The sequence below is a fragment of the Erithacus rubecula genome (genome assembly GCF_903797595.1).
Source record: "Erithacus rubecula genome assembly, chromosome: 1".
NCBI lineage: Eukaryota > Metazoa > Chordata > Aves > Passeriformes > Muscicapidae > Erithacus > Erithacus rubecula.
Window position 1 is genome coordinate 38,725,109 of NC_136658.1, and position 72,089 is coordinate 38,797,197.

Below are 72,089 nucleotides of genomic sequence, written 5' to 3' on the forward strand. Positions count from 1 at the left end.
ATGACCATCAGTTTTTCTTCCTTTCCCCCTTACAGATATCTCTGTGCCAAGCTCTAGCAAATCTAACTGTCCAGTTCATCCTTTCCTCCCCAAATCCCCATCCACAGGAAATGGTGGGTGTGGGAGGCACGTGGAATCAAATTAGTTTGGCAAGCAAGTGCAAAGTCAGCATTTGGGAATATCCTGTTGGATATCCTATCTAACAGGGATAGGGGTTGGGAAGGCAGGGAGGAGTGCTGGGTCCCTGAGCCCCCACACCCAGGACTGCAAGGGACAGGAACACACAGAGATGGTGCCAGGCACCAAGCAGAGGAAATCTATGAGGAGCAGGGCTTTTATTTGGTCTCAGCTCTCAGCTGACTGCTCCTGGGCCACAGCTGGTTCCTTGGAGCACAATAGCTGCTGCAGGGCCTGGTCACTACTGCTCTGCTTTTGCCACCTCTCAAACACCTGTGGAGTTCCACTCCACATGTCAAAGGGGATTTTTAGATCTCATCTGGAATCCCAGACCTCATGTTACACTGAGCTTCTGAAGAGCAACTGAAGAACACAGATGAAAAATCAGCAAGTTAATAGAAAGCAATATAGCAAATAAGCTTCCAGAAGCTTCTAAACCCAGTATTTTTCAATAGGAAACAGCTGGCCATAAAAATTTCTAAAATTTGTCAGCTCCACTAAAGTTATTTATTTATTCTTTGCCAGCAATAAAACATTTTTTTTTAATATTATAAGAAGAATGTACAGAGGGCCACTTAACATGCAAACAACTTTAAATGCTTTCAGTATTCCTGAAGAAAATCCTTGCATAGGTATGCAAATTTAGAAATAAGGAAACATCCCTCTACCTCAAGAATTTAATCAACTCACGATACTCACACCTGTAAAGGACTCAAATGATCACTGTTTCATACAGGTGCCATCAAAAACTCCCATAATATTTTTGGTGTTTACTTTATAGCTAAGGAACTTGACATTTTTTAAAGATCAACCTCCTCAAAAAAGCCTAATACAATTTACAAATGGACCAAAAGGATCAACTGACATCTGCCTATCCAGCAATTAGAATAATCACATATTTATACAGCAGGCCTGATTCCAGAATAATCATATTATAAACTACAGAAGAACATACTTTACTCACATTTAAAAAGGTTTTTGAAAGTTTTCTCTCAAGAAAACACCCATTTCTTAACCTAAGATTACATGTTTCAGTGCATTGCAAGGCACTCTACCATGAAGCAGGCCTAAAGCAGACCCATATATTCTTCCTTCACATCCTTGACTTAGAAAATTCCATGCAGGCATAGTCTGTATTCCAAAGAGTCTTTTCCCTTAACTATAACCAGGAAAGACACATTTGGCCCAAGATAGTGATGCATACTTTTAAGTTTTCCTTGCCCCTGGGTGGCTTCTAAAAATGTTGAATCTGGAACTTGAGCACTTCCTTTTCTGATGTAATTTGAGAAAACAAGTTTGTAAATAATTGGACTATACCTGCTGTTGATGACATTAACTGCATCTATTAGTGAATCCATACATACGATTACTGTCTTCAGTAACTCTGTAAGCAGCGATGTAGAAAAAGACAAAGATTTTTCAATGCAAGCATCAACTATTCAATAAGATTATGTTTGACTGTGTCCAAACCAACTGTGGAATTTTCCCAGCCTTTTAGATCTTGTTTCATTACAGCCCAGAAAATAAATTAAGCCAAGGGTTTCTCCAAGTAACCCTTCATAAAATTATTGACAAACTCACCAAATAAAAGCTTGTCATGTACATTTTTCAAAGTCAACAGAAGCAAACAGTATTTTAGGTTAAAATTATTTTACAGCTACTCCTGTGAAGCAGATTAATCACAGTTGATTCAATTCAATAGACATTTCATTTTATAACATAGCTGGAGCAGACTCTATAAATGAAAGTTAAAGGAACACCTTGCCCCAATATGTCCAATACTAAATTGAAATAAATATTTCACCTAAAAATCTTTTGAGTTGATTTACTAATATTGAGTCCTAAACCTACACTTCATCTTCCAGAAAAATAGCTCCCTTGAGTATCCACCTACTCCAGTGTGGGCTCTCCCACAGGCTACAGGTCTCTGGCACCTCCAAGCACTGCAGGGGCACAGCTGCCTCTCCATGGTCTGCACCAGGGGCTGCAGGGGAATCTGGAGCACCTCCTTCCCCTCCTTCTGCACTGACCCTGGGATCTGCAGGGCTGCTCCTCTCCCACATTCTCACTCCTCTCTCTGGCTGCACGTTGTCTGACAGAATTCAATGATGGTTTGCCTGATGTTAACCCCAAGTAAAAAAAAAACAGAAAAAAAAAAAAAAAAAAAAAAAAAAAAGTGCAAGTTTTACAAGGGATCTGATTAATACACAACAAGAATAGCAGGAGGTTTTTTCCCCATCTCAGATACATTATCCCGTCACTGATGGGCTGGGCTGTGGCCAGCAGTGGGTCCTCCTTGGAGCCAGCTGATATTGCCTCGATTGGACATGGAGGAAGCTTCCAGCAGCTTCTCACAGAAGCCACCCCTGTAGTCCCCATGCGGATCCCCTGCTACCAAAACCTGGGCACACAAACTGGATGCAGTGTTTAAGAATGATAAGCAGTAACCAATCATTCATTTCCATTAGAATGCAAGAGTTACTTCTGCTTATGTCCTGCAATTATTAATTTTAAAGGACAGAAAGAAAGCACAGAAAAATAGTTGGAGCATCTAAAAAGGTATTAGGAAAAGAATATAAAGCAAAATCTGAAAAGTTACATAGCTGAATTCTTTCAAATATTTCACCAGAAAATAGAGAGTAATTTTTCTTCTGATTGCAATTTCTGTATAAGAAAGAAGCTATTAAAATTATAATAGCTAAAAGGCTTTGTATAAAATATTCTTTTCTATTGCTAGGACCTTATCAACTTCTGTACTCTGGCCTGCTGAATTCTGTTTATTTCTCAGCATTTTAGAGAACTGCCAATGTGATTTCATCAGAATTAAATCAGAATGCTAGGGAAGTTTGAAAAATATTTAAACTTGCAACAATACAGGACCTTATTGAATATTATGAGGCAGAAATAGCCTCAAAAATGAATCTGTTGTCAAAGGTAGGAGATACACAATATGAAGCCCCATTGTATGAAACAGCCAAATACTGTTTTGTACTTGTGTGTCTGTGTTGAGTTCTGTTTCATAACTCATGTATTTAATTTTGCAACCAAAAAAAAAAAAAAAAAAAAATTCTATTTTACATCTGTTCATTTTAGAAAATTAATTGGATTTTGACTTTTTTTTGTCATCTAAATACCACGAAGTAGAAGAGACTGGAAGAATTTACTTCATTTTCCTGAATACCTCATAGTTTTCCCAACCCCATTTCAGCTGAGGGACACAAATCTATGCTTTTGTACATGGTCCAGGAAAAGAGGAACAAGGAGGGAGACAGTGACATCTTCTCCCTCTGCACTTACTGTGGGTACATGGTGACCTCAGAAGTCCAGACCTGATGAGTGTTCTGACCAGCATCTGGTCAAAGTGTCCTCTAAAGCCCACCTATGAAATGGCATGCATTCCTTCTCCATGAAAAGTCAGGTGCATCAGAGGAATGAGGGTCTGGCAGGCACCCAGGCACAAGAGGAGTTAAGGACAGTGACATTAAACCACAGCCCAAGCTTATCCAACCCACCTTAACGAGGCAGTGCTTCCTACATCCATCTCTGTAAATGCAACTTCTGAGCACTTACAGATTACCCACCCTACATAGTCCCTTTACAGCCTTCATTCAGAGGTCCATCTAAGCAAGCCTCACACCTGATAGGAGCTTAGAGCAGATGCCTGTGAAAGCTATCAAGGTAAAACAAGCCTTAGTCCCCAGAAACCTCTGGAGCAGGGGTTCCCTGACCTAGTGACAATGTCTGTGAACTTAATAGCACCAGGTTTAGATTGGATATTAGGAATATTTTCTTCACTGAGAGGGTGTGAAGCACTGGAACGGATGGGGAAATCACCATAGATGTGATGCTTAGGGACATGGTTTAGTGGTAGAGCTTTTGGGGAAAGGGAGAGAAAAGGAAGAGGAAGAGGAAGAGGAAGAGGAAGAGGAAGAGGAAGAGGAAGAGGAAGAGGAAGAGGAAGAGGAAGAGGAAGAGGAAGAGGAAGAGGAAGAGGAAGAGGAAGAGGAAGAGGAAGAGGAAGAGGAAGAGGAAGAGGAAGAGGAAGAGGAAGAGGAAGAGGAAGAGGAAGAGGAAGAGGAAAAGGAAAAGGAAAAGGAAAAGGAAAAGGAAAAGGAAAAGGAAAAGGAAAAGGAAAAGGAAAAGGAAAAGGAAAAGGAAAAGGAAAAGGAAAAGGAAAAGGAAAAGGAAAAGGAAAAGGAAAAGGAAAGGAAAGGAAAGGAAAGGAAAGGAAAGGAAAGGAAAGGAAAGGAAGGAAAGGAAAGGAAAGGAAAGGAAAGGAAAGGAAAGGAAAGGAAAGGAAAGGAAGAAAGGAAAGGAAAGGAAAGGAAAGGAAAGGAAAGGAAAGGAAAGGAAAGGAAAGGAAAGGAAAGGAAAGGAAAGGAAAGGAAAGGAAAGGAAAGGAAAGGAAAGGAAAGGAAAGGAAAGGACCCGAGCACGCCCGGCGCTTTGGCGCCCCCTAGCTGGCGGCCCCAGCCCCGCCGCGTTTGGAATCTTGTGGGATTCAGGCCACGGGCAGCGGAAAGAGACCTAGAAAAACGCTCTCGGTTTTGAATGGTTTTTACAACAAAACCTTACTGGAATCAAAGCGAATCCTGGTCTTTGCTTCTGGAGGCGCTTGGTTTTTTTTTTGGTTTTTTTTTTTTGTTGTTGTTTTTTTGTTTGTTTTTTTGGGTTTTTTTGGTTTTTTGTTTTGTTTTGTTTTTTGTTAGACAGCCTTCTCTGTGAGCTCTTTCCCACAAGAACAAAACCCAAAACTGTTGGATCAGATGAGGCTGGGGAAAAACTGAGGCAATAGAGGGTAACACATGGAAAACAAATGGTTGTAAGCCCCTTGGATACGGGTATTAGCAGCCTTCTGTCTGACTGAGAATTGCACTGGAAATACATACCTGGGTTTGTCTGCTCGTGTGTGATTTCTACACACACACAAGCTAAAAATTGAAATGATGGAGCAAAAAAACTTCTGGCAATTAAAGTATCATTCACTTCTGTACTTGTATTGTATCTTTGTACAATTCTGAATAGTACAGAATTGCACCATTCTGTATAAGAAATATTCATTAGAGCATGTTGTAAAAAAACAACTTCTGGTTGATGAATATAGAACATGTCAGCAAAATCTGTGTCCACTAAAAGCCACAGATGCCCTTCTTTCCTCATTTTAAACTCATTTTACAATGAGCTGCTCATTTTACAATGAAGTGCATCCTTTCTTTATAGGTCAGAACACCTGGCAGATCAATGCCCAGCCTGGAAATGGGTGTGCAGATTTCCAGTACCACTTCTGTAAATAATCTACATTCTCTGCACAGCCATACCAACAGAAACCCCACAAAACACTTCTCCCATGCCAAGGGATTGTCTCTGCTGGCTCCTGGTTTGGCAATGGGACAACACAGGGCATACTTCCGAGGGAGGCATGCAAAAGAAAGTTAAAATCACCAGAAAGGTTTTTTGTGACCAGAATGGTCAAATAACTAAATAGTTTGAGATCACCAAACTGAGATTTACAATTAGAAGACATAACTACTGGAAAAAGAAAACAAAAGAAGTGCAGTTTTGTAGCTTCAGAGATTACATGTCTTTTAATGGCAACTTCTCATAGTTTGAGTATCATTCCTGGAGTAGATGTTAACTGCAGTTAAACCAAGTTACTCTTTATTTGAAACACTCAATTGGTTTCTCTTAATATGCTACACTCTACATGTTACCTTATATTATAGATGAAACAAGACTGTTTGGGAAATAACCAACTGATTACCCGTCCTAAACATATGGCCACACAAATCTTCTGCTATTTTATGATAGCTGGAAACCATCAGCTGCAAATATGAAATGTAGCCCCCTGGAAACAGATAATGTCAATGAAAATTCTCTGTGTTTAATTAGTTGGTTTTTCTCACAGTTTGTTTTTGTTTGTTTTTTGGGGGGTTTTTTGTGTTACTAGGGAGGAAATGGAATGAACCTTTGAAGACAATAGCCATCTATCACATGGAAAATGTTCTCTTGTCATTGCTGTATTTCAGAAATGCACCAGGAAGCTGCCAACTAATCTCTAGCACTCTGATTTTCTAGGCATACCCTACATTTTAAAACAATGCCTGCTTGCAAGAATGATTCTTTAATCCCTAATTATCTTCCCAGGTCCATCTCCTTTAAGATTTGTTGCTGCCAGCTAATCTAGCCAATGCTGGCAATGGGGAGACTAAGCCTCATAATTAAATGTGGTAATATCTGCCAGCACAAGTCTGCAATCTCAATTTGCTACCTTCATTTTTAAGCAGGAATTCTAATTAAGCCAAAAGCAGCCTCAGGGTGTCAGTAGAATATAGCTATATACATCCAAAGCACCTACTTAGACTCCTGCTCACAGGCTCACACCTGGCTGATGATCTGGCCTCAGAACAGAGACCACACCATCAAAGTTTGAGACTTTCATTAAAGCCATTACATATCTCTGAAATTTACCCACTAGCATTCTCCAGTAGGATTCTTGTGCCACAGGCTGAGGACTCTGACATGAGAGCCCTAATACAGTGACAACATCCAGACTAGTAGCCAGAATTAATACTACATACTAATAATAATACTAATGCTACAGATTTGATGCAGGTTCCAGAAACAGTGTACTGACAGTGTTTACATTTTTATTGACATTATTTTACTTTGGTTGACAGAAATTCAAAGAACTCACAATCCTTAGTTTTAAATGTGTTTATACAACTTAAGTTGGTTTTATTCGTTACCATATTATCGTTCACAAAGTGAAAGCCACTAAGAATGAAAAGCATAAGATCAGGCCCATATATCCAAAAATTAAAACTGCAAAGTTGTATGAAAAGCTGTAAGTTTTCTTTGAAAAGAAAGTCCATTTGTAGTCAATTGTGAAAAAGACAATGGTAGAGTCAAAACTGGATCATGAAATACATTGACTGTGAAAATTAAATATAAAATTGGTCATAGTTCTTGAATGTCAACTACCAAACTTACTTGTAAAAAAATTGGGCCCTGATGGTATAAAAAAACTTACTTATACATTGAAACAATTGTTATCTTGCCTGATAAGAAATATAGAAAGAAAAGCTGATTCTAGAAATTTAACTTAAGATGAAGTATTTTTCCAAAACACTATGATGAAAATGGCAGGTGTATGGTTTTTAAAATAAAATTTGCTGAAACTTCTTGCAAATTTAGATATATGGACAGCATATTCAAAAGCACAAAGAGCACATTCAAAAGTCGGCATTACACTTCTTTATATAATATTTTCTGCTGGCTCTGGCTCTGAGATTTTCTAAGAGACAGTTGAATAAAAGCTGACAAACACTCAGCTTAATCCTTTTTCTGAAAACCCAGTTCTTCTTAAGACTTTTTTCAAGCTAGAACACTATAAATGCTGACATTTTGTAATAAAAATGAGTAACTGTACTATAGAAATATTTAATAAAGTTTTAAGACTGAACTGTTTGAGTGAAGATGAAAGGTATTTAAGATTGTAATGATACATCATTCCACATATTTGCAAGGAGAGATATATTTCTATTTTCATATATTAATGGAAATATGGATAATTGGTTCTCCGAATTTTCATTGAAACGGATTTAATTTTGACTGGTTTTTTATTCATTGTCCATGTATCCCAGTGAATCCCAGTTGCAAGGAATCTACCTGTGTAGCGATGAGCACCATTAAGATTTGCAAGGCCACACTTGCTGAACCACCATCCAGTGTTCTCACTGAAGTTACTGCAGCTCTTTACTGGCTGTCCTTTAATAGTGCACATTGGCCTGCATCCATCATTGTCAACATCAAAAGTGCTGAAAGGCATGGAATTTTGGTTATCTTCTCTTCTGTATCCTCTAAATGCATCACCTAAGTACAACAGATAAAACAGAATGATAAAAAAGTTATTTAAGGAAAAATGTTTCTTACTTGATGCACACCTCACAAATTTTTCCTCTGAATTCATTAGAAAAGTAGAATTCTTTAAAAGTTGTTCAAGAGCACCAGTTAATGAGCTGGAAAAGGGCTGAAGATGCAGGGGAAAAAAAAGAATAAAATACTGAGAAATATGGAAGAAGTTGAAATTCAATGAAACGTCTTTGTATTTTTGTTGCTTTTAGCCATGCATGCTGACTATGAAGGTAAAGGCTTCTGCTCTCAACAACAGAGGAGGAGAAAATAAAAGTAAACAAAAAGGGTTGTAACTTCAGATTTTCCAGTAACATGCCCAAAGCCCCAGAGTGAGTCATGAAACAAGATGGAATTGTTAAAACACAAAGGTCAGTTATTACTATCTCTGTTGTCTTACTAAAGAACATACTGAATAGTATTTTTCACAAATACAGAGTAAAACAGCAACATTTTAAGAAAGTAACTATTTCATTGATAATAAAAACCATTCTCCTATAACATGGAAAAAAGCAGTAAGACATGATGCAGTGCTAAGTGTGCAAATCTTTGCACACTTAGTATGTTTCTGCTGTTATGGGAGGTCTGGAATTAATTTGTGTCTATGCATCACTCAGCAACTGTTGCAGACTGTAGGCCAGCTTTGTTCCACTCAGTTTCTTTCTCTGTCCTTTGTACGTGTCTATCTGGGCACTTCTGAATTATCCAAAGCATCAACAGGAAAACTGCCAATAAGATCTGTGATGATATAATAAGCATCTAAATATTTGTTCATAAATAATATCTGCAGAAGTGTTCATTATATACCAGAGAGAAACACATTAGAAATAAAATTTTTGACGTTAATTATTATTGTTTTTAATGCTTTTTTTTTTTTTTTTATTATTAAGAAAGGAAACAGCTACTTTTAAATACTTCAAAGAAGAAAGTTCTTACCAGCATTTCCTGAATAATGACCCAAATGGATCTTAAAAGAACATGTTTCATCCTCTATCCAAAATCCATCATATGATGCATAGGCATGCTTTTCATTTTCTGACTCCAAATCCACATAAAGATTGAAATGAGTGGCTTTTTGATTTACTATGTAAAAAATCTTCCTCAGTCCAAGCCAAAATTCTCCTTAAAGAGAAATACAATATATAGACAAGAAATAGAAACTGCAAAAGAAAAAGTAATTGCTCTTTTTTTTTACTTTCCTTCCTGAACCAAATGTAATAGAAGTTGCATGATAGGCTTATATTACTTTGAAAAACCAATGAAGAAACAGAGTAATCTTCCTATTTCCTTAGGAAATCCTTAAGAATTCCCATGTGTGCATCATCTTTTTTCCTTCTGTGATACTTTTAAGAAAATCATCCAGATTATAGATTTCAAATATTTGTCTGTAATATATCTTAGAAGATGTGCTAAATGTGCTTAGAAGATGTGCTAAAGATCCACTTGCATGAATAGAACTCAGTAGCACTTCTAAGGGCAATACTGAGAAATTATAAATGTTAGCATTCTATGAAATGCAAAAAAAAAAAGCAAATCCTATTCTCAAAATTTAAACCCTGTTCTCGATATTTCCTGTCTCCATAAATCATACTTGTTGCCTCATATGAGCTGCACTTTGTTGTACAGAATAACTGTGTGCTTCCATTGCAATTCCAGATAAACTTCTGAAAAAGTAAATGGGTTTAGGCTTGCAGGATTAAAGGTGGCAATAAAAAATTAGTATCACAGTTGTGTTGGTATAAGCTACTGAAATATTTCCATTGTTCATAACTTTGCAAGCCCCGTGGTGAAATAGTATTCATTTTTCTCTGACTCAAGGAAATATTTTATAAAAGTGGTTGAAACCAACAAAGGCATTATTTTAAAATATGAAAAGAGAGGAAATACCATCTATAAATGATTTCAAGCAGAAAATATAATATTTTAAACACTCCTATGAGACTGCAATAGGTAAAGACTCTAGTAGGGTAATGGTCATTTTTGGGAAGATCACGCAACAGATTCAATGAAAAAAAAATCCTTAAGTAAAAATAAGACTTTTAAGAAACAAGAAATTCATACTACTAAAACTACCATGCAATTTAGTGGAATGTAGCTCACATAAAAGCAGGAGAAATGTGGGATCCAAAGCACTTTAGAGTATTTAAAATTAATACCATTAAGGTCACCAAATCCATCCAGATATTCAGACCATGTTCTCTGAAACTGAACGATTCCATCAGTTCTTTTCTGAACCACAGTCCATCCACCTCCTCGAAAATCCATGTCACACAAAACCTAAAATAGGCATAGACATGACTAAGCATTCTCAAAGCACATTTTTAAAGAACACATTTTAATTAAATAAAGGTGGACTACTCAGAGTTTTGCTAAGTAACATATTTTTCAAATATCTTTAAAAAAAGCTCCAAGAAAATAAAAAAATGAAGCTGCATTATTTTCTTACATGTTCTTGTTGAACTGTTTGATTTGGATATTTCTTCAACCAGTAGAAACTGCCACGTGTAATAGTCTGCTCATAACAGATATAATAAATAAGCTCTGATAAATGTCACTGTAACATTTATAGCATGAAAGGGAAGCAACTTGCAATGTCATATATTAATCAGGCAAAGTATCATTGATACAGGTAGCAACACTGAATAAACTTTTATTTCAGCAAAGCAAAATAGACACAATTTCTTATACGTTCTCCATCACCATTATGCCTTCTTCCTTAGAATACTGTGTTTGTGGGGCCTGGAAATTTAGAGCCTTTAATAAGGGTGAGGAAATGGAAAACAGTGATAGCAATAACCCAGCATATAACAATAATTTGCAGCAGCAAAAACCTCTACACAAGCAGTGGCCCTGATCCAGGGAAGTCCCAATGCGAACATATAACTGCCTGCAACTGAGTGGTACCACTGAATACATAAGATCAACTCTCAAATTTATGAGTCTTTATGAGTCTTTGCTAAAATTTGTGCCCAGCAGTATGTCAAATGGCAGTGGTCCAGCTGCCATCTGCTCTGCTTTGGAATATCGCATTATGTGGCACTTTTTCTTCCCGACATACTTTAGATATGTAATTGACTTTCCTAAGTATATCTGCAGTGCCAAATGTTGATCAGTCTAACTGGGATTATAAAGTCTGGGATTTTAATGTAGGAAGATCATATTGCACATTTATACATTGTAGTACCTAAGATATTCAAAGTAGTTCTAAGGGATAGTATCCATAATTAGTGATTAAAAAAAGGGGCTTATTTTTGTCTCCAAATGTGACTAATATCAGGAGAATTAACCTGGGAAATGCTCATATGTAGCAAGCCAGTAAGCTTCTTGAGTTAACAAAAGTAAATTCAGAACATAATGTTGGCTGTTATAACATTAAGCTGATGAACAAGGGATGGAGTAAAGTAAGAAATTTTTTTGACCTTACAGGAAATGTGCAAAATGAAATATGTTTCAGAAAAGAGAGATTTGCAGTCTTAACCAGCTGATAAAAGTGGAAGCTCAGTGTAAGTCAGTTTAACCCTCAAAAAAGTTTGTGGCAGACTGAGCATTATATGTTGCACCTTCATTGCTGGTAGTAGCCAGGTATTTTTCAGGAAATGAGACTTGCTCCTTAGCAAAAGAAATCAACATCGTAGTCAGAGTCTCTGTGATTTAACAATACCTTCTCAATGAATGACAAGAAATTAACATGACAGAGCTGCAAGTTGATCTAGTAAAACCTAAAGGATCTTGGATCTTCAAGTAAGATACTTTGGGCAATTCTTGAAAAACAAATACTAAATAAATCATAGTAAAGTTCATGTGCATGAAAAAAAAATTGTGACCTTTATTCCCTGGAAAATCACATGCTTGTTTCAGTCACCCTAGGAGGATAGAACTGGAATAACAAGAAATATAGAAGATTCCAAAACGAATATTTAGATGAAAATGCCTAAACCTCATTCAAAATTACCCCATTGCCTCATCCACTGTCTTGAGAAGATGATTGCATGCTTGGCTATTCCCCTGACTATGAGTCAGAAATACTACAAGGAGCCCACTTGGTCCAATACAAATCAGTGGGAGTGTTGATAATTCACAGAAGGAGCAGATATGGTTCTACATGAGAGGCCATCAGCCAGTTAGATACAGCACCAATACATACACCAGATAAATAAAAATATTAGATAGATACTGACAAATACAGCTACAACTGTATAGTTTTCTTAATCCCTTATGGAAATTCTGCAGTTGTAAAGCCTTATAATAGCTAATCTGCTTTACAGGTTGCTCTATGTCTCATATAATGAAAGGTATGAAAGGCATGATTGTGCAGGTACAACCCATTAAATGAGGACACTTCTACTGAATATTACTTCCCTTTCCACCCACAGCATGTATAAGAAGTATATTCTAAAGAACTGTTTAGCTTGTCTGACCAGCTGAGAATATCATTGATCTAAACTTACTGATTGAAAAATATATCAGAAATTGATCATGGTTCATTTTTCCAAAGGTGAAACTGGTTTTAATCACCTCATGAATAAATGCTCAGGCAAAAGCCTATTTGAGAGTAACTTCCCAAGGTGACAGAAACCTATACTACCATTCAAGCTAAATATTCTTATTGCTCCTGGAATTTGGAATTCAATTAGTCCAAGTTAAGCATCAAAATCTATACTCACTTTTGGAAACAAGAGGTATTAAACATGAAAAATAAGATTGTTATCACGTTGTCTAAATAGTTTTTATTTAACTGGTATTTTTATGCATATAATTCTAAACCCACTTCCATTTAGGTTACATTGCATAAAAAGGTACATTATTCCTGCAAAATCTTCATTGATATAAATTGTTTCATGTTGGGTTTGTTTCCTGTGTTTTAGTTTCTTACTATGTTTTTTCTGCCTCTGTATTTTTTCTTATTTTGCTGGTCTGCAGAACATTTAGAACTCTTAGCCTCTAAAGGTGTTTTATAATTTCTTGTTTACATTTTCATGTCTTGATTTTGTTTGTCTATCATTTCTCTTGTACTCCTTTTATGCTTCAACATATGAAAGAATTCATATTAAATAGTTTTCCTTAAAACAACATTCTTTATGGAACACATATTTTAGATATTTTTCTCTGAGAGCTTTTTGGCACTGTCTTTTAAGTTCTGTGCAACATTTACCAGACACTTATGACTACAAACATTCTTCTCATTATTTATTGTTACCTTGTTCTTTTAATCAAATTACTACGATTTTTCTTTTGTATTTCTGGAATCACCTTAGAAATTCTGAAACAGTTGCATTTTTTTGCTATGGTAGAATTTATTCATACTACAAATATGGCTGTTGTGTGAACACTGCAACATGTCTTTGCCTTTCTTCTACATGGAAGGGACTCATTGATGAGTTACAGATATTTTTCCTGAGCTCACTGCATTGTATGGAGAGAATTTTTACATCAAAGGTTGCAGAATCAAATTCATTTTTCATTTTGAGATGCCAACATAAAATTCTGAAAACTTTTCTTAACCAGTTTAAGCTCCTTTTTGTAGCATTTTAAAGGGTTCCACTTGGCTAGAGAAAGAGATTCATCTGCCTTTGTTGCATATAAAGACACACTATAAAGTTAGATATTAAATTTTGCTAGTTATTAGTTGGCTTAAATTCCTCAGTTTTTCTTCAAAAAATAATGACCTCAACCTCTATGGCAAAGTTGAAGGTTTGAAAGTACCATATCTGCCTTTCCACTATGCATAAGGCCTTCCCTAAATAGAACAGCCTGAAATGGAAATAAACACATAAAACAAAATATTCCTTGTGTTTGCAAGGATCTTAATATTCTGATACTGAGGAAATTAACCCCAAATTCTCTTCTTCTGGATGAGAACTATTAATCTGAGCAATTACATAAATTGCAGGCAGTCATAGGAAGCGTGATTGCTGCAGTTTGTTTTAGGGATATATATCCTCGTTTTAGGAATATAAATCCTGAAAACTGGATAAGAAAGCCACAATTTCAGATTCCTCTGTGCCTCAAGACTGGATTGTAATGATACTCAGATGAGTGTTAAGCACCTGTTCCTCAAACCAAGGCACAGCTGCACCCACACTTGGATGACTGCATCAGCAGAGTCCCATCACAGGAGAAGGCAATGTTATACAACAGAATTTCTGAAAATCTAAAAGTCCTATCTTAAAACCAAATGGATCAGTCAATTGCTCTTCAGTTTTCCATCTCTAAAACAGAAAAGAACAGCTCTTCTCCATATTTAAAAGAGGTGCTGGAAAACACCTTGGGTTTTCCTCTTTGGTATTTTTCACTGCATATGGAAACTGACAATGGGCTCTTATGACAGAGATTAAATTTCTTTGTAGAAAATAAGAAACTTGTCAAAAGTATCATAATAGCAGACATGTGCAGATGACTTAATACATTTTTCATTCATCTGTTGAGAAATTGTCATGAAAAACACCTTAAGTCTATTAAAAGCATTCTAAATGCATATTCTCAAGCAATTGTGACTATAATAATAAATATATTACCTCAAAAGGATAATTTGATCCTTCTGGATGGATAATGTACAGGCCACTTGGAGTTTTTGAAACTGAACCAACAGTATCTTTAATATGAGTGCAGTCCAAACCTAGAGACAAAAGGTATTCAAGAAAATTGTATATGTTCATGTTTTTAAAACAAAAGGTTTTAAAAAATACAGATTAGTACCGGAATATTACTTTTCTTGGTGGCATAAACTATTTAAAGTATAATTTTCTTCTCATACAAACTTTAAAATCATGCTTTGTCATGAATATATTCTCTAAACGCCATTCAGCTTCTGAGTAAGTACAAATGACACTCTATAGACAAAGCTCTTTCTAATCTTAATAGATATGATACATACCTATATGAAATTAAAGATGATGTGACTGGGTCAATTTACAGATTATTGTTTTCATTTTATTTATAACACCTGTACTGTGAAAAAGACATATTATCTGAGAAATTAAGTCTTTTTCCTACAGATTTTTGTATTTATACTTGTAAAAGCCTTTTCATCATAAAGTATATGTGAAAAACATTCCATTTGAATAAGGATACTGCACATGCAGAGCATACCTTTTTTCATTGCAAAAGAACGTGCCATTCAGCAGCCTCAGATCACTTACTAGCTGATAATCATATTTGGTATATGACATAAAAATCAGTGTGCTAATAGGATGCCCAGAGCTGTCAGTTGCAAATTATTTTAAACAGTATTTATGATAACACTTTTAAGCAATTTATTAAGTTTACAGAGTTTATATGATAATAACACAGGATAAATGTCAATGTTACAATTGTTTACCTTTATTTTCATTAGCTCCTATTCTAGATACAAAGATAAAAGGAGAAGGTGTCAAGACTACATCTTTAAAATACTTACCATGAGATTGAACTGCTTTATAAGGAAGTGGATCCAGTTGTTTTCTCAAAATTACTGTGTTCAAAAGAACAAGTTTGTTCATGAGTTCATTTACCTGAAAATTTAAATAAAAGATCTTTAATTAAGTTGTAATGAAAAATTTTACTTTCTAAAGATTTTTCTGACTCCTAGTAAACATAATTTGAAGCTAATTTTTGTGCTGTGCAGTAATTTGTACCAATGTGAAATAATGGTCCTCCACTTTCCTGCAATGCATTACACTAAGTTGTGAAACTCCTCATAGAAATGGAACTCACCCCCTACCAGAGGTACAAGGACTGGTGATAACACACTCTAATCCTGTTGGTTTAATGACATTTTAATGGTTTAATGCCCTGATTTTCCTCAGAAAGACAATATCTGCTGTGAGAAATAACAAATGCAAATATTTATAACAAAAATAAAATTACCTGATTAGAAAGGTAATCCAGTGAAGACTGTTGATCATCCATCATGTCCCTTACCAGTTTTTTTGTACTTCTGGCATATTCAGCAAGAGAGTTCTGCAAATTTCCTTCAAAAGAAATATGTTCATCCACTTTGTTTTCATAACTCTAGAAATACTCTTGACTAAATGACAACACACTTATTTATGACATCTAAGTGAATACTGAAGGTGTTTTACCTTACAGCACCTAAAAGTGAAATGAAAGTAATACAGACACCACAGATTAAAGCCAAAGGTGCTAAAAACTTCAGACTTTTTGACTGCAGCAAAGACATATTAAGAAGTGATGGCTCTTCTCATATTTTGAAGAAGAAATCTATCTTATCCTTGGGTGAACTGGGCAACCAGTTAATGGATATCACAGAAATATAAATGCATTTGATAAAAGACATATATATAAGGTTTCTTGTCACCTTACATTTGCTTATTCATTGTACTACTCCTGGTTGTTGCCCTCATGCTAAAAATCAAGATCATCATTATGGCATATAATTAGTAATATATATTTTTAAATCATATGTGAAAACCAAGAATTTACACAATCATTTTTGGAGGCTGATTGCATAATTTGCTGAGTAGTTTGTCAAGGTAGTGAATAGAGAATATTCTGTCTAAGCCTCTATAAAAGGTGAAGTACACATTTATGCCCATATAACTGATTAACTAACTAACTAACTACCTCCCACTTACACCCCCACATCCAGCTATGACATTTCAATGAGGAACAGACATCCTCCTCTTCCTCTCTAATTGAGAGAGATCCTGACATTCAGAGAGGAACAGATCCAGGTGGGCTGTGCAGCTGCTTGGATTTGCCTGTCTTCACCAATAACTATACTTGTCACACCAGCTGCACCCCAAAAACAGGGTACCCCAAATTTTCTGGACAATACACAGTTTGGGCAGCAGGGTCACAGGGCTGTCACGTGTGCTCAAGAAGATTAAAAAGTAAATTTGCACAGCATAGCATAGCAGAGGAGAGGATTGCATAGCATGGCACTGCACAGCTCATCACTCAAAGTATTCTCTGTGAATACATACTGCACATGTAATGTTTGTCCCCTCGTAAAATTTTAGCTTGAGCATCACATGGTACAAGGCATTGTTCTTTTTGATTTGAAATATCTGCAGATTTATTTTTCTCTTCTGCCTGCAGTGGTTCCTCCACAGCTCCAACATTCCTTGTGTCCTGTTGTACCAAACAATGGAGGGGGAAATAAATTGAACATAAAGCACACATAAAATAGCTCAGTCTGTCAAAATGAAGTAGATTGCTTCACAGGACTTCTTTCAACACCTGTTTTTTAAAAGCTTTATCAAGTGATAATTGACAGAGCTGAGACCAAAATTGATTAGATGTTCTCTGCTTAGCCATACCTCACAAGAAAAAAGCAGTGTCACAGGTAAAGAATAAGCTCTTTAAATTTAAAAAATACCACCACCATTTCTGGTGAGGTATTCTACTTGTGAGCAGTCTAAGTGGGAGGTAAGAACTTGCAAATCCTGCATTTTAGGAATCACCATACCCAATAGACATCTCAAATGCTAAGGAACTTATTTTCACTGGAAAGGAGCAGGCTTTTGGATTTACCAGATATTAGTAAAATACTTTTACTCTTGAAAATCCCTAAATTCAGTATTTAAATGCTGATTAGGGGAATACTTGCAAAAGTTTTTAACTTATGCACACAAGCAGTCATGAGAAGATCTGCAGACCAATTCAGCATTTAAAAAAAAAATTAAATGTTCTTATAGGGGGAAAGAGTAAAGGGACAGTATTCATGGGCACACAATTATCTGAAATAGTAACAAAAACAGCATTAGTAAAAGTAGTTACACCTTTTACTGTTATTTTAAAATTATATTTTCATATTTAATAGTTTTGCTTCCATGGTACCATATGATATAAAATAAGGGAATGCCTCTGAATCATCATTAAAATAAATTACTAAAAGTAATTCCCAAAATATGTGTCATTGTCAAAAGACTAAGCAACATATTTTCATGAGTCTTTGTTTGATGATTTCGTAATCTCAGCAAATAATTTGTAGTATGTTCACATATTGTGTTTTCAAATGTAAATAGGATCCTCAGAAATGTCAGGATTTTAATGAAAAATAAAACTTATTTAGACTTGAATACATCTTCAACATGGCTGTTCTTTCCTGTTCCAGTTTTCTCTTTCTGGAATTAGTACTACACTAGCAAGCAGTGAACAGGGTTTTTCCCTGATTTTTTGCTCTGAAAAAGTGAAAGTAAAAACTTTTCACAAAGGAATTTTACAAAAAAAAAGGTTTCCGAATTACTAGTATAATTGCATTTTGTACTTGGAGTACAAAAGAGAAGTAAAAGAAGTACTTGGAGTACAAAAGAGAAGTAAAAGAATATGTTTCTTTAATTTTGAAATAAGTACAAAATAAAGAAAGAAAAATTATGTAAGAGTTATAAACAGATCTCTAGAAACTTATAAATAGAACACTTGAAAGCATGGCTTGTTCCAGGGCTATCATAGCTATTCACCAGATGTTCAATTAAACACTGTTAAGCAAATATTTTTAATCAATATTTATCTTTAGCAAAAGCCAACATGAAACAAGCAATTAAGTCTGATCTCAGCAATTCAAGCAAAAAAAGACTCTGCCAAAAACAATAGTTACTCTGCATTTAAAGTCATGCAGATGAGATTAAAAATATGACATAACAACTGAGCTGTGATACAGGGCATTAGCACAAAAATGTTCTAATATACTGAATTCCTAGAATTTCAATGTAGTTTCTTTTCTCTGTCTGAAAATACATGATTATTTTGTATTTTTATATCTATCTTGAATAAGGTAATCCTTATTTTTAAAACATCTGTCACTTTTCTGCAAAATCACTCAGTTACATTCATTATCTTATCCAAACAAAGAAATAGAAAATCTTACCTTAGGTGGACAAGATTCACCATTATTTATGGCAGTCTCTCCTAAACCAAACAAAAAAATATTAAGACAAATAAATGAAGTTACCCTAAAGTACTGGTTCATCTTTTACTTGAAGAAATGCAAATGTTTTGATGAGTTTCAAATTTCTGTGGAAAGAACTGTACACTATGAAGGCCTGATCTAACTATTTGGGAATGTCTACAGCACAAAGGGCAGCCAACACATCACTCCTTTACTGCCTGGATTTAATAAACCAAATTTCAATTGCACAGTAGATTTCATATATTACTATTTGCATCCTGAGGAAAATTACTACTTATCACCTCTACATGACACATTAAACATATGTATTTTCATTGTGATAAACTCTGATAGATTTTCTTATATGTTATTTTGAGCATTTGTTTGTATTTGACATGAGTGTCCTGTGCTACTTGAAAGAAAAACTAGAATTACTTTATGTTTTCAAATTTTTACCAAGTTTATCATTAAAATTAAGGAGTCTGTGTTGTTGTGGTGGTAATGTACTAGAACAGGCTGTGGAGGCAATTTTGAAATAAGTCATCAAAGTAAAACAGAAAACTGAAAAACCATTATTTTAAATTAGTACTTTGTATTGCATAGAAAATCTTTTACCAGGAGAATAATAGCAGTATTTTGGTCTCACTGGAAGCCCAGCCATTGTAACACTGGTACTGAGACTATCATTCACCACAACGATTATCTCTGAAAAAAGTCAAAGAGAATGGCATGAATAAGAAAAAAATTAAATGTAGTCCACAGAAGCTTAATTAAAACCATGAGGCACAGATTTCACACACTCAATTACACTACATTGCATCTTAAAACTGGATCTGATAGTCTAACCAAAAAAAAGGTCCAACATACTTAGAGAATTTAGACACATTAGAGAATTTAAATTGCTTGTGATCTGGCTGAATAAATGAAATCTCAGCTTCCAATGTACCACTGGGAAATACACTGTCTAAAGGATCTTCAGAATACACTGTGCATTTGAACTTTACACTGGTACAGCAAGACAATATTCCAAATTTGTCTTCATAATGTGGTTTATCTCCACCTCTATCTAAAGCTGGAATACACTGGAAATAGCTTTTGCTTCCGAGATTTGTTGGGAGCAACCAACATTTTTTGGGAGTGTGGACTAATACACTTTTTAATCCAATGTTTTCTTTTAAAATGAGTATCTAAATGGCACTAAGAACCTGTAATTGAGAGTATGTTCAACTGCCTGTGAAATCCTGAACTTGGTTCTCCCATATCTCTCAAAATCAAATTTTTAATTTTTTTCTGAAGTACCACATGGCACATTATAGTTTTCCAGGATGAGACTTACTAGGGTTTAATTAGTGCATCAGTTGATGCTCTCTCAATAAGAAGCAGGTTGAGATCATTAGTTCAGTCTCAGGAAGAAAGTGAAAAGATTTCCATGGCTCTCTGTATATCACATTAAGGGCAAACAGTTTGTGTTCCTCTTTCTATGTACATAAATAGGCAGAGTGACAAATTTCAGATAGGAATGGTTAAAATAGAGCATTAACTTCCCCCATGCAGTTGCCTACACAGCTTGGAGAAAAAATATAGGACATCAGCAGAATAATCCTCCACTGGAACAAGAATGAAAGAAAAATGTGTTTCTACAGCAGCATAGCAATGCTTCAGCCTTCAAATAAGACTTGTAATAAATTAAGAATCTATCCTACAAAATTTTAAGAGATGATCTTTATCCTTCAGTCAAATATCACTGTCCAGCTTGAAGTAAAATTTATGAAACTTCTTTCAAACCAGCTGCCAGAGCAGGACCTTCTATTTTGTAACTACTTAACATCAGGTTTCTTGCTGCCCCAGAATAATCATACACTTCTAAATTACATCACCCTCAACTTGTCACCTTCTTGTCCCATAGTCTGAAAGATGTGAGGTTACTCATGAGGAGAAATTATCCAATAACCATAAAGGGGGACTATGAAGACTTAATAAAAAAGTAAACAAGAGAAAGAGAGAAATATATATGAACACTACATTTAGTTCTGAATCCCAGAAGGTAACTTAAAGTGAAGCTGCCAGTTTAGCTGTATTAGATCAAAATTTTCAGTAAATCTAAGGAAGCTCAGAATCTGCCAGTGGCATGCATTGGCCACAATCTTCAATGTTCCTACATGTGACATGGGCCCAAATTCTGCAGTTTCCCAGCTCTGCCTCAGTTCTCCATCCTGACAAAGCCATCTAGTGCATCCTAAATGAAGCAGCACATTTTATCAGGCAAACTGGGATTTTAGATGTGTGTGTGGCTTGAAAAGCACACAGCAATAAATTGACAACCACTTTTCCCCCTTCTGCGACACAACAGAGCAGATGGTGCAACAAAGTGGTGAATTTGGGGTTGCTTTCCTGAACTAGAGGTGAAAGACTTCCATTTTAGGGTCATTTTCTCAACTGCAGTAACTGAGATATTATAAATATTAAACACATCTGGCAACCTGACCACCACTGATCTTGACCGTAACATGTTAACAGCAACACCCACTTCCCGAACTGTGCTACAAATATGGGGGAAGGGGTCTGTGGAGAGAAGTATTTTATAAATGCAGTGTACTATTTTTACTCTCCTAGTCAAAGACATAGAACAGCTGCACGCTAAAAAAAAAAAAAAAAAAAAAAAAAAAAAAAAAAAAAAAAAAAAAAAAAAAAAAAAAAAAAAATTGGTTTAAGCTCAAATACACCAGCCAAGAAATGTCTCGCCAGGAAATCACCAAGGCATTTAGCCTGTTGCTGACAGCTCATCCAAAGCAGCGCAATATCCCAAGACAACACACCCTGCTTTGCTTAAATAAAAGTTTAAAAAAAAAGTTTTGCAGTCTTAAGAACACACTGGGGGGTTTTCTGTTTTATTTTGTTTTCTCTTTGTGTAACTATACTTAGGAACTTTTTAATATTTTTCTATAATATCCATCATTTTGTGCATCAAAAAATGCACAAAAAAATCTTTCGCTGGTAGTTGTTATTGCAATCCCCGCACCCCGCAGAGCTCTGCAAACCCGCCGGCGGGGCCGGGGCGGTGTTTGCCCACGGGACCGCGTTCGCTCGGCCCCCGTGTGTGTGTGTGTGGCTTTTAAAGGCCATTCCCCGACAAAGCACAGCGCTGCAGAGGATGGACAGCGCTGTCACGGTGTCCGGCCCCGCGGGAAGGCAGCAGTGCCGGCCGGCCCAGCCGCTCCCCGCTCGCCGCTGCCGGCGCCGCGCTCCCGCCCCGTTGCGAAGGAAGCGGCGCCGTTGTTGCTACGAGGCCGGGCGAGCGCGGAGCGGCGCGGCGGGCCCGGCGCTGACCGGCGCTGATGGAGCTCGGCGGGAAGGGCGGCGAGGCGGCGAGGGGACAGCTCCAGGCCGGGGCCCCGCAGGAGCGTGCGGGAGGGCGGCCAAGTGTCCCTGTGTATCCTTGCTGGGCGGCTCTCGGGGCCGGGGCTGCGCGGGGCCCGTGTGGGGCGGCGGGGCCGTGGCCCAGCCCAGCCCTGCCCCGCGGCCAGGGACCGCCTCACGGCTGTATTCGCGTTAAAACTTGTACACTGAGGGGTTCTAACTGCCGGGGGAAGGATGACTTCTCAAGCAAGTTCGGCGTTTTCTTGTTTCCCCTCTCCTAGGAGATGATGCCAGTAGGAATGGTGTGTTTTCCGTCCTAACTTGTGGGTTCTTGAGTTTTGAATTTTAGTGGTAAGAGCTACTGACACAAACTCTTAAGGTCGGCCTGCACAGTGCTACTTGAAATTAACTACTGGTGCAGGACTGAGCTAGCTCGGTGAGGAGCTTTCATTTAGTGATGTTAATCAATTTCAGTGTAAACAACTCATCCTTTAGGGTATGGAGGTGTGGGAGTGGGGGATGTTTACTATTTAATGTTACCTGTCGTACCTGCATCTTTATATTTCAGGTTTAGATAACTACAAAATGTCCCTTCAAATGACCATAATAAAGATTGGGTTTTTCAGCTGGTGGTATGAAAGATGAGTGCAAAGCCTCTCCTAAAATCCCTTTGAAAAGTAATATGCAATTACATTTTTTTCTGGATGAGCATAGTTATGACTGTAACATACAATTATGGGACCTACTCTATACAAGGTCAATCTCACAGGCTGTTCTGTCTTTAATGAGTTGTTCTATCCAGTTTCTATTGTCCTTAACACACTCTTAGGGGTAGGGATTTAATATTTCGTTTTGAACAGGATTTACAAGAGGAACGTCGAGTATTGAAAGAGGATCAAAAAATACATCGGAACAAGGCAATGAAATATTTGATGGAGACAAACAGAAGAAGGAGGCAAGTAACTAGGGTTCCTTTAATTGAGAATTGTAAATTAAAAAAAGAGAAAAGCAAAGCAAAAAGAATGAAAACCTTGAGACAGATCTATCTCTACTATTTTCATGTTCACTTTGATAAATAGCTCACTGCTTTGGCCTAGAATCTAAGCTGAAAAGTTTTACCAACCCAGTTTCTTACTGTAGGACAAAAAAAATATAAAAAGAGCAGTATTGTATTTACTCCCTAATTTTTGGAAACTCACTGTAGTCACATCTCATATAAACTAAAGGTAAGTAGCACTTTTGTCTTGTGGCTCTGATCTACATTTCTAGTGTTTTATTAGATTTGATGAATGTATGAAAAATGGACTCAGCTGTACAGCGTGGGCCAGCAGAAGGAGTTGTTGCCTTCTGAAGTGTGTGCTTTTCTGTCTGCATGGCATAACAGCTGCACAGCCTCCCCTTGGTGGTGAGGCTTTGTGCTCCCACTTCCCAACAAACACAAAGCAACATTTTTCTTGTACAGGATTATACTTATAATAAAGTTATTTTGTACTGACATTTTAAACAGAGCTTTGCATAGTTTGTCTTCTGCATACATGAGAATGCAAAGCCATGACGTATCCTGTGACAAATGGATTAAGTAACTTATGAACTGAACTGTCTCAGTGAAGTGCTGTAAGTAGTTTAATGGGCATAGAGGTCTTTTCCCTTGTACTGAGGTGGTGCTGACACATACAGGGGGCTCAGCTGTGTGTACTGGAGAGGCAGATGGGTTCCTCCTTGCAAGCCCCCAGCCACAGACCAGCTTCCTCTGCCTCTTCTTAACTCATTAATGCTCCTGCCCCACAGTTCCCCTATCAGATGACTCCTGTTGTACGATGTTTACTTATTGGCATATGTTCATAACTCATAAGAGAGGTGGTATATATTGTTTATATTACCATTTTAGCCTAACAGCATGTGCTATAAACATACCTTTGGAAATGTAAAGAAAAATGGAAGAGGAGATATAATCACCTGTGAGTAATTAAAGACAGAGTGCAACCTACAACCTTTGCAGATAATAAACTGAGTCTCAGTTGAAAAATTAAATAACTAATTTCATTTTCTGGAACAGAACCACTGTAATGCTACACATCTCAGATGAACACTGTTTATTGTATTACTGGTCTTGAAATATTATACTCTAATGTAAAAGCAAATACCAGACAGCCTGCATATTTTTGACAGACTGGTGTAGTTAAAGTAGTACTCATGGATACATAAATACATTTCCATATGTATTTCATTGCATCCTTAAGAAACACAGTATAAATCCAAGTTACTCAGGTGAGCCACTTAAAAATTTAGGTACGGTATTCATAAAATGAAATAGTTTTTGTGATAATTGAGAATGGCATAATTATTAGCACAATAAGCTGTTCAAATGGAAATCTGTGGTAACAAGTTTTCTCCTAATAACTGAAAAGGAGTGAGTTGTTTAATGTTAGAAAGGTAGTAAGTACATACAATGTTATAAGCTGTGGCATATATAATTAAAAATTAAGGGTCACTGCATATGTGTAATAAAGTAATTTGAAAATAAAGTTCCTTGAATGTAAATATTTTTTCCTGGCAGTTATGCAGGTAGGAATTGATTGATCAACCCTCAGGTCGTGTCTCAAGTCTATATGAGCCAAGTTCCATTAGCAGTCTTACACATGTAAAGGTGTTGGATACGATGATGGTTCTCAAGGGTAGCATGACCTTCTTAAGCTCCACATTCTCACCTGACAGCACCCAAAATTGTCCCTGCCAGGGCTTACAGGCATGTACCAGGAGTTATTCTTGGCACTAGTGCATGATTTCAAAAGAAAATTTGTATATTTTGCATTTTTTACGTGGAGAGTGTGAAGTGTGACAGTCCATTTTCTACTTGTAATCTTTGTGTAGAATGGTTGAGGTTGAAAGGGACCTCTTGAAGTTAACACCTCCACTCAGAAAGGGGAACCTGGAGCTGGTTGGACAGGAATAATTTTTGAGCTTCTCCAAGAATGGAGAATCCACGACCTCTCAGGGCAATGTGTTAGTGCTGTCATCCTTACTAAAAAAAAGTGTTTCCTGATATTCCAAAGGAAACCTCTGTGTCTCAGTTTTGTCTTGTCAGCAGGTATCACTGAAGACACCCTGGCTTTCTACTCTTTGCACCTTTCTTTCAGGTGTTTAAAGACATTAATAAGATTCCTCTGAGTCTTCTCTTCTCCAGACTGAGCAGTCACAGATCTTTCAGCCTTTCCTCCCAGAGAGATTCCCCCATCCCTTCATCACCTCTGTGGCCCTTTATTGGACTGTCTCCAGTGTGTCCATGTATCTTGTACTGAGGAGCCCAGAGCTGGACACAGTGCCTCTGCTGTGGCCTGGCTAGTGCTCAGCAGAGGAGAAGGATCACTTCCCTCTGCATGCTGGCTAAGCTTTGCCTAGTGCAGTTCAGGATACCACTGACCTTCTTTGAAGCAAGGTTGGTCCCTTCTCTCAAGTAACAAGTGCTACAGCATGAGAAGAAGTGGCCTCAAATTGCACCAGGGGAGGTTTAGATTGGTACTAGGAAAATTTCCTTAATGAAAAGGGTTGACAAGCATTGGAAAAGGCTGCCCATTGGAATGGTTGCATGTGGTATACTTCAAGATGTGGTTTAATGGTGGGCTTGACTAGGTTTATTGTTGGAGTTGATGATCCTAGAGGTCTTTTCTAACCTAAATTGTTCTATTTTTCTATGTTTAATGAAAATGTTAAAGAGGGGTTTGGCCCAGTACTGACTTCTAGGGTTCACCACTCTACACCAGCCTCAGTTAGGACTTTGTAATCACCACCTTCTGGGCCTGACCATTCAGGCTGTTCACATTCCACCTCACTCTGCTAATCCAGCCTGTACAGCAGCATCTCATTCATGAGGATTGTAGGGGAGACAGTACCAGCAGCCTTAGTAAAGTCCAAATAGACAATGCTTACTGCTCTCCTCTCATCTACAGGACTACCATTTCTTTGTAGAGTTTTATGAAGTTGATCAAGCTTAACCGAATTTAATGTCAACCTTAAGTTTATAAATTTTCTACTAAGAAAATAAAAGCACTGAATTCCATTTAGCAAGAAGCACTTCACTATTAGTGAAGATACAGGAGAGTTTCTGCTCTCTCCTCAATCTTGTGTAATTTGGGTTCATTTTCTTTATATTACTTTATGGAAGAAAACTTTTCTGTGGGTTTTTCTTTGTTTTTGGTTTTGGTTTTTTTTTCAGCAACCACCAGCAGACCTCCTCTAAACAACGTTGTACCAATGCACTTTTTGAGCTAATGAGTCCTGCATATGCATGTGCAAGAGTCTTGCAGATTGAGGTCTTCTGTTTTCAATCTTTTCTATGTGTACTTGTAATGAAATTTTCCCTGACAGTCTACTTTTGATTTGTTGTCAATACTTCTAAAATGCATTGAAAATACTCATCTTCTACAAGCTGTTAATTGGTTTAGTAGTAAAAGACAAAAACATTACTTGCTTACAAAGGGCAAGGGTAGTTTTGGAAATAAAAGTCTCAGTCACTTAAATCACAGATGTTTTTCCAACCCCCCTGATGTCATCTGTGTTTTTGCATCTCTTATACTGAAAAAGCTCCTTAGTTTTGTGTTAACAGCAATAATTCAACACTGCAAAAAATCCTAGCCTACAGTTTAGACAGGTTGCCTGAGTATCAAGAAAGTAATTTCTTTATTGTCTCACTGATACATGAAGTTGCAATTTCAAGATCAGATTAAGAATCAAATATTCTCTGGGGCAGTAGCTGGCAGATATTTTGTTTAAATAACAGTATTCTGGAAATAAGAGCAACTGATTAAGTACATACTTGTTGCAAATGAACAGGATATCATATTTTATGTTTCTATAACACACTGCTTTCTAAATACCAGCTGTCAGTTTTGTTGGGGACTATAGGCTTTGTGCTGTTACTGCTTAGTGCAAAATGTGTGTCCCATTTTACTCTGATGTTACTGCCTGCCAGTAGCTGGTTCATTCTGGAAATTGAATTGTCTATGTGCATTTTAAAATAAAACTTATAGTCAGTTATCTTGGTTCAGCATTTTGAATTTGCCTTGAAATAGCTAATCCATCTGTTGAAATTGGGGAAGGAAATCCATATCGGTTTCCAATCTATTCCCAATCTATTGTTCTTTCTGTAATACTTTATTTTCAACATATGTACAAGCTCTGTGCTCCACCTACTGGCTGATTAACATTGATTATTTAATAAAAGCTCTTTAAATCATTCATCAGTTGTGTTGATAGAGAATGAAAAGCAGCCTACAGCCAGAAATACAATAACAATGTCAGCACTTGGTAAACAGAGAGGGCAGAGGGTTAAGAATTTTCTATTCCTTTCTACTTTAGAATGGAACTGTGAAAAGTAGGTGATCGCTGTAACCATGTGGACTTGAAATGCAGTATTGCCATTTCTGATAATGGGCCACAGGATTGTGCTGAATTTGCAAGGCCTTGGAAAAGATGCTTGCCAAGCTTGCTCTCTTTGAACTTTTCTTGACCTGACAGCAGCTTTGTTTTTCTTGGTTTAGCTGTAACAGCAATTTCTCTAAAAGACCAGGTGTCTGCGGCTAATTTATTTTGCCTTTGTTTATCTTTTTATTGTGTGACCATATTTTTATGAAGATAACAGTAAGAAGCAGTTATTCTATGCAGAGAATTACATATTTTTGGAATAGTATGTAATATGTAGAAGGTACCATGAATGGAATATTTGGAGGTACTGTGGAGCTACAGATTGACAATGATAGAGCAGAGGTTTAAAAGTGTATTAGCAAATATAAAAATTACTCCAAGTGGATCCTAAGATAAGGGAGGAGAAAGCATTTACATGAAGATCCTGTTGGTCCTGCTGAAGGGACTCCAGATGCTGCCAGTTCACCCCAGCACTCCAGCACAACCAGAATGAGACTGCAAGGGATAGGAACTCAATGTGTGAATAACAGTTCAGATTGGTTTATCACTATTATTGAGCCCTTTTCTGTATAGATATATTCTAAGAGTATTATTATTTTTCATAACAATTCTGGATTGATAATACTTGTACTCTTAAGATTTGAATTATGCTAACAAAAATAATTGTGTTCTTGGATTTTGCCTATGAACGAGACTTGGGTTGTGACAACAGGTACACAGTGCAGGCATCCCTCCTGTGGACCTTTGGGGCATATTGCAGGTCAGCCTCTGTGAGCCCATACAGTGTTGTAAGGGTTCATCCTTCAGAAGTTCTTGCAGCAGTTTCAGGCTGTCTTTTTGTATTTAGCATGCAATAATCAAAGATGAATGAATATATTTAATATGTGTTCCTGGTCTTGGTAAGTGTCTCAGATAAAAAGTCGATTTTTAGGCAATGTCCACAGATCTTTCTGAGGACATAAATTGCTTCCTGCTTGCCCATGAAGAGAATTTTGAGTGTGAAACCACATTCTAGCCTTTTCTTGATCCTACTTTAGTCTTTAACCATCCAAATATCTCCCTGCCTCAATTTTAAAATTAGTTTGCACTGGTTTGCAACATGATATGGGAATGGAATAATAATAACAACTCAGTATCAAAAGGTTAATTTCATAGCATTCCATACACACCGTATATATTCCTTTTTTAATTATCATTTTCATCCAAGGGAGTAGTAAGAATTTAGTCCACCTGGGAATGTAGCATCTATCACTTCACTGTGAAGACAATTTAATAAAATTATCCAGGAAGTAGTTCCATCATCTAGTCATACTGTTTTTAACATAAAAATGCCTTCCACATAATGTCTGTATATGTGAGACAGCTAAGTATTTTAAGTTTCGTATTCCAAATTCTCCATAAATATTTTGGCAGCCATTTCAAAAATTGCTGCTCCACTGGTTTGTTTATAGGAGACAGAAAAATTGGGTTAAAAAAACACCAGTCAGGAAATTCTTCTGCTAACTATCCATCTTAAAGCCCTACTCTTTTGCCAATGTTACATCTGTGATATGAACCTAAGTTGGTGGCTTAAGGAGTTTGCATGAGCAAACATTTGCTTTAACTGTTTTTCTGTGAGATGTAAATGTGTACTTTTGAAATTATTTATTTTACATAATGCACCTGGGTGTTACAATTTACATTCTGCCAGGTCAAGAAGTTAATAAGGCTTCACTGAATAACTTTAATGCATTTCCTTACATTCAAATAAGATCCTTTATTCTCCTTCTTGTCTTAATCCAAACCAATTGTGATCATGATGAGCTGTGCTGAAAAAGACCTCTTGCATCAGCATTTGGCCTTGCACATTCCCGGCTATATGGAACAACAGTCCTCTTTTTCATACTCCTTATTAGAAATGTGGAAGAATGCAGCTAAGTCATATTCAAAATAATATTAAAAAAATAAGTACTCTGTCAGAATTTACTTTTTTTCCTTTTTGGAGTTATTCGCTGGAATTACTCCAGGTGTAAAGTTGTAGAATTTCCCACATGTCTGAATTTAACTACAGTTCAACTAAAGGCCTTGATCAGCTTCTCAAGATACTAAAGGGCATCAAGAATAATGTGGTTAAGTACTTAGGAGGATAAGCAAGTCTGTTTCCTCTCTCGTGATTCTCATTTAGACCAGATAAAATTGCAGAATTCTGTATTATATTTTAAGGTGAATGAAATTCAGGAATACTGAAAATGGACAATGAACTATAGTTCTTTTCAGTTCTAGCATGTTTTGACACCTACGTATATATGAGTTTTCAAAATAGTGAAAGTTCTTTTGTCTCTGTCTGCTATGCTTTGGCTTCCAAGTGGATTAAAGTGGATACTCCTGTATAAGTGTGTACTTGGGAATTAGTTGGCAGTTTTTCTAGTTTTTTACTATTGTGCAATTACAGCCTTTAAGCTTTCTAAAATAAAAAGTACCTATTTCAAAATATTTTTGTGCTTGTTTTCACAGGAGATCAGTCATCACTTTGAAGGGATACTAGAGAGGGTCAAGTTGAATATTTCAGTTTTAACTTTTTCCCTGAAAAGCAAAGGGAAGAATAAATTAAAATAGCTTGAGTTAAGGAGTAGTTCTGTGAAGTAGCAGCTTTGCTCCGTTAAGCAAGAACTATGAAGCAACTCCTAGTGATTAGATTATGGGGAGCTATCTTATTGTGATGAGACAAATAATGAACATATGGCTAAACATTTCTTTCCACTAATGCTGACTAGAGGGAGACCCTACTTAGTGTACTAGTGATCTGTTAAATCACATTTCTAATACACAGATGGGAAGGTCCCAGCTGTAGTGGTCTTTGCATGGCAGGCTTTCGAAGTTTCATGCAAAGACCATTGCTTTTGTCATATTCTATTCTTTTAGAATAGAATATTTCCAGGGATGGGGCATCTACAACCTCTCTGGGTGACCTGCTCCGGTGTTTCACCACCCTCACTGTAAAAAATTCATTCCTCATATCTAGTCCGAATCTACCCTTTTTTAGTTTAAAGCCATTAAATATGACTTGCCTACATAGGCACAGTGCCAATAAATATTCTGGATATATTTCACATAGGGAGCTAGTTTCTAAGTAAAACTTGATGATTTTGTCAGCAGGAGAAAAGATTCCACATAGCTTCATGAAGCTCATGCCCACTGAAGGAAATTTTTGTGATGATGGTTGTTTTTAACTAGAGCCTGCTTTGTTTTCCATCCAGTGAGAGGATACATTTAATGTATTTTTTAATAATAAAAGATATTGTCAGTTATATTTTCATGTTACTTACTGTCTTATCCCATTTCATGCTGCAAAACTGGTTGTCTTTCAGGAAGATTCTTAACAGCTACAACTTGATACCTACTTTTGCATATTTATAGATAAAAGCTGTAGTTGTTTGTGTTATTTTAAAATAACTTTTAAACTGTTATTACTTCCCAAAAAACTTGTGAAAAGCATGCAAAGAGCATTTGCAGTTAACCTTCCTACTTATCTGCTCACTGTGATACACTTCCATGGTCATGTAAAGGCTGTTGTAAAAGTCACATTGGTGACAAGAACTGTTTGAGTCTGCATGTTAATTCACATATAAAAAAGAATCAAATCCCTGGTTGAGGCTAAAAAATAAAAATGTGTTCTTCACCACCCACTGTCCATTTACATTTGATTCTAAATTCTAAAAATTCTGAAAATCTGGCTGTGGTGAAGTTAATAGCATTTATTTATGGACAAACAAGCTTTTGTACTAAAATGGCAAGTTTGGTAAAAATGATAAGCAAGTAAGTTACTAATATTTTGGTAAATGTAATTCATAAACATAGGAATGGTCTATTTTTGCTTCTTAAATACAGAGCCTTTGAAGAAAGACAGAAGGAAGAAGAAGCAAAAGAACAAAGATTTAGAGAACAAGTTCTGCAGCAGAGGAAAATTAAATTTCAGGAGGCAACTGCTAAGTTTCAGCATGCTCATCAATCCTTGTCTCCACACAAACAAACGGGTTTGTCAATTAAAAATTAACCATTATTCACAATGAAAGTGTTTTTGTATTCACAGGATCAGAGGATAGTTAAAATTGGAGGCCATTAGTCTTTTCAATTAGTAAACAGAACAATTAACTTCATTCAAATAACTGAATTCACAAAAGCAAAACCACTAACAAGAAGCTCAAATCTGATACATAGGACAATTGGGTAGGGGAAATAAAAACAGATTTTTTTTTTCTAAAAACTGTATTGGGAGATATTTCACCATATTCCAGTCACAGTAAGTACATGAACTCCTTGAGGTATTGTGACTTCCTGGGTTTTCCCCACTATTTTGACTGCAGTGTGCCTATTGGTTGCAGTACAGTGCTTTCACAGCTGGGTGAGAGGTGTTACAAGGCCACTGACCGTTACTAGGATAGTGTAATGATCCCCTCTTTGAACCTTTGGTTACAAAATATTTAAAAATGTGCCATTTTTTTATCATTAAGTAAATGCACTCCTAGGATATATTAATGTGGTACATAACTTATTTTCTGAATTAGTCCACTTTCTAAGCTGTTCTCCTGCTGGGAAGCAATGATCACTTCAGCTCAGTTCCTGCTTTCTTGGAATCAGTGCAGATTGGCAGGAGTTTGTAACAGCATTGGCCAAGTCTGATTTCCCGTCAACTTTCCAGTGTTCAAATGCTTAAGATATGGTCTATTACTTAGGTATACTTTAACAGATTTACTCTCCCAACTGCAGTTGTGCCAGCTGTGAGGTAATGTCTCTGACTTCAAGATCAAATGTCAGATTAACATTACAAAATAGAACAGTACTGGCTTAGGGCTTCTTCATAGCTCTACTGACAGCCCAGACTGTGTAGCAATACAAGGAATCACAATTTTTTCTCTTGGTTTTCATTTATAGAAATTCTGCCTCTGCTACTCTCTACCCTACTTCTAGTCACTTGAAAGTGGCAATGCATTGAGCCTGTCTGGACTCCTTCTTTCCCCACTGGTTCAATTATTAAATTAGAATTTGGCCACTGTAAAATATCTGCAAGCCATAACATTGGCTTAGTGCTTCAGTAGAATAATCATGATGTGAAAGCAAAGTTAGATTTTTTTAACCTCGTATTTTTTCAGCAGTGCAATTTAAAAGCAAATAGCAAAACTGTTGAATACATGTGTGACTCTAAACACATAAATAGACTGGGATTTTGTTTCAGAGGAACTTGAGGTGCTCTTGCATGTCTAATAATGCTAAACTGCTGTGTTTATTGTAACTGTCTGGATTTAGGCTTCCAAACTTCAGCAATTTAACCAAACCATTTATGGTAAAATATTCCAATTTTAAGAAACTTTTCCCCTGTTGTGTCTTTTTAGCTCTGATCTCTCCAGTCCAGACAAAAGCAGCTTTTCAGTTAGAAGAAGCTCTTGAACAAATTAAAGGATCAGTTTTAAGACCAAACATAAACAAAGTCAGCTTCAGGTAAGCTTTCCTGTTTACTCTGATGATCAAAGGAATTAATTTTCCTACTGTATTCAATAAACAGCAGACACTTGCCTTTAAGAAATTGTAGGGCATTTCTCTCATGGCAAAGAAAACATTTCTGTGAACTTTTCCAATGAAACATTATGCAATTTCCTCGAGTTGTTTGTGTCCAGTTGGTAAAACAGCATAGGAGATGACACAAACCTTTTCCCCTCAGTGGAATTCTGGGAATAGTCAAGACTAACTCAGTATCCAGTCAGTTATAGCCCAACTCAGATTGCCATGGTTATCAAACCATTTACTATTCTCAGATTTCTTCTGTCTATGTGATTTCTTACCCAGTTTTTTTTTCCTGTTGACATTCAAGGATACTCTAGTTTATATGTTCACCCAAGGATCTTCTTTCCAGCTGTCATTCATTTATATTTCTCATTCTTTATGTGAATCAAGAGCATCCTGGTAAAAATTTGACCTGTAATTTCATTTTATATCACATAAAATTTTATATGCATACTTTTCATTCTACCCAAGCACTGTTTCTTAGATACCTTGACTTATAACAAAGTGTTCCTTCTTACTACTAGTTCCTGGTTATCCCTTTCCTAATCTCTCATTTCTTTCACATTTTTGTTGTTGCTTCTTTTGTTATTCCTTTCTGCATTTCAGTTATTTTCTGTATGATACAAATTGTGCAGATGTTCAGAATAGAGATAAATTCTGCCTGAAAGAAGTCTCCCCACTTTTGGGCTTCAGTGTGTGCTTTATTGTGATGTTAATACTCAATTTGTTTGCATATCTCTTATGATTAACACATTTTCAGGTGATAAACTGGTCAGTTAAGAAAATATTTTATAACTCATAGAGCTTAACATTCATGCTACTTTCTAGTCAACATTCATAGGAAGATTGCAGCAACAAGAACAAACAAGAAATATACATGTTATAACTAAATTTAATTTATGGCAAAAAATGTAGATGTTTCTGAACCCTGCTCCAGGTTCCTGATCATTTGTCTCATTCCACTCCTTGGTTTGATTTAGGACAGCATTTCAGTGCCTTTATAATCTCTTTTTTTACTTTTCATCTTTTTTCAAACTGCTTCTTGTGCAACACATTGGTGTCTCAGGACTCATACAAACCACTTACCCCTTTTTACAGTGCTATCACTGAAAATTTATTATCCTTTAAAAATGATAGTGTGTTCTTTTTCCAGTTTTCATTTTCTTAACCTGATTTCCTAAGGAAATTAAATTTATATGTTCATACTCTTTTACAGTTTGTTTTCCCCTAGTAACCAAATTTAAGAGAAAGTTAAGAATCACAAAGTGAATTACATTTTTGTAAGTTTGAAATTAGAAATTTCTCAAGGGAAAAACATGAAAATAAGTGACCTCAGCATCAAAAAGGTTTAAAGGTTGAGTCCACTATGACCTATTGGGAGGTCATAAGACAGATTGTACAGGTAAAACAGATGAGTATTTTGAGAAGGTTCTGAACAGTGAAGGTTCTTCAAAACTCACCAGTTCTGAGCTGTAAAGCTTTAAATATTTCTTATAATCCCTTTAATTGGAAATTTTAGGATGGGTAAAACTAACTCGTAGATACCTTTCTATATTTCTTTTGCTTCTTACAATTCTGTGCATGCTGAAGCCAAAAGTCTTGTGTCATCTTAGAATTTACCTTTCCTCAGAAAGAGAATGCATAGAATTTATTGACAGTCTCCTCTTGAAGAAATGAATACTGTATTAAGTATGCAAGATAAATATAGCTTCAGACCCAACTGAACATCTGTGAATTTTAAAAGATTCTAGAATTCATAATGTCTGTGTTTTAAAAGGTGAAAAAAAATTAATTAAGCAATGGAGACATATGAACTACTCTTGGAGAAAGCAAAAGTCCCAAAACACCTAGTAATGGATTCCATGCTGCAGTAGAGCCATTTTGCTTCTAGTAGGGTTTAGTTATTATATGCTAAAGCAAAGATTTTGGAGAACTCATTAGCCAGCAGACACTGGGATGTTTGTACATTAGATGTGTAAATGGCATGCTGCTCTTTTTACAAGATACATTTCCCTGTTGGTGTTTAAAATTGCTCTATTTGATGAAGTTCAGTTTTGGAATATAAACTTTGATATTACAAATCAAAAATGGTCTATAGAAAAGTTGGAATGTTGAAACTTTTATAAATATAAATGATCTAAGCATGTAGACATTTTTATAAATATGAATTGTTGAAGTACTCAAATAAATATAAAGAAAGTTGTGTGAGCCCAAAAAAACAATAAACTAGATTTTTGGGGGCCAGGTGTCAGTCAGTGTGGTCCACAACAACAAAATAGTTTGGGGAGAGGGAGGATATCTGCCATTCAATAGAAAACAGCATGCTGTTTTCTGAGTTCAGTAAATAAATATGTGATTTTGTTCTCCCTTTTTCCTGTCAGCCATCCCATCAGAAATAATAGATTCCATTTTAGGCTCTCCTTAGGTCACTGCTATTAAGCCAAGGTTTTTTGGTATCTTATATAAAATCTCCTGAAAAATAACAATAATATTAATGGTTCAAGTTTCCATTTTCCATTGCTCTAAAACTATAAGTATTGTGATAAATACAAAACAAAACCCTTATTATTTACCAACTTGAAACAGATCCACTAAAAAGAAAATGGATAATTTTAAGTGCAGGGAGAGAAGGCTCAGAAGAAAGACCTTAAGCAAATACCAATTCTTTAATTACCACAATACTGACATTACACATCATTGGTAGAGTTGGGCTCTCTGGACACTAGAAAGCCTTCTTGCTCTTCCTAGTAAGGGAATACCTGACAGCATCAATATAGTTACACTTGGCACAAGCCAACTTTAAGGAAAAATAAAGCCTATTTTCCTGTTAGTTTTTTTCTTTTTTGAAAAAAACAACCCTCCGTGTTCCATTTCTGTAAATTACCAAACTCTTGGCTGACATTTTCCATATTAATGCAGCCTGAGGCAGTCACCCAACAACCCAATCAGAATATTCTATTTATAAATAACAGAAGTTTTAAAATGGAAAGTGTTGGACACTTTCAGATAGTACTAACAGCATTTGTTGGGCTTTTCATCATTTATTAATGGTGTATACTTTTGGTAAGAAGCACATTTAAAAATATACAGTTGATGCATAGAAATAAGACAAAGTAATAATGTGCTTGTTTATATCAAGAACCACAGATGACACTTCATCCTCATCAGCATCTAGAAGTGATTCTTTCCATCAGAAGCAGAATTCAGCAATGTTTGGCTGTGATGAAACAATACAGGAGAGCAGTAGAACCGACATGGATAGTCACCAACTTCTCTTCCAGAAAAATCTGAAAGAAATACAGGAGCTCCTTGAAAAGCAGCATCTCAACAAATTGGAGGTATGATATTTTCATTTTCGTGTGATTTGTTGCAAAATGCTTGTAAGTGTGACAGAAAGTTTCTTGAATATGATAAAAATGAAAGTTCTGCTCAGCTCTCTTAATCAATTAGGCAACATGAGTGTGCACACTGTACTATTCCTTATCAACAGATTATTTTTAGTAAAATTATATATATATTTTCCAGTAAGAAGTCAGAGATCTTTAAAAATATTTATAAGAATGTTTTCACAGATTCATCCAAGATATCTGCTATGTTGTCCTTTTTTTCCCATTAATGTAAGATTTGTCTCTGACATTGATACCCAATAGTCAATCACAGGAGCCTTGTGCTACCTCTGAATTTAAAATGGTGGTTTTCAGTGCACACCCAAGTTTCTGCTGTGCTGATTCTGACAGATCAGCACAAAATGCTGTAACAGTATAATGATGGCATGTCAAATGTTGGGGGATTTTTTTGTTTGGTTGCTTTTTCCCAGCATGTGATGGTGTGTTATAGGTTGACTTCAGGTCTCTTAAGATAATTTTTTGTCATCTTTGGAATAGCTGCTTCCAGCAATGAGATTTTTCTGCCTAAAGCAATTTTTAGACCAAAAATCAATTTTAAAAGTCACCTTAGAATCAGTGAAAGTCGAGAACTGAGCTCTAAAGTGATTTTTAGTTGTGCATCTTTAAGGGTGATTTTTCTGTGAGTGTAGTCTTTGGTTTTGGAAATACTATCTTCAACATTACATTTTCTGGAAAAAAAGAGGGCATACTTTGGGGCTCATTCTTTGATTCTATAACATGTATTGGTATCCAGAGTCATGGTATCTGAAACGACCTGGATTCCATGAAGCCCATCTCTCTATTTTGATCATGGCTGGAGGATGGAATCATTGGTGGCCACAGAGCAAGGGTTTTCCTTTTAATACAGGTGTATGGATAACTTGTGAAAGACTTTAGAGAGTTCAGATATGGTTTGATATTGATGTTTCTAGGAGCATTTATCTCTGCCTTTGTATGTACTTTGCTATGATGGTTATGCATGAAAATCTTGAGCAGCTGATGTCTAACACATAAAATCTCAGTCAACTGGAGTGAGGTTCAAAAAAGTTGAATGGAGAGAAAGGATGATTTGTACTGGCAGTGTTCTTTCTTATTTCTAAGCATAAAAGCAGGAAGAGAAAGTGACAATTCATGGAAGAGAACTGATAAAACTGAATTATAGATAACCACTCTAGAAAAATATGAAAAGTGCTAAGCTTTTTTCTTTCAATAGTATCACATTTGCATTGGTAGAGAGTTTGTAAATCCCTTCTCAAATGATGATGCTGAATTTGGCAGTAGCTGCATTAGAGTATCTTAGAATTAGAAAACAAAACACATTCTCTTTGAGAAAAATATATAAAAAGATTATTCTAAACTTATTTTAAGATTTCCATATTGGAGTGTTTTATCAAACAGATTTATCACTTCTTAAGTGAATTTTGGGGGGAAATGCCTATGAGTCATGCATAATGTTTTGCTTTCAGTTTTTTCTAAATGTTATCATCAACTTTGGACACTGCATATAATACAGGAATTTGTGTTTACAAATTAATGTATTTTTGGAAATGCCAGTAAAAAATTTTGCTATTTTTCCAGAAGGTATTTTTCTGCTACCACTAGGGGTTGCTCAGCTTCTTTCCTCTGATGAATAGTTTCAAAATGTAAATATTTATACTTCAGACATTTGGACTTGCTTTCTTGAATATACATGCTTTGGACTCTGATTAGAAAAATAGTCAAGAAAGCTACTGACCTTTTTATAAAGCCTGAGTTTTGGAATTTTAATCCTTGGATTGTGCTGGTGACTGGTGTGCATGTGCATTGTGAGTTCCTGTTTTGTGAAATAATATTTACAATACTAATAAAGTTTATGATTTATAATGATTTAGAATACTCTTAGACATCAGTAGTCTTGATACTACGTGTTGCCCAAAGTAATTTCTGAAATTAAAGTATTTCACTGTGCACATGCTTTGCAACCTTACCATCCATTGAGATCCTTTGACCTCTCTTTGTTTCTGTTTTTACAGGCCCAACAGGATTATAAAGATTCCTAAAATTCTTTACTTTCCTACAGGGCAATAAAGTTCTATGTGAACCTTTTACCAGTAGATTTGTTGTGTTCCGTGCTTTTCATCTTTAAATATTTCTACAGATTCATCAGTAAGCCAAGGGTTTTAGTGACTTCTACCATTTTCCAAAATCATTTTGTGTAAAGTATTGAGAGGAGTAGATTTTATTTTGTGCAATAGTTGCATCCAAGCCACTACATCAAATTTACTGTTTTATGTTCATGAATATGTTCCATTTTGAAGAATTTAATATTGCTAACTTAATTCACAAAAAAATGTTTTGTCTCTCCACCTTTTCCTGGTTTTATTGTATGTATAAATAAAATCTTTAAGGTGGAGCTGGTAGCATGGTCTTTAGCTAAAGCTGCATGCAGCTTTTCACCAAATGACATTAGTCCCAAGTGCTTAACATTTTTTGGAACTGATTACTCATTATGTTGAAATTTTCCATTTCTGGTACCTGCCTTGAACTGAATAATCTAGAAAATTTCCACTAAAGTACTCAATAGAGACAAGAAAGACTATTGTTCAGGTATTTTTTCTCTTTTTGTTTTTGTCACTTCTTCAGTTTCATCTCCATGCAACATTATTTTATACAATACAATATTTCTAGTCTCTACCAGAAAAATACATTAGGCCTGAATTAAATTAATAGCATAACATTTTGTGTCTATGGTTTAATTTTTTGAACAAAATAATTGGAAGCAAAAGCTAATTCAAGACAAAAATAGTTATAGATTATCACATGGAGATTGTATTTTCCTCTTCCCCCTTTATATGACCATAATTAAGTTACTCAAGTGGTGTCTGTGAAATCCAAATTTAAATCCCTTTCTGACTGATTTGAAGCAGGGTTTTTACCTTGGTTCACTGTTTTTTCTCAGCATATTGTGCAGCCATTGAAGTACTCAGTACCATTCTTTCTATGGATACCATTCCCCTTGGAAGAAAACACTTCAATATTTATTGAAATAGGAATGCAACACTGGTATCATTTCTCAGATATTGCAACCCAAACCCTAAGCTCAGCAGGTTATTCCTACATTATGTCTAATACAGGAAAAATTTGTATCTTGTTGTATGTGTGTGTTTGTGCATGTTGCATGTAAAATCACATAAGTCTGTGAGAAACAATGAAGAATATTTTCCACTGAATGGCATGGACATCACCTACCTTACAGGAGTTCACTTGTAAGACTGTTAGCTGTTTGTATTACTGTGCTTTTGAGTTTCAATGTCTGTGAAATGAAGATGTTTCAGTTAACTGGTGGAAAAACTGTAGTATGACTGGAATGAGTTACCCAAAGGTTCCTTCTGCAAGAGTTGTGTCAATATAATTCTTCAGAGCCGTAGGCAAGACCAGCATGGAAAAAAGAAGTGCAGTCTACAGAGTCTCTCCCAGGCATCAAGAACTTTTAGAATGCTCAAGGCTAGTGGGAAAACAGACTCTGTGGGGAGGCTTGGGATAAAATGGCATTGAAGCAGAAGTTAAACTGGATTTTGTAGAGACCGTTCAACAACTTGAAATAGGTTTCTACAGTCACCTTAAATCTAGAAATGTTGGCCATTTTTTTACTTGTAAATGTGAGTGCTAACATTTTTATGTTGATCATTTAAATTATATGACAGGCCTGAGTGATTTCCTTATTTTCCTCTTGGCAAGAGGAGAGGTGTTCAGTTTTCATTGGCTTTCAACCAATATTGTGACTAACAGCTATCTTCCACATTATTTCAGTAATCCAAAATTCACATGTGCTATAAAGACAAATTGAAATGTATCTCCAGACTAAATTATTTTACCCAAATACTCCAACTTGTTTTGATTGTGTATTCCTCAAAAGTAGGTTTTGGGAGAGGTTTTTCATAAAATAACTTATTCTAAACTTGTGCTGTATAAAATCACATGACAGTCTTCTTGCCTGACCATCTGGAGTTAATTCAACAGTGTCTCCTCAGTTTCAAAGCCCTGCTTGAACAGGTAATCATGTAGGACTGAAGCTGAAACCACTTTTCAGTACAAAAGAGATTGTTTCAGAGTTATACTAATACATGGATACGGTTTTGTTTGTGGGTAAGTTACGATTGTTATACATACAGCATAACTCAAAAACCACAAGAACAAGGAAATTGATAGTGTCCTTTAATTTATACATGCTCGTTTTTTACAAGCATATTTTTTTTCGTAGGAATTGCCATACATATTAGAGTGACTCCATTTTTGGTTTTACATTCATATAGATGTATCCATATACATATATATATATATGTGTGTGTGTATGTATGAAATATTTATGTATAGCTAAGTATTTTTACCGCATCTCATGACTGGTTTTGGAGGGATTTGTTTTACTGCAACAGAGTAAGACATTGATAAATGTAGCTGAAAGAAAGGAAGAGAGTAAAAAATAGTAGTATCAAATATTTAGTGTACTGCAGTTACAGTAAGATGTTTGCTTGTGGGAAAGGACTGGAAGATGTAAAGTTTGTGCATATGGGTCTACCAGGATTATACTAATGTGATATTATCAGTGATAGCATATACTGGTGTCTCAAGGGGATGTTGGAAAATCGGTTGATTTCTCATGAAGATTAAAGTATCAATCTCCAAAGTAATTTTGTCCCTTTGAAGATGGCAGAACTGTGTTTCAGGGTTTTTTTTAAAGATAAGACTTTTGTGAATTGTAAAGCAACACAGAATACAGCTACTTTTTTCTATCCTAGTATTCTAATGAAGGCCTGGATACCCAGAAGCCTAGTCAATTATTACATTATTTCTAATATTAATAATTATAAACTTGCAGCAGCACTTCTGTGGTATCTAGTAGCTTGAGCTTTGCTGGGCAGTTAATGCCCAGTACTTCCATATCTCCATAAGGAGGTATGGTTCACAATAAATAAAGTACAAAATAAAGCATCATACCAAGCATCCAAAATTCAGAGGACAAGGATAAGCAGAGAGTAACTGGGACCTCTTTCAGAAAACTGAAAGTTCATGTAATAAACAAAGAATTGCATTATTTCAAACAGTGGCAAGATTTTAAAATTAACCTTCAAATATGGTTGGCTGTTTAGGGGAAGGCAGATGCTGAATGCTTGTGCAAATTCCTATAAATCAAATCTGTGAAGTTCTTAGAAAGAATGTATGTCTTGAAACATATCTGATTGAGAAAAGTTGAATTCATAAAACAGGTAACTTGTAAGTCAAATAATTTATTTTTCTAGATAAGTGATTATGTTAATGAAGCATGTGGTGAATGTTGGAAACTGCCTTATTAGGTAAATTTATTTCTAGAAAGATACAAATATATTAGAAAATGCTCTTAGATACATAATTTAGACTTCAGGTTGCCCTGTATAAAATCAGGCTTAGACCCAGACTGTATAGACCCAGTGATCCTCATGGATCACTTTCAACTCAAGATGTGCCATGATTCTAAAAGTATTTCTGTGTCTGACCTTTAGGATTCCCTTATATAAATCCACCTTCTGCCCTGGCTGCTGCTGTGCAGTGCACAAGAGTGGGATCATCTTAAAAACTCTTCCATCCAAAGTATACTGCTAAAAGAAAAAGCAATCCTTTTTCATTGACTACAAAATGTATACTATTTTTTTAGAAAATAAAGAGCTTTGGTAGGGTAGTTCCTCAGCTGAATGAGAGATTATTTTAAAGATTGTATTCACACACTGATTCATTCAGGAACTGTGTACTGGTCAAATAGTATTAATCTATTTTTTTTACTTATGTTATGGCTCCAGTTCATTCAAGTCTATTAACTGTAATCATCAAATGATTATTAGTTAAACACTAAAGAACTTCTGAAATTCATAGTTCATATCCATGCCTAGTATTTCTCTATGACTATCTGCCTTATCTTGATTTTTAATTATGCAATCTCATTATATTGTTACCTGACAAATGTATAGGGTAGATGATGCCTGCTCAAACGGAATTTATTAAGAAACAAAAATTAAAAGAGGAGCAATGCATTATGGTGCACACTGCCTCAACATTTAATAATTTGAAAATTTTAATAGTATTATACCTAGCATTATAAATTGCACCCCTGGAATTGAAAGACTAGATTAGTGTGTGAGAGTTCGACACCTGGGACAGGGTACCTGAGAAACAGCACTCAGTACTGAGATGCTAAAGCAACAGAGAGACAAGTTCAGCTGAAATTCTGTTTCCTACACAATTATGCACATTTATCTCAGGGCTTATTAAGACTGAAAATCAGAATGAAACATTGGTATTCAGCATTCAAATCACTTTTTATTTAAATCTTCTGATAGCATAGCCTACTGAAATTGCCCATATGCCTATGAAATTAGAAACAATTATTTTTATCCTGAGAAGTTTGAACCTGCATTTCAGGCATCCTGTGATGATTTTCCAAACAAGTAAATCAGGTCCTTTCAAAATTTCATAAATTCATAGATAGTTAGTTTCTATATCCTTAGGCTGGGAGGAGGTCAGGCACCTAGGCATCAGACTGGGAAAGACAGAGGTGTTGCTAGCAAGCGTTTCTCTGGTCATCCTATACCTTCATAGTTTCTTTGGTGGATTTGGCACAATAGAATGGATCTCTTGTGTAAGGTAAGCACAAAAATCCTTTCACAGTGTAACTTGCTCTCTTGAGTCTGCCCAGATCTTCTGAGGAATAAGTATTGTGCTGTGATATGTTTCTGATGTTTTTCAAACTCATATAGAAATGAGATTTAATTTTTAATGGACTTTCCCATTCCATAGTTGGTAAATTTGAAACAAGTTTTCTGGCTTTGAAAATTAGTTTTGCATCTAAGTAAGTTCAGTGGTGTCTTACTTCATAGTCAATGTCATATGTAACATGATAAATATGCACATATAAAAAACAAAGAATTTCTGTAAAGAAACCAGTTGAAATTATCAAAAATAGCAAGTGGTGTGAAAGGTGTGAGAAGCCTCAGTTTTCAGAACAGGTAGCATTTTTTTAGGACTTCAGAAGAGTGTTCCCATTCACCCTTTGGAATTACAAACAGTCTGCACTTCTTTTGTGGAAAATGTAGAATACACGTGTAGCAGCTCTTTAGTGTAGTAGCATTCTGACAAAGTCCTTTGGTAGAAAATTCACTTGTCAGGTTCACTAAAAATTTTACTTGTTGCTATGTTGCTCTTTCACTGGGCTTATGAAAGATCTCTTAGGCTCATGCTTTCCCTTTGTTTTAGTGCTTTACTAAAATGAAATTGCTTGACAGCTGTTCTAAGTCCTAAGACATACAATTGACCTCTTTAACTCCTCAGAAGTATTCCTTTCCTAGGGATGTGGATATGTGTGGGTGTTAGATTTCATGCATAATAACACAAGATAATGCAGGCTATAGGCAATACAATAAATTGTATTTATATAACAGGAAAAATGCAAATCCAATATAATAACAATTACAAAAAAATCCAATGTAAATAACAATATAGTACTCTATGAACATTTTGTTTTCTTATCATCCTATAATATTCTCACAGATTAAATAAAATTAAGTTGCTAGGATTTCCAGGTTTATTTCCCTGCACTTATTGATCACTTAAAAAGATAATTGTTGAATGCTTTTTTATTTCTGCAGAAGTTCTCCTGATTGCATATTTTTACAAGGAAATGGGACATTCATTTGCATTTTATAGCAGTCTAAAATGAGAAATATGTAAACACTGTAATGGGAATGTTAAGCATCTTTAATGTGTGAAAGGATAAAATTATATGATGCAACAAAATAAATGTAAATTAACTAAATTTGCATGAACTAAGTAAGAGTGAGTGTGTGCTTAAATGAGAGCTCCTTCTTTGTTCTTTTGTTCCTAACATTTCTGGATGTTACCTCAACTGAGATTTTGTTTTCCATGGGGTTTTGCTTTGTAAGGAGCATACTTTTTTATACAGTATAGGAACAAGTCTATTTTCAAGCTCTGGAGCGCAACAGCGTAGAATTTTTTTATCTTAATTTTTAAAAGTTCTTGCCCCTTCCAGATTTATGAGCTTAAACTAACCTGCTATCAAGTGTTTTTTTAAAACTGATCATTATAATTTTTTTTTCTCCTTGTCATTTGAGAAACATATGTTTCGCTATACAGGTGCAGTTTCCAAATTAGACAAGTAATCCTGACAGCTGTAATTTCATTTCACTGCTTTTTTTTCCTTCTGAAACTTGCAAAGTTAGTTCTTAAACTTGCCGTTATACAGAAAACTCTGAGTATATGTCTTTTCCTTTTTTGAGGAAGTTCAAGCAGAGGTTAACAGTATAATTTACCGAAAAATAAAGGTTAATAAATAACTAACAAAGTGCTACTTATGCTTTTCTATTAGAAGGACACCGGTTTGTATAGGTTCAATTTGAAAATGTTCCCTAAAGGGATCTCTCCCTACACTTCCTTCTTTGATCTTCTATTTAGTATCTTTATCTCAGATCATAACTATAATGGAAGACTGCACCAACCTCTGAACATTTAGTGGAAGATAAAATTTAATTCAATCATAAAAAATCTTTCAGGACTTACTAAGCTTTTTCTTCTGCAATTTAATATACTTGTACAGCAATAAAATATACAATATTTAGATATAGCAATTTTATTGGAATAAAAATATTTGCTACAAAAGTGTGTTATTATTCACTAAATAATTCTGTGTTTGGTGAGTTTTCAAAATGTTAATTCTATGTCATTGCTAGGGGATGAATAGTCACTCACCTAGGTTAACAGATCTTGCTAGCTGAAACATTTTCCATTTGAAGTCACTAATAAAAAAATATTTATTGAATAAGATTGCGTATCTAATTCAGCTTCTCTTATTTTTTTACACCAATTTTGTCAAACATAAGGTTTAAAATTACTCTGCTGCTGTGCTGTGTGAAAGAAAACTTCCAGAAAAGAGTGTATGAGACTGTAAAAATTGTTGACACGTTTGTTTTTCTTTATGTTCATGTGTATTTTGAAGTCTTGTACTTAACAAAGTATGTATTTTCAACCATGTCAGCAATTGAGTGCTTGGAAAGGGGAGTAATAGTGAAGAAAACATTTGTGTAGTACATGCACACAGTTGTGCCACTGGTGTTTCAGGTGGTGCCATTTGCTGTTTTTCATCACTCCATTAAAATTTAATGAAAAGGTTGGGGAAGTGGATGACAATCCCTTATGCCCTGGGACTTCTGTCCCTATAGAACAGGAGTTATCTTTTTCTTTCTGAAAGACTTGAAGGCATTTCACTGGGGGGAGTTGTTAATCACTGTGATTATGATAACCAAGAGACTTTTCTTTGTTAGCCATGACAAGGCTTAACTCCTCATCACTTGTGGCACTTTGTGTGGAAAGGTATGTACTCAATCTAGTATTATGGTAAAACTGAAGTTTGGGGTAGACCCCCTATCAAACCTTCATTTTAACAGATTCTCTTGCAGTTTATAACTCAAGTACCTTTACAGATGATGCAAACCACCCAGCCTCATAGGGAAATTCAGAAACAGTCCTGTTGTTCAGGTAAATCAGTTCCTTTTTTAATATTGCAGAATTGATGTATAATTTAAGATTAAATTTGCTGAACTATGCTGCTCTGTCCTCTGGATTTCTTCCCAAACTACATAATTTCCTTTTTGCAATTTAACACAGGTAAATTTGGACTCGATGGAAGCACTCATGGAGATATGAGCCCAAGTCATAAAAACACTAGGCTCAATATTGATTTGGTCAAAGCTCTCATTAACGAAAAATTATTATCAGCAAAACCACATTTCTTATAAATCTGAGAGTTGGGTTTTATGCCTGTATTTCAGAATTTTCATCAAGAAGTCAAAGAAACAGATGATTCAGAAAGCCTGATGAGCCTTGACAGTCTTGAGGCTGGAGAACAAAATGGAAATTGCACAACACAGGGTGAATCATCTTTTACCACACAGTGTGACTGTGCCCTGCACGATCCAGAAAAATGCCAGACTAGGAATAATGGTTTACTTCTCACAGATCAAAGTGCTTCTAAAAATGCACATCTAAATAATTGTCTGAGAAATGTAGATTTGCTGCACTACCACAACATACCTATTCATGATCTTTTAGCTAAACATAACGTTCTAACTCCCACTGAACATGCAAACACTTCAGAAGAGGAATCATCTGCTTCTCACAGATCTGGAAAACAACCTGCAGAATTTTCTGCCTCTGGTAAGCAAAAGAACTCTGTAAGTAATGAATTTAGTCTTCTGCAAAATATAAAACACAGAAGCAAGCTGTCTTCTGGATCATCTAGCACGTTTGACACTGGTCATCCTATTTTCAATTGTAGCAGAGCCTGGGACAGCCCTGATTCTATTCCAGGAGAAAGAATTCAGGATCTGATGCAAGATCAGAGTTTTAAAATGACCCCACAGGAGAGAACTAAATCTATGCAAGCATCAAGTCAACCTATTGCAACATCTGTAATCTTATTTCCTAATCGGGGATGTTCCACTGGCATTCCCAGCACAGCTGATGTATTACCAAAGGACAAAAACATCAGTACAGGCTTTTTAAAAAATACCTTAGGAAAAATGACTGAAACGAAAGAAGAAAATATTAAATGCATGAATGACGTTATTTCAGAGACATCTTTACTTCAGGACATACCAAATGCCTCTGTTTTGTTGGAAGTTAAGAAACAGAATAATAAAGGAGAAAAAGGAAATATAATTGAAACAATGTCACTCTCTGATACAGAGTTTAATTCTGACAGTCCTGCACAGGACAAAGTCCTGAAAAATAATATTCTTGAAAGAAAAAGAGTGAAGTTATTCAGAAGTATCTTAAAGAAGGATTCTAAATATGAACCTAGTAATTTTAAAGCTGTGATTACAGACCATGGGATCAGTTTTGGAACTCAACTTATGTCACCTATCAGAGACAGTTTAGAACTGGCAAAAATAAAAAAGAAAAGTGCAGAAAATGAAAAATATAATAGGAAGCTAAAATGGTGTGATCAAATTGACCAGATAATAATAGAAAATAATGAAAAATGCTGTGAAAAAAGCATTGGTGAAATATCATCTTCACAGCTGCAATGTGTTCAAACTGCAAATAACACTCTTAAGAATAATTTAAGTACTGTTGCTCAGCCTTCAAACCCCATGTTCATAAAAAATCATCAGGAAAATTCTCATATATCAAAACCAAATGTTAATACTGAAAAATCAAATAAGGAATACCCATCTCAGGATACATTTACTTCTGCAGGATCCTTTTCTACTAAGAAAGCTTGGATGGTATCAAAAGATGATGCAAGTAAACCCCCAATATGTAGCAATAATGCCAAAATTAAAGATAGTGGTCAACTCAAAAATAAGGCAAAAATAGCCAGAAAAGCAACATCTGTAAGAGTCCAGTCATGTTTTATGCCCAAGAAGAGAAGAGGCACAATGATCCAACTGCAGTCAGCCACTGAAGCCAGCAAAACTGAAAAAGCTCCAGGGAAGTATTTCGCACCTCACCCACCTTCCACACCTCTGCCGGGAAGCAGAAGTGTTGAAAGCACAGCCAGCGCTGGGTGTCAGTCACTGCCGCCTGCCAGCCTGCAGGCTACCACTGCTAGCAACACTGATTTCACTGACAGGCATGCAGTGCTAGCAAGACGGGTTTTAAATAGGAGCAGTGCAGAAAACACTGAGAATACTGCTGGTTGTGCTGGCTTGGTCACTGCCATCTCTAGACCTGACTGCAACACGGCCAGATACGAACCTTGGGCAAAAAATACTTGTTCTGTAAATGATGTTCAGGCAAGCGCCTGTCAAGATCATTCAGTAACTTGCTCTGAGAGACCTGTTAACACAGTAAATGGATTACATCTCTATCATATCCCAGCAGCTGGAAAAACAAGCACCTTCTGGCATGGAGCACATTCTACCCAGGTTCCAAAAGACTCTGCTACTGGTAAGAGTCATGTTTCGGGGTCTGGGGTGGGGGGATGTTCAGACAAAAGTCTTCTTCAAATACATCACAGATTTGTTTTCAGTTAAAACATCCAACCTGCCATCCATTCACACGACACAGCCAGTTTTAACAAGCTTTCACCATTTGTCATTCTCATTTCTATTCTAGTGGTGCCCAGAGGCCTCTCAAACACCAATCCTCATTCCTAATAGCTCTCTGCAATATTAAATGAAAAGAAAGTATTTCCCTGAGATTATATCCATGACTAATGAGCAGATGTGACAGGTGGTCTAAATAATGATATAGGAGGAAGTGACTACGTTTATACAAGTGAGTTTTACAAGGTCACTGAGAGTGATAACTTGTTTTCCAATAGTCGCTGCCACATAGAAGTGAAAGAAGTTTAGTTCTACTGTGTTTTTAAAATGCTGACACTGTAAATGCCTACAACTACTGAGACTTAGTCCAAATAACACTATTAAAAACTGAGTAAAAAATAAAGATAAATTAAAATAAAGATCTTCTGCCAGGCAAACTTTGTTCTGCTGCAAGGTATATCTGATTTATAAAGAATTTTGAGAAATTTGAGGAACAATCCTGCATTTTATTAAAAATTAACTTGGGAACAATATGAGACACAGATTGGTTAGTAAGATACAGGAAAGATGAATAAGAAATTTTTGGCAGAATAAACTTTAATCTCTTGGGGTTTACATTTCAATTTACATTTTGTGGTTTTTGATTTGCCTTGTTTGTCCTATGCCTTGGGCATATTCTGTGCCTTGGGCACTGATGACATCCTTGTACTTGTAATTTCTGTGTAGTATGCTGGTTTGCTTCCTACTGAGGTCTGCAGATCCTGAAACTGTAATCCCTGCTTCAGGTACAAGCAGTACTCCAAACTGCTTCACATACTGGGATCACCCCAAAGATTGGCCATGCAACTCAAAGATACTTTCTAGCAAAAAAAATGAATGCCCATAACTTTAAAACCCCCACATTTCTAGTTTTATCTACATAGTTTTAGCTGTGGAGTGATTCAGAACAACTCTGTTGTGTAAGAGCAGATGCAGGCAGGTGAATATTCTTGGCCTAAAGCAGGGGCGGGAAGAGAAAATATTATCTGCTTGTCTGTTCCAGTTCAAAGTCAAACAGATGAGTTTAAGATCTGTGTGACTTAACCTATTTGATTTTACATTGGAAATTAATGAAGACTTGAATTACCACACCTTGCCTCCAGCAGAGATTTTTTTCTCTTGATGTCCTTATCTGCACATCAGATCAATGATTCAGGAAATGTCCTGGGTCCAAGTTGTGCACTACTGACAGTGTCTTCACTTCAGCTTTAAATGCTACAATCCCAGTGTCACATACCTCCAGCTCTTTTAGAGAAGGGCTGAGTAACTGCCTTTAAAAATTTATATGGTTTGCCCTCTCTCACTATCTACTTATATTTTGTATTTTGAAAGCCTTCTTTATTTAAAATACTCTAGATAACTCATACTGACTTGATGTTATTCATTCAATTGCCTGCAACTGCACATAGACACCATAATCTTGTCCTAAAGTGCTTGCAGTGAGACAGAATACTCCACTGCTCTCTATTAAAATATCTGCAGAGTTCATGAGACCTGTGAAGACACATGTAGAAAATGTGATCTGTTGTAGTGCTTTGCCAAATGTACCAAAAGTGAGAACCAGATATGTACAATTGTTGTCCATGAGGATCTTAATTTAGTTTGGTTTCCAGGCTTCAAGTTGTATATCTTCTGCCTGACACATATTATAGCTTATTATTGTAGCTGGGTATTAGAATTTTTAACACATTTCTTTTTCAGTTGGTGAAAGCTTTAAAAATGTGTTTAACCTTTAGCCTGTGACAGATATTGAGCCATTTAATATGCTTACAGTTAAATAGCAGTAAACTGCTCAGTATCTCATTCCCTTAAAGATACTATATTATTTTGTCTTATATGTCTCAAAGAAATCTTCTCCTTGGCATTGATCTAGTCTTGCAAATTAATTAAGTATTGATACATTGATACACATAGAGCAACTTTGAATTCTGTTTTTTGTGATTACTAATATAACAAGGGAGTTCTTATTTTTTCTTTTTCTTTTTTTTTTTTTTTTTTATCTCATATTCAGTATAAGATGTTCCTTTCCTTTTCAGGGACTATTGAGCACCATGTATTATGTTACAATAATTTGCATGTAACAAAATGACAATGTTTCAAAGCTAATTTCCCCCATGTTACTGTTGATGGTAGCAGCCAGATGACTACCTTCAAATATGTTTCTAGGATCAGTTCTTCTCTTTTTCTATGAGTGATAAGAATTGTGCTTTAATGTCAGTGTAATAACCAGAAAATAAATAAAATTATGTTAAAATCAGTAATGCAACTCATGGTCAAATTATGAACTGCACATTAAAATGCACATGTAAATATTTATTGTGTAAATAAATAGGTAATTTGTTTTCCCAAGTTTAAAGCAAGTAACTCTATTTACAAATCTAGTAATTGTGTTTACAAATAAGAATACAGTATCTCCTTGGGATGTAGATTCCTGAATTGAACATGAAAATACTAATTTGCATCTCCAGTCTGTATGCATGAAAGTTTAATTAAAAACATAATTTTAATTTTGAAACTTGCCACTTCAATTTTGAAAATGTGTTACTACACCAGAAAAAAACTGACATAAATTTGAGGTAGAGTGTCTAGATTAGACCTCTCTGGCTGAGAGAAAATGCTGTAGGGCAGTACTGCCTTTTAAAAATTAGCACAAAGATGTATGAATTAATAAGATCAATTATAAAATGCCAAGCTCTAGAAATAAGGTTTAAATCCATGACTTTTAAACCTTACAACACCTGTGGGGCCACATCTAGAATATTGTATTCAATTCTGGGTTCCTCAGCACAAGAGAGACATGGACGTGCTGGAGAGAGTCTAGTGACGAGCTCAAAGATGATAAAGGGACCAGAGCACCTTTCCAATGAGGAAAGGCCAAAAGAGCTTGGAATACTCAGCCTGGAGAAGATAAGGCCTTAGGGAATCTTACCAATGTCTATAAATACCTGGAAGGAAGCTGCAAAGAAGATGGAGCAAGGCTCTCTTCAGCAGTGCCCACTGAAAGTACCTGAGCAGTGGGTACAAACTGAAACACAGGAGTTTCCCTCTGAACATCAGCACTTTTTTTTTTTTTTTTTTTATTGTGATTGTTACTGAGAACTGGTTTAAATTGCCCAGACTTTCTTGAGTCTCCATCCTTGGAGTCACTCAAAAGTCACCTGGGCATAGTCCTGGGCAATGAGCTGATTTATTGTGTTGGACAGTTAGACTTTAAGATTGTTCTCCAAATGTAATTTATTTTCTAAAACATTACTTATTTGATATTTTTTATATCACAACCCACCTTTCATTCTCCTTTTTACTTAGTAAGACCACCTTGTATCTTTGAACAGACCATCTTTATTATCTGGGACTCAATGTGGAGCTTCACTTAAGCTGCTTATGTCCACGTTCAACTCAATTTAAGGAAATCAGATGTAAACATCTAAATGTGGACAGAGACACTTACCATTATTAGTTTTGCTACTACTATATTTATCAAGTTGTTTACACATTTTTTGGTTTACTTTTCTCTGCATGTCATTTAAGGTGGTGTTCCTGTTACAAGACAAAATCAGGCTTTTGACAACTATGAAAATAAACGCCGAGCTTTTTCAGAATGCAGAAGGCAAAGTGTTGTCTGTAAAATGTGGAAGCCTGCTCATCACACACAGGTTAATATAAGTACTATAAAAAATAAAAATGTTATTTATCTTCAAAATCAAAAGAGTTTCAGGAATATCACAGATTTGTTTGTTATCACATGATTTTTGAATAAATGTGCTTAGTCAGCTTTCCATCACTGCTAATGAAAAGAATAAAACAAACTGGAATACATCTCTATATTTGTGTACAACAATATTTTTTTCACTTGAAAACATTTCATGATATGAAATAATAAACAAAACATGTTCAGAAGTTAAAATAGTTGCCTTAAATTATACTTAAAATACTCTTACAATATTTTTGATAGAATTCATTATGTGTTGTCCAGCTGAATCCCATTCGATCTGCATTGGATCCAGTACAAAAGATGAAAAACCTCTCTGAATCTGAGGAAGGTATAGTAACACAACTCACTTCACCTCTTTGTTATGCATAAAGTATGAAAGAATATACCCTCTGTTTAATGTGACTTGTGTCTTTTGGCATCAGTGATTTTAAGTAAGAAGGGATAATTCTATGCAGCAATTTTTTTTTCTGTAAATGTAACAGATCACATCATACAGCATGATATTAATGGCTGTATAAATGCATTGCAACAGATATTCAATTTTCATTTCATTCCTGTTTGTTTTTAACTGTATGTGTCACATATAACTGTGTGATGTGGACAGGTATTGCTTGCTATCATTACATATTCCCAAACTCATTAGGACTTGCCCTGGTGCTATTTGTAAGATGCATTAGTGTTTTAAATTATTTCATTTTCTAACATATTGTTTTTCTTGATTTTGACACCTTTTTTGTCTTTTAACATCGATTTTGTATATTTCACAGACCTACAGTCATGCAAATGAGCAGTTTATTTAAATGTTATTCAAATGAACATTTCTCATTTGACATTCCACCTGTAATCTCTTCAGTTTCAGAAAGCACTGCTCAGTTTCTAGTGGCAGAAAAACTAGCAAGTACACCCATTGCAGAGTGTGAAATCCTGGCAGCCATGGACCATGTGAAGACAGCCACCCAGCCGTCACTGCTTAAAAGGGCTCCGTGTCCAGGCAGGAGTGCTCTTTCCATAGAAGAACAGAAGATTTTCCAGTCTCTGGATTGTCTGAATAAAAAGCTCCAAAGTAAGTCAGATAATAAATAGAATGCTACATCAATTGTTTAAATAACTTTATAATTTGTTGCAATTGATATTTTTTAATTAAAAAACAACAAAAAAAAATCCTGTTATAAAAATTTCTATTATTATTATTTACTAAGTGTAGCAAACAGTGTATCAAATCAGGAAGCCCTTCTTTAAGTCAATGAAATTAACTTAAAGTAATGGTAACTTTGTCTCAGTAAAAAATAACTCTAAATGTAATGGGAGGACACCTTCAGAAACTGGCTCAGTGTAACTGTAGATGTCGTTGGTAAGAGATGTTTGTCAAAATTATTCCTTCAAGGTGCATCAGGTGCATCAGCCCCACTAGGAAATCTGTTCCAAAACATCAATCTTAATTTTTTTGCAATCCTTTTTGCAAATTATTGCCCTCTATGTCATATAGTTTTGCAAATGTAGCCCTTTATAATGAATGCTTTTCTTACTTATATTTTAGAATGTTCCTGTTGTCCATGAATTCTGAAAGGCTAGAAATAAGGAGTTCTGACACTGCTGCAAATAAATCTAAATGTTTAAGTGAATATTACTTGTGCAACCATTTTAAAAATGTCAGACTTACCTAAGTGTTCTCTATCTTGTTCTTCCTTTATGCCAGGTGGATTTCTTACCTGCTTTATACTGGTGCTCTTTATATGAACTCCCTAATTACATCTTCTTGGTTGTGAAGAATGTGGGGAAAAATTCTGTACTTGTTCTTGACAATTTTTTCCCCAGTGATTAATTAGCTGTGATAACTATTACATTTGAAAAACAAATTTACTTCTTGAGTCTCTTGCTACTTTAGGATTTGCTTTGACTGATGTGATCATACAGGTCTTCCATTAAAACTTCACATTAGTTTGGCACAGTTTTGCTATTTTGTGTGCTCCATCCTGTACTTGAAATCAGTGGGGACCAGTCTCTTCACTGGTCTGCTTAGCTTTTTATATGATTGGAGTAACTGCTTGCCATTTGCACTTTACATGAAATTTCCAGCTCTCCTGAATTTTACATTTTCCTAGGACTTTTGTCATATAAAATTTTACATGCCAATTATTTGAGTTTATTGCAGTGTGCTTCCTTAGAGTCTGTTGATTTCACTTTGCTGTTCCAATATTCCTTCTAAACTGCACCATTTTATGATCAGATTACCCAAGTTTATCTCCTTATTGACTGGAATCAAACTAAACCAGGGCTTATTAAACTTCTGCACACTATCCATATATTTCTACATTGCATTGTGAATGGTCTGACTTTGAGGAAAAAGGCTTCAGTTTCCTATAAACTGCAACAGCAGAATAAAAGATCTTTACAATTGTTTGGAAACTTTCTTCAGCTGTAGCTTAAAACCATTGGTCTGTCAAACATTGGTTCAGAATTTCATTTTTTGATAACCTGTGGTTATTGTTTCCAGGCAAATTGAAATTAAAAAATACATTTTTTACCAGAGAAATGTTTCAGTATGAGCTCACATTAAAAATATATATATGAGAAGAGAAATATGAGTATATAAAACTAAATTTCTGTATAAGTAACAGAGAACTGACAAAGAAGGGAAAGGTTAATTCAGCAAACTAACTGGGAGCAAGAATGCTGAAGTTTTCAAAGTGTGAAAAGGAAAACTGCAAGAGAAGTACATGACAATATGGAAGAAACAGGGAAAGAGTCATAGGAGTTAACAGACTGCACATGAAGTAACTGTGAAAGTTAATGTAATACATACAAGTACATATTTATCTCAGAAATTTAATTAGCTAGCCTAATTACTTGGGGATTAAAACTGGTTAATAGGAATCTGGGAAATTTTGCAGGTAGACTTACATGTAAGTACTTGTAAGTAAGTAAGCATTGTAGGTATTTACATATCACACAAGTACATTGCTTTTCTAAACTGTTACCTTTTTACATCCCTTCTTTTGGCTTTGTTTTCACTTGTTATCAAATTAAAAAACTGTGTAGCTTTATATTGGTGTTTTAATGAAAAGCAGTCAATCACTGGCCAACCTACATCTGGAATATTTATTGCCAGAGGGTAGATGTCATTCTTTTCTCTAGCTTTAGATGTTTTTATTGATACTAAATTTTTTGTGCATATACTATTTAGGTGCAAATTTTAAAAATAGAGGTAAGGCCTATACTTGTGCACTAATGTTTTGAGTTGAATATTTGACTGTAAATCTTGTTTTTGTTTAAGTATTTCATTTATATAATATTTGTTATATACTTACATGTTATTTTTCAGATGTTCAAGAAGCCATTATCAGAAACCCATTTGCTTCACATGTTTTGCAATAAGCAGCCCTTGGTAAGTATTTAATTTAAATGTGTTCAGCTTTAATTTCTACAAACTAACATTATGGCCTATTTTATTGTAAAATAATAATTGAAAATACTAATATCAATCAGTTCAGCTGGCTTGCCCTATTTTCTGTTTATGTAAAAGAAGTCCCAACAAACATGAACTTTATATTCCTGTAAACAAATTTTAACACTTTATATTAGACTGCCTCATCCTCTGACATTTTCATTTTAGTATCTGAAGACACTTGCTAAGTCCAGAAAGTTCCAAGAACTTCTAAGAAACAGTATTTTAGCAGGGTATATATATAAATATATATATATATATGTATATATATATACCCTGAAGTATATATAATTCATAAATAATTTGTATTTATTAACAACGTAGAAAGAAGAGGGGTAATTATGCATGGCAGTGCATAAAATAATTGTTAATGCAATGAATTCCTACTTTGACCTGAAGATATACCATTTTCTGTAAATGATAGGTATTACCTTTCTTCAATACATACTTGTATTTTGTTTTGTATATCAAGATCTTGTCAGTTGGAAACAAAATATGATACCTGAAATGTAAAGAAATGCATAGGTATATGAGTGTCTGAAGTACAAAATTTGCTTTCCAAAAGTCCAGTGTATGATGCAGGAGTTCGTATTTACAATTCTGTATCATCAATTTTCTCGTATACTATAAATTTACACAGAAGAAAAATTAAAGATATGACCAGATACTTAGAAACATAAACTCATACAATTGTTTTGTTAGAAAAAGTTCTCTCAGATATCAAGTCCAACCATTAACCCAGCATGCCCAGTCCATCCCTAGCCTACCTCTTTAAGTGCCACATCTACACATCTTTTAAATAGCTCCAGGGATGTGGACACCACCACTACCCTGTGGAGCATGTTTCAATGACTGAAAGCCTTTTCCATGATGAAAATCATCCTAATATCCAATATAAACCTCCCCTGGCACAATTGGAGGCTGTTTCGTCTTCTCCTGTCACTTGTTACCTGGGAGAAGAGACTGACCCCACCTGGCTCCCCCTCCTTCCAGGCAGCTGCAGAGTGATGGGTCCCCCCTGAGCCTCCTTTTCTCCAGGCTGAACACCCCCAGCTCCCTCAGCTGCTCCTCACAGCACTTGTGCTCCAGACCCTTCCCCAGCTCCGTGTCCCTTCTCTGGACACGCTCCAGCCCCTCAGTGTCTTTCTGGCAGTGAGGGGCCCAGAGCTGAGCACAGCATTGGAGCTGTGGCCTCAGCAGTGCCCAGGGCAGGGGGACGGTCACTGCCCTGCTCCTGCTGCCACACCACTGCTGACACAGGCCAGGATGCCACTGGCCTTCTTGGACACCTGGGCACACCCTGGATCATGTTCAGCCACTGTCAAGAGGTAACTCCAGGTCCTTTTCTACCTCCCAGCTTTCCAGACACTGCCTCCAGTCTGTAGCATTGCCTGGGGTTGTTGTAGGTTTTCTTTAACAAAAATGTTAAAGAAAATATTCTTTATTCATAAGGCTTTTGCAACTTTCTGAATTTGAGACCAGAACACCTCAGGAAGCATCGCAGCTCCTAAATTCAAAATGATTGCCTGGTTTTGAAGTGGGACTGTGAAAAGATCACAGTGCATCAGTGCCTTTCTTCTTGTGAATCTCAGTAATATGTGTGACTTGGAACCTCAGCTTCCTTTCTTCTGCATCCTATCTTATAAATGTAATTGTTTACGGCTAAACCACTTGTAAATTTTGCTTTTTTTCTGAACAGTTACTTTTATTGGATCTAAGTGTGTTTTAATAATACATTTTTGAGCTTTTTCTCGTGGCCCTTCATGGCTGTCCTACATTAAAAAGAAAAAAAAAAAGGAAACAAAGCTGTTGTCTTCACCACTGTATTTCCCTGGCTTTCAGTAGACAGAAATCTTTCTTGGCTGACTGATCCATGGAAAAGTTTTCTCCCACTAATTCATCTACAAGATTTGTTTTTCATGAATAAGATAGAAATGCTAGATATTGCTCAGGCTGTCCAGTCTCTGGAACTGTAAGTTCTCTGATGGACATTTAAGACCCTTCTTTCACTACAAGTATATATTAAACATTGAAACAGGTGTCCAGCTATAGATATATATTCAAATCTCAGCCACTGCTTTGGAATTCGTCTTGGTGATAAGAATGAACTGCCATACAAGTACCCAGCTGCAGAAAAAGTATAGATGGATGTGATTTCATCAAATTTTCTAGGAGAAAAAATGGGGTTTTAAATTTTTACTTCACCAAGAGAACAACTTGTTTCAGTTCTCCTTGTTTCAGAGCAGCCAAATAAAATATGGCTATTTATTCAGTAATTTCTGTGAAGGACATTGTCCTCTATAATACCAACCTCTAAATTCAGATGAAGAATGCAGTTGTTTATAGTATGGAAAACAGATCACATGATACCATCAAATGATGTTTCTTGAATATTATACATAACCACATTTCTGTTTATATACATGCATATCTCATTATTTTCTATTTTATTATAGAGTATTCAGCAATGCATGTCCTCCCCTTGGGTGAGCCCTGCAATGGCCTCACAGCAGTACCAGAGTACCTCCAGCTGGGAACCCACTGCAGTGGTACAGGAGACACTGACATTATCTGCTACAGGATCTTGTGGCTTTATGTACTTTGTATGCAGTGTGTATACTTTTTGACACTACAAAATTAAGAAAACAGAAACTCAAATAATGAATGTCAATTGACTGGTAAGCATTTTTAGGATAATTAAGTATATTTACTCTGCATTTTATCATAAAATCAATTTTTAAAAAGCCATCTGAATTGTAATGCCAGTTCTGGATTAAAGGCCTTTGTTTAACCAGCATGATACCTAAATCTGTGAAGTTAGTTAATTGCTAAGAAATGGTGACTTTTTAACTTCTTTTTCACTTCCTCTGCTGTTTTGTAAAAAGTAGATAACCATTCATAGAATCATAAAATCACAGAATCATTTCAGTTGGAAGATCATTGAGTTCAACCTGACACCACCGTATTTACTACTAAGCCAAGTACCCAGGTGCCACATCCACATCTCTTCTTTTTAAAAATGAGCAGAATCAGCCAACAAATTTAGGCTGTAATTAGCTGCAAGAAGCAATAAAAGCAATATACAAAATCTCTTGGTTGATAACTCTGTATCAGAGGCCTGATTTTCTGTTCACACTTACACGATAACAATTATAGAGTTTGTCTGGGGGGTTAAGCACTCCCGTACTTCCACCAGAGCTGTGCCTCATCCCCACACAGTGTTACTGCTACTCTTTGAAATAAAGTGTATGGAAGCTTAGGAGAGCCTTATTTCAAGAGTGGACTCAGTGCTGTAACAGTGCAACCATGGGAACATGTCCCCCCATGACCAATTTTGGTATTCTATAGATGGAATGCATCTTCCCAAAAGAAGCTCTTAAATGATCATTTGGCAAAAGTGTTTTAAAAACTTTGTTGTTCCCCATCATACCAAGATCATCATATCACTGTCATTAAAAAGTGCTGCCATTGCTCAGGAAGGAACCAGCCTGGAAAAAAAAAAAAAAGAAGAGGGAAACAGGGAAACATGCCCGTTGTAACAATGGACAGTTTATCAGGGTTTAGAGCTACCTGCTGGTGCATTGTGTCGGCCAAGACTAAGGTTAACTACATATAGCAAATAGCCTAAATTTTACAAAGAAGGTTTAGGGAAAGATTGTTTTTTTTTTCAATAAAATATTTTGAAGAATGGAATAATATATAATACATAACCTTTCTCCTCTAGCTAGGCATTGCAACATCTTTGGAGGAAAAATCTGGCTTAGAGGGGCTGACTTCAGTCTGGAGCCTATAAACTGTCTTTAAACATCAAAATTGCAGAAACTTGGTTTCTTATGACCACTGTTGCCATCTGTTCTGACAGTTCTGCCAGAAAAGGGAAACTATAGCTGAAGTCCACACACCTAAAGGATTTTGATGTGTGTCAGTACATACTTGGTCTTTGGTGCACAAATAAATGTAGAATTCCCAGCAAAAGGCATGAAACAAACTAACAAGGAGCATTTTGAGTAGGAACTCAAAATTGGTTTGCCTGAAATACTGAGCCCTTACAGCTCTGTTTGTCAGCAGTGCCCTGCAACATTCCAGTATGGTGAGGATTTCACATTTAAATAGCAGGGGAAGGTTTCCCCACAGAGATTAAGACAGGGAAAAGCAAATAATCCAAATACCAGAGGCCATGGTAGTGGCTAGTCAGCAAGCCAGAGCAGCAGCTTAACCAGGTTTCTACCCCTGTTAATCAGTTTAGGTGGCAAAAGTAAAGCCCATGAGTCAATTTCCTCAATTACATGAAGACATTGTTTCAAAAGCCTGTATCTACATTTCCAGGAAAATTATTTTGAATTAGTATTTTGACTTAGACTTACTTAGATTTGATTCAGGCTTTAACTCAAAGGTAATAATCTTGTTTCTGAAGTTGCTTTGGCTCTTATGACAATAGTGAAGTATAATTTTTGTTTAGGTGTCTAAACAGGGTGACCATTGGGTATGTGCACTATGAGAGCGGGCCCTGGGTCAGCAGCTGAATTCTGAGCACTTGTGAAAAGCCAGAGCAGAGCCTCATGAGGGTGTCACTGACAAGCACCAACTGTGTCCTGAGCACAAACATGGCCAGGAGAAGGCCAGGGTTAGAAAAAATGGGCTGATGTTAACACAGCCTTTTTGCCCCATTAGGGTTTTACAGGGCATGAAAGTACCTCTACCTTACCACCTACTCTACCCTACCTCCACTGTCTGTGTAGCAGCCTCCAATGCTGCCAGGAAGAAAATGATCTACTTCTGTATCTGAGAGGGCAACACAGCCAACAGCCACCATCCACTCCAGCACCTGCAGCTAGGCTTTAGAATGGCAGGAGCCAATGGCATTGGAGGCAGAAGTGATAGGCTTGGCAGTGTTTGGATGTGAGAGATAGGTGCAGCCACAGACACATGGGAACTGTGACAAATCCTCAGTGCTGACAGGGACAGGCAGGGAGACAGGGACTGGCAGCTGGGGCTGCCACAGCAGCCTGGGAGTTCTGCACAAGACTCTGGTTCTTCTTTCTCTTCTGGAACTTTCTTCCAGCCAGGGTCATTAGACAGCAGGGTTCCTTCCCTATGCTCATTGATAAGGTCTTGGTGGTGGCAAGAGCTGCAGTGGTAATGGGTGGAAAGAGAGGGACTGGGAGAAGTCAGAGACCCTCCTCCTCCAGCCACTGCACCTGGTCAATTTGCTTTAATGGGGAAAAACGTATTTTCTTTAGCTATCAGATTCACAGGCTAAAAGAACCTCAGCCCTGTGACATGGAAAGGCTTTTGCAGACCCATTACTGACATCTATAAATGACATTTCAGGCACTTTGAACACTCTGTTTTCCAGCCAAAACAGGCACAACTAAACTCTTATGACAATGGGGCAGCCAAGATACATGTAAAATTGCATCAGTGAACACTACTGTGCTGTACAGCCACAGGCTGCTAGGAGGCTGCATCAAAGCATTTGAGACCAAAAGGCTACTTCAAAATATGCTTTTGCCTGTGTAAGGCCAGCATATACAATATAGTATACAAGTCTTGAATTGTGTGGCAGCATCTTTGGCAAAGCTGCTGGGAGGAGAACCTGACTGATATTGTCAAATTCCGCAGACACAACAGGAATAACAAAGCACAGTACAAAAGAAACTGGAAAGGCAGAGTCCCATCCAAAACATGGCTATTTCTCACCAAATACACTAAAACACATCCACTCCATCAAGTAGACAGGAGGTGTCATACCCTTTTTTCCTCATTATAATATTCATAATCATCTGGCACATGATGATTCCTTCTCTAATAGTATTGCTTTCATAAGAGAGAATTCACCCAAACTGAATTTGACCCTCTGTAGCTAGAGATGACTCCACAATATTTTTAGAATTGTACTTCAAATCATACCCATGTGATTCCTTCAATATGGAATATAAATCCCAAACCAGCAACAATGGTGGCAGTGATCCAGGGTGACCAAAGTTTCTGTGGGTGACACAAATCTACATATAAACTTTCTATTATTGTATATATTAATTTTATTCTTTTTTTGAGAAGGAAGCAATTGTTTAGCATTTTAATTTTGTTTCTATCTAGTAGTTTGGGATCTTTCAGAGAAACAAGAAAAAAAAAGAAAAAAGAAAGAAAGAAAAATGGAAATAAGAAAAGGAAATTTTAAAAATGGGGAAGGGGATCACTTTCCTATGCTTTTTATTCAATTTTCAGCAATGTTTGACTTTTCACTTCAAGATAAGGTTTTAATACTAGCTTAATAAGATTAGCCAAAAGCTATGTGAAAAGTTTTGTTTCAGGTCCACTTAAATATTTGGTAATTTCTTGCCCATGAAAATGATTTCCCTTTCTGATTTCTCAGTTTTGCAATCTAATAAAAAGCAAAACTTACACAATCTGATGAAGGGGTCTGAACTCTGTTCTCAGCTGTAGGTAAAGGGTTTGGCACTGGGGAACATGGCCTTCAGAGTTCGTTTGGTCTGAGTACTGCTGCTATTCTCTCGTGGTTATTTACACTGCAGCACTGATTTCTGTGTTGTCCAGTCAGCCCATGCCCATGGCCTCCCTTTGGAGAGCAGAGCTATGTGGGGATATGGGCAGCAGGATGATACTGACAAAGACATTTCATGATACCGCTCTTAACAACAGGCTGATCTAGGGACACAGAACACAGGGTGCTGAGGGTGAACTTCTTTCATTTCCTGTAGGTCGAGTCCTACCAAAGACAAGAGGTGACTTGGCTGGCAGGTTGTGCATTTAAGTTAAGTGTTTAATAACCTACATTTGATGGAGCTGTCAAGTGAGCTTAGGATTTCCTAGACAGTTCCTAAGCCAGTAATAAATTAGTAAGCCTTTCCCCAATTTCTTGGATTGTTAGAAAGCTGGATGAAATGTGAAAGCAATTATGTCCTTCAGAGCTCTTCAGATGACTCAGGGTGTACCATCCACACCCTGTGACTAAGTCCCTCTCTCTGCCTGTCTGAGATTGTCAGAGGGGATCGTTCTTTCTTTCTGAAGCAGAATGTGCTGTGAGGTCTCCTGGGATGGCAGAGGCTTCGTGCACACAATGCACCTTTGCAGACACAACCAAACCTTCCAACTCAATGATCTTATTACACATATGTGTGTTTGTTTAATAGAGGGATACTGATATACAGGGTATGCATAAACAAATTTGTTTTCCTTAGTAATGAGCACTGCTTCTGACAGTGCTTTTTTCTTTTGTTTTTAGACTCCACTATAATGCATGCTTCTGTATTGTTGCTGCAAAAATACCCTGCTGCAAGCGGGGGCATTTGTCTTCTTTCGAGGGGGGGTTGTAGACCAAATATGGCCCAGGCCTGTTTGATAGTTCTCTCGTAAATGAAATGATGACAATCCTCTTATGACTAGGAAACATTCCAGAGCTGGAGTGTAGGGTTACACAATGGTACAGTGTCTTGCCCCTGATTTATAATTTGAGAAGCAGATTGTGTTCAGACAGAATGTGAGTTGAACAATGAGGTTTCTAGTCCTGATCTCATTAACAGAGATTTATACCAAGAGGCTATTGTATCTTGTTCTTTTGCTTTGCCATGCCAGCAAACATTCATAAGGTTATTTAAAAAAGAAAGCTTCTGTCTCACACTTAGGTCAGAAAGTTCTCAGGAAAATCGCTAGTCACATAAAGAGTGGCCTAAATCTGCACTTAGCTAATGCTTATGTTTCTGGCCTTAATAAGTCTCAGAATGATTATTTGATGAAACTTCATACTCAAAATTATTACATGTAAAGATTTCTGGAGACGTGGCTTAAAATGCCTTTTCCCATATTTATGTTTGTTCATGGTTGAGTCACTCTAAAATAGCTTCATATTTGCAAATCATCCATAATCACCAAACGAAGCTTCTTCCTGTACAGAAGAACCAGCAGAAGGTGAAATAACAATGATGTCTTAGAGCTACTTCCCCTCCTGTGCTGGGAGCCTGCTCTTTGTCGACAGCTGAGCAATCATTCTGCATCCGGAAAAGGACATACAGCACATTAATTAATATTTCAGTAATGCTGCCAGGCAATTTGGCCTGATCACCAGTAGAAAGAAAATGGAAGTTCTTTTCCACACTCACCATGCTAGAAAATAGACTGGCCTGTCCATATGTGTTCACAACATAACTCTGAAGCCTGCAGACCAATTCTGTGCAAAGAACCTCAGCAGGAGGCTGTCAGAGTGTCACAGCAAGACATGAAGTCATGAAGAGCACAGCAAAATCCAGCATGGCTCTTAGGAGATTAAAGGGCACTGTATCTGGAATACAGGAGGCATCTGGCTTCAAAGTGCCACACAGCTGTCATCACCACTTTCTCATACTCATGTGAAACATGGGCAGCTTGTCATTATCATGGCATGTGACTTCCCAATTTCACCTGCACTGACTACTGTGCTGTTGCTGGTATAAATAAGCACACAGCACTATTAGCCTGTTATTCAAGGTCCTGTCGAATATCAAGTGCTGTAGTAATACTCTCGTGAGCTGTGTTCTCCCAGACAGCTGATGCACGTCAGATGAGAGGCCCCTCAACCCCAAATTTGATGGCCAGTTTCCATATATTAAGCACCCAAGAGTAGGTGAGGAGACAGGGCAGCAGAAACATGTCAGGCAAACCTTCAGATGGTAGCCAGCTCCACATCACAGAAAACTGCTGCTAAATAGCATCTCCTGTTGCAAAGAGGATGGATTGGCCAGACTGCACATAAAGGAATGCTCTGCAGTACAGGGGCATGTTGTACAGATTGACAGCACATCTTTGGTGTGTTCAGTTTGTGCTGTGACAATAGGAACATCAGTATAGGTCAGCTGAGCCTTTGCATGTTGAATGAGCAGCAACAGTCATCCTTAAATCCCATGGGGGAACTATAGCTAGACCTTCCATTTGGTCTCCTCTGCCTGAACTCCAGTAGAGTTTAAAAGAAATTATACAACATCTTCTCATCAAGTCCTTGCCTCAGTGTTACAGAAGAGATGCACAGATTTTTTTACCTTAGTTTTTCCAACACATTTTGAAATGGATTCAGGTTATCTTAGCTTCCTATCATGTGCCTTTGCTCTCTGGTAAGCCTGAGGAAATAGGAACATGTTGCTCACTTTTTCTGTGTCCTTCAATGTTTTGCAAGTTTTTCCAGAGGAGTTCAGACTGTACTGCAATAGCAGCTTGTCTATCTTGCTAATGACTAGTCACTGAATGCCAGACAGGCCAAATATGGAATAATTAGGATAGGAATTAATGACATTTTCTAGGCAATATGGGAATGATAAGCTTTAACTAACTTTGGCAGTCTTCTGCTTGATCCATACCTTTCTTCCTTTGGCTGAATGCTTGGTGTTAAGTGATAGAAAAAGGGGAACTTTTCCTTCTTCTTTTTTCATCCTAATGTTTTAACTATTCCTTATCTCCCACAAAAGCCACACTTCCCATAAATCTTATTTTTTATTAAGAAAGTCCTCCTTTACAAATTTCCTATCCAAGTGCACTTGATTTCTAGCATTTATGCTTGCTTTATTATGAAGAGCTGGAGAGACAATCCAGACCATTTGTTTTACTCCAGTTATAAAGCCTTGTCAAAGAGCAGTGATCTGACAAGGCAGTGATTAAAGCAATAATTCTATGTTAAATCTTCCCAAAAAAAAAAAAAAAATTAAAAAAAAAAATAGAAAAAAAGTTTTCAGTTGACTTCTGTGTTTATCTTCTTGCTCTCATTGCCATTCACATCCTGCTTACAGCAGGATCACCCTGCCTCCCCTCTGAAAACTGCCCTTTCCATGTTTCTGAGGACCTAGCCACAGAGTAAGAAAAGCAAGGCTGAGGTAAGCAGGAGAACTCTAGGAGGCTTTTGTCCTCAGCTTTGGAAACAAGTTCCACAATGTGTCTTCTTAGATCATATTTTTTGTTCACACACAGTCAATAGGAAAAGAGCCACATTATTAGATCCCTATACTTTGATTTGGAAAAAAGGTAAACTTGACAGAAAGGATCCTACTGGTAGGAGCAAACCATTATGGCAAACTCACTGTTTGAGGATTAAACCCCTACATGATAGGCTACCAGAGCCAGCTCCTCCACTGCTTACCTTGCTCTGAAATGTGTGTTCCACATTAGCTGCATTTGTTTCATGTACTCTAAGGGTGCCTCATTTTTCAGAGCACTCAGGGACAGGTAGATTTGGAGTCTCAAATGCCTTGGACCAATGACTGATGCCCAGGTGGTCTGTTAACTGAAGGGGGTAGTAGCATTTTTGTTCATGGGTGAGAACCAAACTTTAGGTATGGATTAGGTACTGGACCTGTGTCCTGACCTTATATATCCACTTAAAGTACATGCAAGTCATTCTGAATCTTCCAGAGGCTAATACCCTTCAGAGAACTGAGTCATTAGTCCTGGCTTCTAGTCACTCTAAGATAGATTGATAGAGAGACCAATAGTCATAGCAGCTGTGCTGCCTCATTATCTCAATGAATTAGGACAGAGAAGAGGAATATAAAAGACTTCTCCAGCCCAGTTGAGGTTACTTGCTTATAAATGAATATCTGTGTCCTGAGTCTGCCTCCTGCTCTTGCAATGGTCCAGCCACAATGGTCCGACCTTAGTGCCATTGAACCATAGCTCACAAGCTTTGATAGCTCATGTTAAAATCACAGGGTCACTTGGGCTAAAAAACCCTCTTTAAGATTACTGAGTCAAACCACTGAGCCACTTAAGGTGCCACAGACTCAATCTGTCCCTCCTTCCCTTCTCTGGAGATTTGCATCCCCTGGCTCAGCTGTACTTCACAGCCCAAAACATGTTAATGAACACCCAGGATGGGACCTGAGACACTTCAGGGCTCTGACTCACAAGCCCTGTCATGGACAGCACTGGAAGTAAAACAAGTGTTTTCTATGCTATGCTCAAGGGCTGTGGGGACATTCAAAGAAGAAATAATTGGTTGGAAAATACATATTTGCAAAGCAGAATCCCCCTGTATCCTCTCAGTACCCACCCACCTTCTCATGTTTACAGGAATCTGGTAGGTGTTTTATGCTCTTCTGGCCATGAGTGCATGACAGGAAAGGAGAGGAAATGGCACTATAACAATAAACACTATGAAGGGACCATTTCCAACAAGGAAACTGCTCCTGGCACTGAGTGCCAGACAGTGGCTACACAGATACATAAATGATGGCTACACAGATTAATATCTCCAGGATTTATGATTGCAGCTAAAATACTAGAATATTCCTGTTTTCTTCTCAGTTTAGGCCTATTTTTAATTTTTTTCTCTGTTTGTGTCATTATATCCACTGCCATATCAATACCTAAGAAAAATGGTTTCAGGGCCAGAAGCTTCTGGGTCCAAGCTTTAGCAGGGTGCAAAGAAGAGGAAAGGATAAGGAGTTTCAAACTCAGCTAACTATGGCATTACCATTCCCAGGAGAGCCTGCAGCAAGGTGCAAACTTTGCCAAAAGCCATTTGGGTACACACGGTAATTTGAACAGCAAGATCTACAGAACAGTCTCCAGCACAGCTGTGGTCTAAACATATTATATAGGTCCAGTGCAACTGTCCTTTGTGCATATGAGATGGAGAGAGTATATTGCCCCTAGTTTTGTTTTACTTTTTATCAGCACTTGCAGCAAGCTCAGTCTCATCTCTTCTTTCACCTAAGAATGCTGTGGGATGTGTGTGTCATTTGAGAGATTCTGTACAAATATCATAGAATCAAAGAATCATGGAATGGTTTGGATTGGAAAGAGCCTTAAAGACCCCTTAGTTCCAAACTCCCTTGCCATAGGCAGGAAACCTTCCCCTAGACCAGGTTACTCAGAGCCCCATCCCAAGTGGCATTTGACACTTCCAGGGGAGTCCACAACCGCTGTGCAAGTGCCTCACCACCATCACAATGGAGAATATTTTATTAATGTTTAATCTAAACATTGAACTACCTCATCTTAAGGCCATTTCTTTTTTTCTTATGGCTGCATAGCCTTGTGGAAAGTTCCTCTCCAGACAGCTTCTAAGTCTCCATAGTTTCACATATAGCAGCCCAAATGATGAGAACATCATCAGGACAAGCTTTGACTAAATATACAGAAAACTGCTAAAATTGTTTTGAGTGTGGCTCATTTCCATTCCTCATCCAATACAAAAAAATGTTGAGGCCAGTTCTAAGTTGTCTTGAATCTGCCATTAATGGAGGAACAGAGACCTCTCACAAAAGAAAAACATACTTTCAACCCAGCATCAGCACAACATGAAGAAACTCAGTGCCATCTTCCTGGAGAACACCTAAGGGCTCTATTTTCTGAGGTTCTGTCATCTGGGCTCCATTCTTCCAAGAGAAGTAAATATTAAAACTCTTTCCTCTATCTTTTGAAGTGGCCTTTGTTGGCTAGTAGGATTTGCACAAACAGGCAGCTCCAAGAAAACATACGTCAAGTTTCCTACTGATCATACCAAAGATTGCTAAATGAAACTACATGCAAGACAAAATCTCTTGATTTAAAGTTTTGATGAAGGATATTATTATAAGACACTATATCAAATTTGTGTAAGTATGATTATATTCTAAAACAGTCAGATAAAATAGGTCAGATATCATTTGTCTCTACTAATTCAGAATGCTGATAACTCAGAATCTGTTACTCATGGGTTTTTTAAATGTTGGTAGTGTGTACCACATGGAAGGGAGCATTATAAAAGCTACTTTTCAATATTCTTATACTACTATATCAAAATATGTAATAAATATTATAGTGTATATATACTAAATTATACATATCTATTATTATATGTTGCTAAAAATACCATTGCACACTTACATGGGGTCTTCTATAAAGTGGGAAGCCAAGGAAAAGCTTGAGTTTTGTGGCTTGCTGCATTGAGCTAGGAATATAGAAAACATATGAGGACACTACTTTTCTTTTGAATGCAGAAGCAAGATAATTCTGAAAAGTGGCACTATTCTCTCCAAAGTACTTTAATTTGGATTTTGTGCTATTGATAAAAATCCAAATTCAAAACAAATACGTTGCAATTAAATTCTAATCAGAAGTGCTTTTTTTATTCTATTTTTTCTTCATTTTGAAAGGAGAGAAGGTGAAATAATGAGATGAATAATTACTTGTACATTATAATAGTCCGAGTTAGGGACAGGGTTCAAAGTTCCCACACATTTTAACGGAAATTTTGTGTCCACATTTTTTGGAAATATTTTAAAATCTCAGGTATGATTTATTAACCAAGCACAAAAGCATTTGAACAGGACCCAGAAAGAGCAATAAATGCACAGAGCACATTGCAGCAAATTGAGGTGACTCCAATAATACAATGGCAATGCTTAGTTCAGTTCCTGAATACCAAAGTGTAAATCCTTTATAGAAAAATTGCAGAAAACACTTTAAAAGACAATATAACTCTAAAAATCATACAAATTTTGTCAGTCAAAATTCTTGTTTAGTGATACATAGCTGTCAGCTATGTTACCCTTCTCCTGAAAGCTGACAATGAACCCACAGCTTTGTGGCAGCCCTGAACAGTCCTATCACTTTAGCTTGGCCCTGCATACATCTGGCCCATAATTAATGCAGCATTTTAAAATCCTTCTAGTACTATAAAATGCAAGATACATTAAACCAAATGAGTCTAAAAGTTACTGGGTTTTTTGTTTTTTGTTTTTGTTTCTTCTGGAGAAGAAAAAATCTGAATGGTTAGAGAAGATGGAGTTATTAATATATTTTAGAAAGGCAGAGTACTAAATTTGACATCTCTGCCAATTCCTCAGATCTCTTTTGTCCTTAATAAGGCAGTGCTCACACATTAGCCAGTGGGGTATCAGATGGCCCTTTTGTGCTTATTCATTTCCTATAAAGAAGGCGACTCCTGTGGCTGCTCGTGTTTCCTTTGGCAGCTGAGAAGCCGGAGATTTACCACGCTGTAAATCTGCAGCTGTAGCAGAGCCCAGGTCCCACCAGGTCCATGGCCACTGTGTTTGCTGTGTGCTGAGGAGGTCCCCAAGCTGCCCCTTTCTCCAGGCCACCGTGTCACCTACACCCCACTGAGGTCTGTGCTTCTACCCCTCACTGCCTGGCCACCATGGGGGGACTGCATGGGAGCAAAAGCTGTGCCTTATAGACTACTTCTGCTGTGTGTGGATTTATTCAGCAAGGGTGAAGAAAATGTAACAAATAATTGTATGGCACCATTGTAGACTGGGGAATTAGATGCTATGGATATCTCCTGTAATACAGAGAAGTTATGTATAAGAACATTGCCAAGTGCTTCCTTTATAACAAATGGAGAGAAACAGGCAGTTTTAAGGTATGATCCATCTTTTCCTATATATCTGAAATTGGTCAGATGAATCAGTCCCTAAAAATATTTATTTGTTTCTAATGACTTGAAAGAGTGGTTACAGATTAGCTCAGCCATAACCACTGTGTAGTTAGGTGACACACATGCCATTGCAGGCAGACTTGGAAGAGGTCTACTGACTACTTCACTTTCTCTCTTGGCATATTGTGCTGTTTTTTTAAAACCTAGATCTCAAACTGAGATGACCAAAGTTGGCTATAAAAGGACAAATACCATGCAAACATGATGATCACCAATGAATATGCACCTGTGGCATATCTTGGGCCAAACTGAACCTCTTACTGAAGACAAAATTGTGTTTATTCTCCTTCATCCAAGTAACTTAAGTGTTGGAATTCCAAAAGTAAATGAGAAATTGTGATGCCAAACCTAAAGCAAGAAAATTTGAGATATATGAATCCTAATTCCTGGTATGTCCAGTGCAATTGGCACACTGGCTGTTCAAAGCTAAGCTGGCTCTGCATAGATCAGTTTGGCTGTGTATTTGTCAGTAAATAAAATGGATCAGATCCAGTTCTCTGGCCCCAAAAGCAAGTGACACACTACAGCTTGCAAACACACAGCTAAACTCTCACCTAGAGCAGGTGGCTTTATTCTTGTTGAATTGGGTAAGAGTCCCAGGGCTGTGCAACCAGTTAAAATGTACAGACCCTCAGTGCCTAAACACGTTCCCTCTAATGTCACGTTTCCACAGTAGCTATAAAGGTGGTGCAAGAGTCTAATAAAATACATAGGCTCAGACATTCTGCCCAGTGAACGTGGATTTTGGTTTCCATCAGTCAGCCAGATCATATATCTGTGTGCCTAGGATGTGGTTTAACCTCCACAAAGATAACCTGGCCATCAATAAGGGACAATTGACTGTATTTTCCAGTATCATGTCACGTTGTGAGCATATCAAGGGAAATCAATATATTGCAGTAGCATGTTCAATATTTACTGTTAGTGGAGTTTTAATATTACACCTTCCTACTCTCTAGATTCAAGCTTTCAAGTCAGAGTTTTCAATACTGCCTATATAATTTTTCCAATCCAATCTAACCAACTCCACTACAAAAGTTCAAGTTCTTCTAGATGGAAGATTTAACAAAAAGGGAAAATGTTATTTCAAATTTAGTAAACACAAAGAAAGTCTATACTATCTTGTTGGTATCTTCTGGATTTTTGTGCCTGTTATCTCCTGATTGTTCATGCTCATTGAGTGTTAGTTCACCCTCAAGCTTAATTCTGGAGAAAGGCTAGTTGTTTATGGGCTGGGAAGACTAGGCAGAGAGTAGGAGATAGTGTGTGCCAGAGTCCCACCCCCACACAGCACAGATACAGTGTGAGTGTGACTCATGTTGGGTTTGGCTTCTCCCAGACTAACCAGTATTTCATATGGCCTCACGTCCTAAGCCACCCTTGGTGTTACACAACAAAAAGACATATCTGGCAGCTTGCAAAGCAGCTTCCCAACAGCAGCCCAGGGCAACATCTTAAAAGGACCACAGTCAAATCAATGTCTCCATTGTTGGGAAGATTTCTTAGCAGCCTTTTAATATTATACCGAGTGTCACAGCACAGTCTGGCTTTATACAAACAGGAGTAGTGCTAGTTTTATTTCATAGATTTATCTGTATGTCCATTATATGCATATGAATTTTGTCTCCCAGATTTGTGTGTATATACTTGCAGGAGGGGTAACCAACCCTTGGGTGCAGGCAGGCACAGCTGCCAAGGCTATACCAAGGTATGTGTGATCCTTGTAAGCCCAGTTTTCAACAGAATTCTTTGTGATTCTTGATTGCTGTGACCATGATCTTG

At 36.6% G+C, this 72,089-nt stretch overlaps 2 protein-coding genes across 3 annotated transcripts; one reads left to right on the forward strand and one right to left on the reverse strand.

The window, feature by feature from the left end:
• Positions 1 to 7,404: 7,404 nt before the first annotated feature.
• Positions 7,405 to 19,669, reverse strand: ANGPTL5 (angiopoietin like 5). 2 transcript variants are annotated; one of them, XM_079303313.1, is made up of 9 exons: positions 19,535 to 19,669; positions 18,899 to 18,939; positions 17,013 to 17,160; positions 15,934 to 16,037; positions 15,485 to 15,578; positions 14,604 to 14,704; positions 10,245 to 10,365; positions 9,025 to 9,210; positions 7,405 to 8,049 (listed from the first exon to the last, which is right to left on the reverse strand). In XM_079303313.1, the coding sequence occupies exons 1-9, from the start codon at positions 19,578 to 19,580 to the stop codon at positions 7,730 to 7,732; spliced, it is 1,161 nt and encodes a 386-aa protein (XP_079159439.1). In that variant the 5' UTR covers positions 19,581 to 19,669; the 3' UTR covers positions 7,405 to 7,729. The 2 variants fall into 2 exon arrangements, with proteins under 2 accessions (XP_079159439.1, XP_079159438.1); XM_079303312.1 differs by lacking the exon at positions 19,535 to 19,669 and having other exon boundaries at positions 18,899 to 19,053.
• A 2,544-nt stretch (positions 19,670 to 22,213) lies between these two features.
• CEP126 (centrosomal protein 126) lies at positions 22,214 to 58,986 on the forward strand. The gene is made up of 11 exons (XM_079297752.1): positions 22,214 to 22,349; positions 23,106 to 23,231; positions 31,565 to 31,710; positions 33,067 to 33,172; positions 36,375 to 36,573; positions 46,470 to 48,591; positions 52,257 to 52,381; positions 52,681 to 52,768; positions 53,294 to 53,503; positions 55,763 to 55,825; positions 58,342 to 58,986. The coding sequence occupies exons 1-10, from the start codon at positions 22,255 to 22,257 to the stop codon at positions 55,813 to 55,815; spliced, it is 3,270 nt and encodes a 1,089-aa protein (XP_079153878.1). The 5' UTR covers positions 22,214 to 22,254; the 3' UTR covers positions 55,816 to 55,825; positions 58,342 to 58,986.
• Positions 58,987 to 72,089: the final 13,103 nt, after the last annotated feature.

Coding starts and splice junctions, on each gene's coding strand:
- ANGPTL5 (XM_079303312.1), bottom strand. CDS start 19,000: ATGAACCAGTACTTTAGGGTAACTTCATTTATTTGTCTTAATATTTTT. Junction 16,038..17,012: donor GGACAAACATTACATGTGCA/GTATGTATTCAC, acceptor TTTCTTTTGAAG/GAAATTTGCAGAACTCTCTT. Junction 8,050..9,024: donor TCATTATTCAGGAAATGCTG/GTAAGAACTTTC, acceptor TGTTGTACTTAG/GTGATGCATTTAGAGGATAC.
- CEP126 (XM_079297752.1), top strand. CDS start 22,255: ATGGAGCTCGGCGGGAAGGGCGGCGAGGCGGCGAGGGGACAGCTCCAG. Junction 52,382..52,680: donor AGCCTGCTCATCACACACAG/GTTAATATAAGT, acceptor TATTTTTGATAG/AATTCATTATGTGTTGTCCA. Junction 52,769..53,293: donor CCTCTCTGAATCTGAGGAAG/GTATAGTAACAC, acceptor TAATCTCTTCAG/TTTCAGAAAGCACTGCTCAG.